Source organism: Pyrus communis, chromosome 17 (assembly GCF_041283825.1).
Source record: "Pyrus communis isolate YQ-2024b chromosome 17, ASM4128382v1, whole genome shotgun sequence".
Lineage (NCBI taxonomy): Eukaryota > Viridiplantae > Streptophyta > Magnoliopsida > Rosales > Rosaceae > Pyrus > Pyrus communis.
Window position 1 is genome coordinate 21,370,004 of NC_142581.1, and position 71,026 is coordinate 21,441,029.

Below are 71,026 nucleotides of genomic sequence, written 5' to 3' on the forward strand. Positions count from 1 at the left end.
TCCATTTGTGATTAAGAAAATGACTTATGAAACTCATTTATGTGCCACATTAACACATAACATAATTTTTTGACAGAATTGTGATGGAAGGACTACACTAATTTGCTACATCTATTTTCAGGGACTATATTGATCGATTTTCAATTTCGTGGACCATCTTGATCGTGTGGTTCAATTTTAAGGACCATTTGTGATTAAAAAAAAAAAAAAAAAAAACCCTATTCTTTATGTGCCTTCTATTTTTGTTTTCGGTATCAATTCTACAAGTGTCTTGGGGTGGAGTGTGGACTGCAGGTTGAGTTCAAGAGTTGTAGGAAAACTGCTCATTTTGGGTCCTCCAGGATGAGTCAAGGATGGGGACGAACAACCATCCAACGGCTGTACCTAAAAATAGACGCAGTTGGGAGCACCATCAAGCGGCTGATGGTCTGCTGAAAACAGGTGGTGCTTGCCATTCATTATCCAACTGCAGCACCTAAATATAGTCGGCACTGAGCCACCACTGAACAGCTGCTGGTCTGCTGAGTGATTATCCATCACCATCCGACTCCTGCACCTAAAAATAGTCGACGGTGAGAGAGCACCATTGGTCAACTGATGGTCTGCTGCATAGCAGGCGGTGCTTGCCTGTCGTCACCTTCCAATGCCTCACCTAAAAAATAGTCGGCGGTGGGCACCATCAAAAGGCAGCTGCTCCCCTGGATAAAAGGCTGTGTTTGCCAGGTCCACCACCCAAGCTGCGCCTAAAAATAGGTGGCGGCTAGGACCATTGAACTGTTGCTGGTCTAGTGGATATAGACAGTGCTTGATGAAGCTCATTTCTTGGGCGACAAGCTATTTTTTAGTTACGAAGATCGGTAAGAAAGGGTTAATTAGCTTATATGTGGAAGAAGTTAGGGTGTAAATCACGACCTTAAATATTCTTTGTTTTGCTACATGGAATAATGCTTGGCTGCTGAAAGAAAAGAGGTAAGTCCAGTTGAAAAATTAATAGAAAATGGACACGTGTCCATTTGATCTTTGCTATAACTCTCGATTTAAAAGTGAGACCTCCATCTTTAGAAGTTACAAGAGCTACATTTAACTGTAAAATTGACTTAATCTCTCTCGCATAAGAGTTAAATGTTAGAAATTCATATTTGACTTTGTTTGCAATAGAGATGTTATAACTTGCACAACTACATTTGAAGTTATATTCCAACTTTGGTGTGCCGAAAGTTTGAGCCTAGGCAAGTGGTGTTGGTTTGTGTAATATTTATGAGGGAGTTTCTTCATGGTAGATTTGGACCTTGCTTTTGGTTATCCTTGCCCAATTTATAGCACAGGTTTTCCTTATTTCTGATAGGTGAAAGGATGCCGTAAAAAACAACTTATTTCTCTAGTTAAAAAAGGAGTGCACACATTGACTAAAAGGTAACGCGCGATTCCTTGCAAGCTTGCAGCTGGTCCTGGGTTCATGGGGCAGCTAATGGAGTGGATTTTGTTGCGTTGCATTAAGGAGTGGAGATGAGCGATTTTCTTGGGTCGATAGACACCATGTTCGTTTGTCAGGATTTTGAACAAGGATGGCTTGCTGTGTCTGCCAATTGACGCGAGCGCATGAGAAGTTTGAGGGGATGACATCGGGGCTATTTGTGGCAACATCTTTATTGTTTTCGCTTTCCTTCTTCCTGTTATCTATGTATGTTTGTTAGCCTTCTATTGGCTTTGTGTACTTTTGGCGTTTTGCCATGAGTTTGAATTGAGTTTCAGCTTCCAAAAAACGAAAAGTCTTCACCAATAAGAGCTTTCAATCGGAAATGTGAGGTTTTGTAATTTCCTAAACCTCAACTCTTTTGACATGTCGAATATTACTACATATCTTAAGTCCGTGTGAACTTAGTTGGTGATTTTGCATATGGAAAAGGTTAAGTGTTTGGCATGTACTGGTGGAGGATTTCGTTGGCACAAGCTTGATGGAATTGCAGGCATCCCTTAATAATGCCTACAATATAGTATAGGGGATGTTCTTACGCACCCCCAAGTATCCAGTACTCCAAATCGCGATCAAATTTTTGTATAGTAGTACATTAGTATATCGCATTGGCTTATGCATTTAGGCTTCTGTAGTTTTTGGTACATTGACAATTGCACTCAAGTGTGCATGTTTATCAATGAGTTGCAAGACGATTTACAGGTCAGTCTTAAATTGTAATCAGGCATGTTTATCCTGTTATTTTTTTACGTTTGTTCCATCTTTAGTTGGGCTGTAGCAGTTTTGGCCTATTGTTATGGGATTAGCAAACCACCATCAAGAGTTTCCATACTGTGGGAAAAAAAAAAAAAATTTGGAATTTGAGACCTCAAATTTTCAAGTTTAAATTTCATGTAAATAGGTATCATTTCTCAATTTCTATGTGTGAGAGTTTAAAAATGACAAATTATGTATTCAAATTCTATTGTTATTTTAGGTTAACCAAACAAGAAAATTCACAAATTCTAAAATATAAAATTCTGTCAATTCAATTTCCGTTCCTTTTAAAATTTCTTAAAAATCATAAATTTCTTCATCCAAACAGAATGTTAAATGCTCAGAAGTTAGAATTAACAAATAACTGGAACGGAGGATGATGGTTTAGGATGGAGGACCTCCCAAAACCAAAGCTTGGATACGATGTTTTGGCTGCCATTGTATCGCAAAAACATAAGCGGTTAGGGAATGCATCAACAAAGTTTGTCCAGTTAACAAAACATGGCTGCCTCCCTCACTTTCTTACTCCTCTTCCTCTCTCCTTTCTTCTTTGGGTCTCTTAACAATGTATGCCAAGTTAATAGAACATTTATCATGTGCCAAATTACCCTTCTTCTATATGAAGGTTAACAAAAAGAACCGAAAAGAAATGCGAAAAGAAAAGTCAAGTTTATTGGGGATATGGTAGTATTTATCCATTTCAACATTACAGCCTTGGGAGGAAAGACTGCAGAAAGCTCAAGAAGCAGGCCAATTGGTCTTACTAGACAATCTAGATCCGTCCTATGATGTGTATAAAATTAAGTTTCTAAGGTAGTCAAAGAAAACCAGTTTATTATAAGATGCATTGTATCATCTTTTCCAAATTCTCACATAAGAGTACTTCCACCGTGGGAAACCCTCCCCCAGGCTATTCGCTATTTAATCTATTTAGTGAACAGTAACTGCCTTTTGCATCTCTACCGTTGCACTTGAATAGCCTTGGCAATAGGCAATAGGCAATAAAATATTAGTTTTTTTTTTTAAATAATACAAAATAATTTTATTTGTAATTTTGGATATAATTTTTAATCTGTCTCGTTGTACTAGCAATAAAATATTAGTTTTTTTAAATAATACAAAATAATTTTATTTGTAATTTTGCATAGAATTTTTAATTTGTCTCGTTGTACTATTTTCTATTAAAAATTATTTTTATTATTTTTATTATTTTCTTTTCACATGGTGTAGCACACCATCCCAAAACCCTTTTCTTTTTTTCTTTTTTTTCTTTTTTTTTTTTTTTTTTGTATTATTGTTTTTCTTCTTTTCACATGGTGCCAATGTACCATTCCAAAAGCACCCAAACCCCTTCTTTTCAACCCGTGTCCCCCCCTCCAAATGCACTCAAACCCTCCTCGCCTCTCTTCCTCCATCTTCACCATCCCACCCACCTCAGCTTCCATCAACGGTCTCGATCTTCCCCACTCCCTAACCAAACTCTCTCTTTCTCTCTCTCTCTCTCTCTCTCTCTCTCTCTCTCTCTCCCTCTCTCCTCTTTCCCCAAAAAACAAATCCCAAATTGTGCAATCTGGGCGCGCCAGAGGAAGGAGGAGGATCGCGAGGGGGTGAAGGCGGTGTGGGGAGCGGTGGTAGCTACGGTGAAGGAGGGATTGGATCTCTGCCATTTGTCTATGGGTGTTCATCAACCTCGGCGACGAACTCCGGCGAGAGCCGTTGAGTTCAAAGCCAGGGTTTTACAATTTTTTTATTTTTTATTAATATTTTTAATTTTATATTATGGCTGACATCGCCTTGACGTTAGCCCACGACACCTTGCTTCGAGCTCTCAGGCTGGCAACTCGTGCCGAGCCTCTCCCTCGGGCCTACTCGGGCTCCATCGCCAGCACACGCTGGGCTTGGTTGCTCGGGCTCTCTGCCATTATTCGCGGGCCTGTCCCTCGGGGGAGAGCACACGTTGGAAGTGCTCTAAGAGGATCTATGCTTCATTGGTCCATCCCCACCAAATTAGGGGCCTGTGTCACATCCCGGCCCGGTGCGGATCACTTCCCGGGCCCGCTCCACCACCGTAGCACGATATTGTCCGCTTTGGGTTTACCATTCCCTCACGGTTTTGTGACATCCCACATCGCCCAGAGGAGTGATCCTTAAATGTATATTCTCATCTCTACCTAGCACGAGGCCTTTTGAGAGCTCACTGGCTTCGGGTTCCGTATGAACTCCGAAGTTAAGCGAGAAGAGGGCTAGAGCAATCCCATGATGGGTGACCCACTGGGAAGTTGCTCGTGAGTTCCCAGTTCCCAAAAACAAAACCGTGAGGGCGTGGTCGGGGCCCAAAGCGGACAATATCGTGCTACGGTGGTGGAGCAGGCCCGGGAAGTGATCCGCCCCGGGTCGGGAATATTGTCCGCTTTGGGCTTACCATTCCCTCACGGTTTTGTTTTTTGGAAACTCACGAGCAACTTCCCAGTGGGTCACCCATCATGGGATTGCTCAAGCCCCATTCTTGCTTAACTACGGAGTTCCTACGGAACCCGAAGCCAGTGAGCTCTCAAAATGCCTCGTGCTAGGTAAAGATGGGAATATACATTTAAGGATCACTCCCCTGAGCGATGTGGGATGTCACAATCCACCCCCCTTAGGGGCCCGACGTCCTCGTCGGCACACACGCGGCCAGGGATTAGGCTCTGATACCAAATTTGTCACATCCCGGCCCGGGCCCGACTCCACTACCGTAGCACGATATTGTCCGCTTTGGGCTTACCATTCCCTCACGGTTTTGTTTTTTGGAAACTCACGAGCAACTTCCCAGTGGGTCACCCATCATGGGATTGCTCAAGCCTCATTCTCGCTTAACTTCGGAGTTCCTATGGAACCCGAAGCCAGTGAGCTCCCAAAAGGCCTCGTGCTAGGTAGAGATGGGAATATACATTTAAGGATCACTCCCCTGAGCGATGTGGGATGTCACACCTGTTTGAGAGTTATTTTGTAGGAAGCACTTTTGCTCAGAAGTTCTTTTGCATTAAGTGATTTTATTAAGAGCACATAAATAATTTATGAAAAACTGAGTGCTTCTTGGGAATGCACTTGGAAACATTTGTTGGAGGAACACTTATTAGGTGCTTCTCCAGAGCACTAAAAAGTTTAGGGTAAAGTACAAAAAACTACCTCAATTATTGGGGTCACGACAGTTTCATACCTCATCTTTTAAAATTGACAATGTCATACCCCATGTTACGAATTTGTGACAATGTCATACCTCCGTCAATTTTTCTGTTAGTTTTTCTGTTAAGTGCTGACGTGGCTTGATTCGGGACCTACTTTCTATTAAAAAATTATTAAAAACTAAAAAACAATTATTTAATATTTTTTAAATATTAAAATAATAATAAAAAGTAGAAGGAAAAAAAAAAAACCCTCATTTCGTCTGTGCCCTCCCCCCTCCTCCCTCCTTTCTCCTCTCCCCATCTTCATCTTCATCTTCATCTTCTTCCCCCACCTGCAAATCCCAACAAAAAAAAAAAAAAAAAAAAAAAAAATCCAATTTGTCTTCCCCCACACCCACACTCAGTTTCCCCCACACCCATTCTTCTCCCTCCTGCAACCCAAAAAAAAAAAAAAAAACAAAATCCTAGATCCCGTCGGCGGGATCTTGGGTGCACAGAGAAGATGGAGGATGGGTGCGGAATAGGATGTGGAGAATGGATGAGAGTGGTGGATTTGGGGTTTGGTGGGTTTTCAAATTTTTTTTTTTTTTTTTCCCTTTTCTTCTTCTTCCTCCTTCTTCTTCTTCTTCCGCAGGGGAGTTGATGGTTTTCAAAATAATTTTTTTTTTCCTTCCTCATTTTTTTCCTCTTCTTCTTCTTCTTCTTCTTCTTCCTCCTTCTCCTTCTCCTTCTTCCGCATTGGGGGTGTTGATGGGTTTTCAAATTTTTTTTTTCTCTTCCTCTTCTTCTTCTTCCTCCGCAAGGGGGTGTTGATGGGTTTTCAAATTTTTTTTTCTTTTCCTCTTCTTCTTCTTCCCCCTTCTCCTTCTTCCTTCTTCTTCTTCCGCGCCGACCCAGGGGGAATTTTTTTTTTTCCCTTCCTCCTTTTTTTCCTCTTCTTCTTCTTCCTCCTCCTCCTCCTCCTCCTTCTCCTTCTCCTTCTTGTTCTTCCACAGGGGGGGTTGTTGGGTTTTCAATTTTTTTTTTATTTTTTTTTGGGTTTGCAGGTGGGGGGAAGAAAATGAAGATAAGGAGAAGAGAGAGGAGGGGGGAGGGACAAACTGATGGTGTTTTTTTTTTTTTTACTTTTTATTATTATTTTAATATTTAAATATTATTAAATAATTTTTTTTTTAGTTTTTAATAATATTTTAATGATTTTTTAATAGAAAGTGGACCCCAAATCAAGCCACGTCAGCACTTAACAGAAAAACTAACAGAAAAATTGACAGAGGTATGACATTGTCACAAATTCGTAAGATGGGGTATGACATTGTCAATTTTAAAAGATGAAGTATGAAACTGTCGTGACCCCAATAGTTGAGGTAGTTTTTTGTACTTTACCCAAAAGTTTATAACTTAGAAGCATTTTAAGTGTTTATGCCAAACACTACCAAAGCGTTTATGCCAAACACTACCAAGACGTTTGGTTATTCGGAAGCACTTTAGCAATTCCAAAAGCACTGCCGAACAGGTCTTAGGTGGGAAATGACTAATGTAAAATTCAAGTTAGTTACCAACTTACCACTATGATGCCCTTGTATACCAGAGAAATATCGTACTCATTATTCCGAACGATTAATTGTAAAAAATATGTGATAGTCGTTTTGCTTTCTAAAGACTAGGGCTTTAGTTTCTGTTTGGACTCCAAATAATACTTTGGGGCGAGCCTATGTTGTCTTCCGTCCAATAAGAAGTATCAGGAATATTCACACTGGTATTGTAGAATCAGCCGACCGAGGAGCACCTTCAGTTTGGATAAAGAGCACTGCTTCGAGACCGATTGATTATTTATCCAAGTCTCGATCAATAAGGATTTCCGAGTCCTTGTTGGAAGAGGTCATCTCATTAGCCTTCTCAGCGAAGTGAGGTGTTAACAGGTTACTACATTCAGCACACTGAAAACTGAATTTTATATTGAACTTTGCAGAACTAGTAGCCTTGTCTTCATGCTCTAGAACCCGAAGTCCGAGACGTGTTCCTTCATCGGCTGTAGTCACGAGATCAAGAATCCAGCAACGTGTTTCTTCATCGGCTGCAGTCGCGAAAAGTTGGCATGCCTCGTTTTCGATCGAATGACGTAGTTAACTTATTAACTATTCGGCCTGCGCGCCACGCAGACTAAGTAGTTTTTAGGGTTAGCAGTTTCTTAAATTATTTACATAGGCAACTGTTAAATTGATACAAGTTATGAAATGATTACTCCAATGTTGAAGACCATCTTACGCGTATGTATGTAGGAGTAGGATTCTATCCCCTCCTATTCTCATCCCCTTCCCTTCCCTTCCCTTCTCTCACATATTACTTTTTGTCTTGTTGTCTCTATAAAAAAAATCAATACAAGATGTTGACATGGCTTAATCGTAACAGTTCAAATAAGAGGAAAGGGAAGGGAAGACAAATTAGTAAAATTAGAATCTCTTTAACCTGAAATGGCCCACTTTCACTGTGGCAAACAAAGCCAAATTGAAAGTAAATGCTCATAATTTCAATGTTTGTCGGATACACTATGTTCATCTGTTTATGTTATTTCAATTAGATGTCTTAATGGCCCTTGATTTGATTTTTTGCTTCGATGATCTTGAATGGAGATTTAATGAACCATTATGCATAATGGACCTGTCAGTGTCTCTCTAATAATCATACGACTGTAATTCTTTCTTGTTGCAATTTCTTGTTCCTTTTGTAGAGAAAGGCAGTATTAACTTCACACTGTTCTCAGCCCAATACAATAGAGTACAATATGGTGTCCTCTACACCAAAAGTCAGATTTATGGTGGGACGCTTTATATAAGGTGCTCCGAATTTTCCTAATCATAGTGCAACGTAACCATTTTTCTATGATACGTAATGTTGACAATACATTTTTCCGAAGCTATTCATGCGCATTCTGTTGGATGTTACAATCACAGTACTGTTTTTGTGTAGAATTTTTTTTTTTAATTTCTTCCTAGTTGCCGAAGGGTCACTAGTCAAACTTAAGTGAGATTTTAGATGGGAGATAGTGAGGTTAATGTGGTTGCTAAGAAGACAGTTTTCGTAACTGTTGGAGCTACTAACTTTTTATGCTCTTGTTCGAACGGTGGATGCGCATGAGGTTAAAGAAGAGTTGTCAAAAAGAGGGTATACTCGGCTTCTCACTCAACCGGGCCGCGGATTCTATATTCCCTCGAAAGGCTGAAGGAGGAGATGAGCCCCTTGCTGCTGACTACTTCACATTTTCTTCGAGCATTACAGACAATCTGAGCAGCATCTCTTGTGATCAGACATCCAAGGTCCCTCATTTCATCAATGTGGGATTTACCCTCAACACCCTCCTTCATGTGTGATAGGTTTTCAAGCCTAAGACATGGACAACACAACTCGGATGATGTGTGTGGCCGTTGGACTTCACACGTGGGACAACTTGTTCTGATACTATGAAAAAAGTTGAGGTTCCATCATAAAACCAATTAACAATGTGATGAGAGTAGCCCAACTACTTATAAGCACATGCAAGATCCCTCTTCTCATCAATGGAGAATTCAGTCTCAACAGTTTCTATGTAGAAAAACAAATTTTAATTTTGCAATCAATTAAGAAAAACTTCATACACTTTTAAACCCGACTTGGGGTAAGTTTTGAAAATTCAGTACTGTGAGAAAAAGAAACACTTGATTTGTTTTGTTTCTTCACAGATTTGGGACTTGTGACTTTACATGTGTATGTCTCCCAGTGCTGGGGAATATTTCTTTTTTTTTTTTAACCTTCTAATATTTTACTTTTCCTCCCCTTTGGTGCCCCTTCTCTGCAGGAATATGAAAGGGAGATTAGAGACGTTATTAAAACGAAAAAGCACTTGTAATTAGCTAGACCCGCTCGGTGAGCTTGCATCCTTGGCTGAAATTGTTTTTCTGTTGGCTGTGTTTATAATCCTTGACTGAACTTACTTAGTACTAGCCATATTTTTGCAGGAGAAAGTTGTGTTTCTTTTGTGGATTACAGTAGAGTCGGGTTGCCCCAAAAATTGGACAGCATACAGGGTCCCGCCCACGTAGGGGATTGTTGTAAATCGCTGACATGGTAGACTTCAAAGGTTTGTGTAAATCTGTGATAAAATATAATTTTGTAACCTTGGGAGGAATTATTGGTATCGAGTTCATCGGGTAGTATGTTTTAATTATTGTATAAGGAGTTTTAGTGAGCCTGTGATATGTACCACTTGTGTAACAACTCTTGTTCACTACAAGTTGAGCGTTATGATGTGCCTAAATATAACGTTTCACCATTCATGGCTGACCATAAATTCCTATCATCATGTTTATAGGGTTTTCCCCTTTGCGTTTCTTTTTCTTACATACATATACTCATGCTCATTTTACTCGTTTGTGAATGGCTAGCTGAGAATGATTTTAACACACAACCTGTTATCTGGTTGTCTCTTTAATGACAAGTAATTTTGCAGTGTGACCATAACACCGTTAGTGGTGATAATAATCCACTTGTCTTAGTTTGTCTATCCATTAATACTACTATACCCTAAAGCATAAATCCGTTCTACCCGTGGGGCCTAGTTCCAAGGGAAGAGTCATTCAAAGAGAAACGTAGGTCATGAATTGAAGCCCAATCCCATAGCCATCCATCCATAGGTTTTTATGCAAGAAAGAATCCCAAATCTTCCAAAATCCTTTTTCTTTTGACAAAGAATCGCACTTGTTTTGGGTCTTTGAATTGCTACCGCAAACGTATTCCCTTTTGCTTTGATCAGATTGTGTTGGGTGCTGGGTTAAGAAGTCAGCACCAAGTAACTGGTATCCGCACTTATTCCACATGTTTTTACCCAACTTTCTATCCTTAAAAGCATTTTTTCTTCTATGCTTCGTACCACTGGATGGTTTGAAAAATCAACGATTAGATCTTTACATATAAGGATCCAACGAATCTTTGCAATGGTTATGAAGGAAGTTATTCCGTCATAAATCCAAATGGCAATATGGAAAATAGCTCTACATACTTGTGAGCTCATGTAATGTCCCTTCTCCTATCAATGTAAGACTCTTTCTCAGTACGCACTCTCGCGTGTGGCAAATTTTCATGTCTAACAAGCGGACAACACAAATCGGGTGGTATAGAGCACGTGTGGCCGTTGGGCTTCACACGAAGGACAATATGCTATGAAATCGTGAAAGAAGTTGAGGTTTGCCTTAAAACCAATTAACAATGTGGAGAGTAGCTGACTTAGTTAAGTCCATGTAAGATCTCTTCTCTTATCAATATAAGATTTATTCTCAACATATTTGATATTGCAAAAAGAAATCATGTTACTCAATGGTATGTATCATTGTAGCCAGACTCCTTTAAAAAGTCTACGTGACTTATGGTGATATATTTCTTCGTTACGTTGCGAGAAGTTTCGAAGGCGTTAATGTTTAAAGTATTGAAAGGGAAAGTTTCATTAAGACGCAACTGTTTTCTTTTGTGACACAACAAGGTCTGTCCCAAATATTTCCGTTATGCCCTTGAAAGAGACAAAACATAGCACAATCCAACCACAGAGAAAATCTTACAATAGGTGATGTTCTCATTGTCACGTGTTGTTATTAATTTATGTGTTAAAATGATTGAACGAGGTAATTAATATTATAGACCTAAAATATAAAATTAATACATAAACCTACATATTATAACATAAATAGATTAATAATACTACGTGACAGGTGTAAGAATCGCACTTAAAAGCATATCCACTCATATTCAACAAATGGAAACCTTTTTTTTCGTAGTTTGAAGGTCACCCAAATGGGTGGATACAGAGAAATCATCACATGCAAGAACATAAGATATCATGTGCATGGCTTTTACTGTGAGGAAGTCTTCTCTACCACCTCCATTCTTTTTTATTTGTGAGGAACAAATTCAAAAACGATTTGGTGATGTCTGTTGTAGCCACCTTTACTTTAACTCTGAGGTCGAAAAACAAGTTTCAAGTTGCTATCAAGGAAGCTTGATATCAGCATGCTCAACTAAACCTAATTCTTTCTAATTAACTTGCCTGCAGCTTGAAAGAAAAAAAAAAAAAAAAAAAAAACACATTTACGTGTTTATTTTTTTTATTTTTGTTTCTTTAAGGATAGAATTTAGGTTGAGTATAACACGTGCTACGCGACACCTGTACTTGAGTTTTTTTTTAATTGTGGAGCAAATGAGTAGACAAAAGGTATATTTTTCTAATTTTCAATAGACTCTTACTATATATCTACATTAAAGAGTGGAGTCAAGTCACACAATGAGCAAACCTTAAAAAATTGATATTGCTCTTGCAATTGACAAGAGTGAAAATTTATTATAACTAGAGAAAAAATATCATTTGACCTACAATGAATACCAAGTGAATGTACAATGAATTTTAAAAATAAAAGGAAATAAACCTCTACGAGATCATGAAGCAGATGGTAGCAGCGCAGTTTAAGAGGAGAGGTTGCACCACATGTACATAAGCTACTAGAGAACCAGAGAACAGACACTGCAACGCAGCGTCTCTATCCAAATGTAAAAACAGAACCAGATAAAGGACTGTAGACATCAAAATTTGGAATTTTCGTGTTTACATAGACAATGCGTTGCAATGTCTGAATTCAAATGTTATAAAAAAAAATTAAAAAAAAAAAAGCAAAAAAAAAAAGTCGCTCGAGGTTTGAAGCATAGAAGGTGTGTCTGTAATGTGTGGGATTGACTTGATTCAAAACAAAAGAATTTGCACACTACTTAGTTGCAGGGTCTAAGTCCAAATGTAAACAATAGAACCAAGAAACATACACTGCAATGTAACGTCTGAATCCAAATATAAAAACATAATCAAGAACGCTGCCAGTTGTAGTTGCATGAATTAGTAAATTTTGTTTGGAAGTGTTATAGTGTACCTCAAAGGTTCATTAACCTATTTATAATTAAAATAAATTTAATCAGTATATTATCAATATCATAACATTTTATTGATTTTATAAAAAAAAATCACCCTAATTATTATCATATTTATTTTATAACTGGCAACATTAATGCACCTTGATTACACTCTAATTGGCCGTAAACATTATCCGATTGTACCAACACCCATGCATTGGATATATATTCCCTTCATGTTCGACGCATTGTAATTTGTATATAATAAATAATTACAGATGTAAAACGAGTGGCTCAATTGAATTGGTCGATGCTATTTTTCCAGCTTTGAATTGTAAAAGCAATTTTAATAAAAAAAAAAAAACTACAATATGGGCACACACAAGTGTGTGAGAAAATTTTTATTTTTGTTTTTGAAATAGGAGGAGGAAGAGAGTGATAGAGAATATGGGAGTGAGAAGTTTTTTTTTAAAAAAAAATTAGAGATATGTTAGGATTACATGTATGTGAGGTTTAAAAAAAAAAAAAAGCAAAATTTGGTTGTGTGACATATTTTTATTCATGTTCTGTTTTAATTAAAGGGTTAAACTAGTAATTTCATAGAATTTTATTTGATAATGAGTGTTTTATTAATTAGTAAAGAGATATAGACAATTAGTTTTGGTGAGGAAAAACAAACAATGTTAAATTAACTTTGAGATTTGTTTTGATTGAAATTTTGGTAGAAAGTAGAAACAAAAGTAAAAGTCCAAATGGAAATATGTAGAATCCGCATAGTACTCTTTGGCGGGTCTTTTGAAGGCGTGGGACTGCAGTTGCACCCTCTCTCTCTCTCTTTCTCTTGAGGGCGTGGGACTGCAGTTGCACTCTCTCTCTCTCTCTCTCTCTCTCTTTCTCTCATATTACTATAAACTCGCCAGGTGATGAAACAATAACAAGGCTAAAACAAGGCCTTCAAAGTCCTCCTCAGATTTCTGATCAATTTGTTCTCCACCCATCACTCAACACTCTAGCCGCTGAAGCTCTTCGGTAGGCTTTCATTTTTTCCGTATTATTTTCTATACAATTGTAAATAATACCATATAAATATGCAAATGTGTGGTGGCTTTTATTTTTATTTTTGTGGGTTTCTTTCGTTTCATTGCACTGATTGTAACATGTGGTGCTTGTTTTATTCTTCTGGTAGAGTTTTTGAGTATTCGAGGGTAACGAAATCGCGGGGTTTCGAGGATTGGGTTGGATTCATGAATGTGACAATAAGGAAAGAATTGTCTCGTTCATGGTCTGGTTGGTTGCCAGGAAAATCCATGCAGCGGACAAGAAAAAAGCAGGAAATTTTTTGAACGTCAATAAATGTCCAGAAAACAATCTTGTTCTAGCTGTAGGCCAACGAAAAACTATCTTCAAATTTCTTCTTTGGCCAAGATAAAAACCTGCACAATAGAAAGAAAAAAAAAAAAAAGGCCTTTTCTCGTTCCATCTTTGCCATGTCCATTATTTTCTTGGCAGCTGAGTTTATGTTTTTCTCATCAACCCAATTAATGTTTCAACACAATTTTTTTTCTTTTTTTTTTTTTTAATTTCTTCTTTTAATATAATATGTTGGGATTTTAGCAGAAATGGAGAGATTTAAATCTCCATTCAGGGGTATTGCAAACGATGTCCGGGGAAGAGCAGCATGCTATAAACACGATTGGGTTGGAGGTTTTCGCGCAGGAATCGGGTAAGTAATTTCCTATTTCTTTTACTTGAAACATTTACAATCAAAGGTATCTGTTTCACTCTCCTTGTTCTTTGGTCTTTGAAACTTTAATTTCGTGTGCCTTCGTTGTGCTAGGATTCTCGCCCCAACTACCTACATCTTCTTTGCTTCAGCTCTTCCTGTTATAACATTTGGAGAGCAACTGAGCACAGAAACAGGTTTGTTGATATTTTTCCTACCATGTGTAGATAGCATATCATAAGCCCTATGGAATATATATGCTATTGGAAAGAAAAAAAAAACAAATTCTAACACGGAGCATAATTCACTGGATGCTCCTATTCTTCATCAGTTATGCGCGTGATGTGATACAAACATATACTCGTTTGATGAGTTTGAACTCACTTGGATTTTTCCTTGTCTAGATGGAATTTTGTGCACGGTAGAAACTTTGGCCTCTACTGCTATTTGTGGTATAATACACTCGATTTTCGGTGGACAGCCTCTCTTGATTTTAGGAGTTGCAGAACCCACTGTTATTATGTACAATTACATGTATGACTTTGCGAAAGGAAAGAAAGAATTGGGGCCTGAGCTGTTTTTGGCTTGGGTTGCATGGTAAATGAAAAAACTTTAGAGTTTCAAAACTTACGATCCTCGGTGGCTATGCAAGGCAATATAAATTTTCACCTTATTCACTTGAATTTTACAGGGTTTGGGTCTGGACAGCTCTTTTCCTCGTTCTTCTTGCAATATTCAATGCCTGTGATATCATCAACAGATTTACGAGGATTGCAGGCGAACTTTTTGGCATGTTGATTTCTGTTTTATTCATTCAAGAGGCCATCAAGGTAAGTTCTATATAGAAATAAGGTCATTTTGGATCCATCTAATACAGATGACGGAAAGGGAAGTAACAAAAGGTTGACATTTCAATGGAAGGGTATGGTCAGTGAGTTCAAAATTCCCAAAGGCGAAGATCCAAAGTTGGAGACGTATCAATTTCAGTGGCTTTACACAAATGGACTGCTGGGGGTCATATTTAGTTTTGGACTCCTCTACACTGCTTTGAAGAGCAGAAAGGCAAGGTCATGGTGGTATGCAACAGGTTTGTCAAGCACAGTTTGATTCCCTTCGTTCTCTCATTACTACGATAACCTTTTCGTTTTGTGTGCGGAACTTGAGGATATTTACAATGTTTGCAGGGTGGTTCAGAAGTTTCATTGCAGATTATGGGGTTCCTTTAATGGTGTTAGTATGGACAGCACTATCATTTAGTGTTCCACACAATATTCCTCCAAGAGTTCCTAGAAGGCTCTATAGCCCTGTAGCTTGGGACTCTTCATCTTTACACCATTGGACCGTCATCAAGGTAAACTAATATTCAGGAAATTTTGTTCTTAATTGAGATTCAACGTAAGACTTGTAGTAAAATCAGATTAATGTCTCATGAAAGAACTCTTATACTTTTGTATACTATTGTGTTTTTGCAAACACTTACAGTTTGAAGTAATTTTTTTTTTTTTCATTCTTTTTTGTAGGATATGGGGAAGGTTTCTCCTGGATACATATTTGCTGCCATTATACCTGCTGTGATGGTAGCTGGACTTTACTTTTTTGACCATAGTGTCGCTTCACAGATGGCGCAACAACAAGAGTTCAATCTAAAGAAGCCTTCTGCGTATCACTACGATATCTTGTTGCTGGGATTTATGGTAGGTGTAACAAACATATTAAGATGAAAGATTGTTTTGTCACAGTCAAGCAATTACTAATACATTTTTCTCTTTCATAATTGGTCTCAGACGTTGCTCTGTGGATTGCTTGGGCTTCCTCCTTCTAACGGGGTCCTGCCACAGTCACCCATGCACACTAAGAGCCTTGCTGTTCTTAAGAAGCAGGTTTGTGTAGGGAATGTCCTGTCAACTATCTTGTTAGTCATTCAGCTAAATTAGATACTTATTCACCTATCCATATGCAGTTGATTCGAAGGAAAATGGTGAAGAGTGCTAAGGAATCAATAAAACAGAAAGCCAGCAACTCTGAAATCTACGGAAAAATGCAAGCAGTGTTCATAGAGATGGATAACTTGACTACAGTAATTTTTTCTCAATTTGAACATCTATGCGTTGAAATTCTCCAAGTTAGCATTGCATTGATGTCTATCTATACATGCATGAACGTACATTTCATGTCTGCGTATGTCTATGAAAAATAAAACAACTTTAAATTATCTGGTGATTTTAGTAGGAGAAAGATCAGGAAGATCTTCGTTCGGGTGGTTCTTGAGTCTTGAATGTTTTTCATTGCAGCCTACTTCAGAAGTTAAAGAACTAAATGAATTGAAGGAGGCAGTTATGAAAAGCGAAAATAAAGAGGATGATGCAAAAAATGCATTTGATCCTGAGAAGCACATTGATGCATACTTGCCAGTAAGAGTTAATGAGCAAAGATTGAGCAATCTGTTGCAGTCGCTCCTTGTGGCAGCATCAGTTTTTGCTATGCCTGTCATCAAGAAGATACCGACATCAGTTTTGTGGGGATACTTTGCTTATATGGCCATTGACAGCCTTCCAGGGAACCAATTCTGGGAAAGGATGCTACTTCTCTTCATCTCCCCTAGCCGACAGTACAAGTAAGTAACCTTATTCTTTAATCAAGTAGCATGATGGTCTATTAACGTTGTTTCTTGAAACTGGCGGAATTTACATTAAGAGTTCCCCTCTAGGCACCAAGTTGAACAAAATGAAGTATTTTCAAATTTCCAAATCCCCCTTACAAAAATTACTAACGGTTTGTGTAGAAACTGACTTTCCTTGTATTAACACAGAATAATTGTACAATATTGGCGAGTACTGCTTTCCCAATCATAATATTAATTCGGTTGTGATGATGTTTGCAGGGTCTTGGAAGGGGGTCACGCTTCCTTTGTGGAGTCAGTGCCATTCAAATTCATAGCAATATTTACACTCTTTCAATTTGTCTACTTCCTGGTCTGTTTTGGTATTACATGGATCCCCATAGCCGGAATTTTGTTCCCCTTGCCATTCTTCCTTCTCATATGGATAAGACAACATATTCTCCCCAAATTCTTCCAATCATATCACTTGCAAGAGCTGGACTCAGCTGAGTGGGAGGAAGTCGTGGGCGCCCCAGTACGCTCTCTCAGTATCAATTCTGGGGTATATAGTATTCATATTTTTCCGATGACTAGTGTCATCATCATTGCTATCTTAGCTATTTTTCTCCCTCTAAATCTGAACAGTGTGCTTCTCTTTATTAGAAATCGGAAACTTCTAAAGAAGAAGGTGAAATGGAGATGTGTGATGCTGAGATATTAGACGAATTAACAACCAGCAGAGGGGAGCTGAAGATCAGAGCGAGCTTCAGTGAAGATAGACGAACGAGCTTCAATGAAGAAAGGCATGGCCAGGTACATCATCTATAATTTTTCTCATTATGTTTCCGATATGTATGTATTAACATAATGTGCTGCCTATTGTGTTTTGCAGGTTCACCCTCAAAAATTAGGCCAAACAGGGTGAAATGTGAGTCAAAGGGAATGAAATGTGAAGATATTGTAGGCATGAGATTTGACTTGAGTAGTAGCTAAATGTAACAGAAGAAGAAGTGTGAAAGTGAGATCATAGGAAGAAGATTTTATGCAGATTAATTAGTTATTATGGTTGAGGTTTGAATTGGTAGTCATCATATATATTAATATCAACCATTTCAAGATGCTTGATGCATTTTGATTGCTTGCAATTGAAGCCATTTTCCCTGTAAAATAGTTCAGATCAGACACCTTAATTATTTATCAAGGTTAATTTTTCAAATACCATTATTTTATTTTATTTTAACCAGTATATTAGAGATTTTTATGGTAATATTGCAAGTTGTAGATTGATCTGGTGACTAGTATTTTCGAGTCCAATTTACAATGTCTTGAGTTCAAACTCTCTAACTCCCAATTTCTTAATCTAGACATAGTTTAAAGTACTAGTATCGGCTGTAATAAAAAAAAAAGTTAAAAAATATCTCCTATGTAAAAATAAAACATATACACAAGTAACAAAAATGAACTAAAATTGGGAAATAAAACCCATAAAGCAATTTTATTGGAAATATATTATGATCAGCAGACTAGACAAAGCTCCCGACAAGACATGGATATTCAACTCACTAAACATGGTACTCCTTACAAATGCAGTAGTTAAATTATAGTCAATAGTATTAGATTCTTGAGATCAATCGTGGCCCAAATTCAAATAAATTGCTAGGCCTGGTGATGAAAATTTATGAGAAATTTATGAAGATAGTAATGTTGATGTTATTAATCTACATGTTATAATATTAATAACAACATAATTGATGTCATGGACGTAAACATATGGTATTAATAATTAAACAAAGAATTGTTCGCATGTCATCAATAGTGAAGAACTGTGTGTTACAAATTTGTAGAACTACAAGTGAAAAACTGTGATTCAGTACTGCAAATCTGGTGAGTGATTGAGGTTGTGAATGGAATTGGAAGTGTGGTTTTTCAATTGGATTGGAATTGTGGCATCTTGAATTGGATTGGATTTGTGTTTATAGATTGGATATGTGATTCAATACTAGGTATGTTGTTTGAATTGGATATGTGGTTTATTGAATATTATGTATGTAGTTTTAATTGAATATGTGGTTCATTGAATTGAATATGTTGTTTATTGAATTGGAATTTGATATGTGAACTGAATTAAATATGTGGTTTATTGAATTGAACTAGATATGTGAATTGGAGATGTACTAATTTGAATTTGATATGTTGAATTGAAGATGTGCCATATCAATAATTGGATATATGTTGAACTGATGGTTGTGATATCTTCACGAACAAACAAACCAATCTAGTACACCTACACCTTTCAACTAGAAACTCCCTCAAATGAACAATATCTTCATGATGATTATCATGAAGATGATTCGGACTATGATCCTGATGTGAATGACGATATATAATTAGAAGTAGGGGAAAATGAAAGTATGGAGACAATGTCGGTGGGAACATACATAATACAACCATACGTCTGAGTGGCAACATGTCAACATACATAATACAAATATACACACCTTTGATGAGTTTGAACACACTTGGATTTTTCCTTGTCTAGATGGAATTTTGAGCATGGTGGAAACCTTGGTCACTACTGCTATTTGTGGTATAATAATTGCATTTTGGGTAGACAACATCTCTTGATTTTAGGAGTTGCAGAACCCGCCACCGTCCACAGCTGCGCAGGTGAATTTTTCGGCGACCAAAAATGGCGCATGGTGGGGCGTGACTTTTTGGGCCGACGTCCCGTGCAGCACGTGGGGTAACCCAAGGTCCTTACTTACGTTTCTCGATGTGACAAATCGGAAGTTGCCATCTGTTTTCCCAGATTTGACCGTTTTAATATAGTTCCGTTAATTACCGTACTTTATACAATTACGCGAGTTTATGTAAATGGTTTGGTATCTAGGTGAAAACATCTCAAGGACTTCCAAAAACCTGCAAGATGATTTTGACTCGATGAATGAACTATGAGTGGGCCTTTTTGCTTTAATGACTATTAATACTATATGGTTTTCCTCGATAATTGTTTATGCATATTTGATGTGACATGGCATGTTTAGCTTACAAGCAATCCGTACATACATTGTACATTATAATATTTTTTGTAAGCATAAACTTGTGGCATGAGACCCTTACACTTTTATCTGCTCATTATTACATGTTTGCACAGTGTCTTTTAGATATTTGCACTATCCTAGGCCAAGGACCAGCTTCATATGTAGTTCATATTGCACAATGTCTCTTCTACACAAAACTTCAAAATGCACACCTCTTCAATCTAAACTTCTTGGTAAAAAACCTTGTCGATGAGAACCCAAGATTAAGCATTGTATTTGGTAAATTGAACCCCAAAACGAATGGTTTGGAATAGTCTAGAGACGTCATTTTGATTTGTTTGGAGTTTGGACCCAAAGTGAAGTGAATCTAGAGACATCGTTTTGAATTGTTTGGCCCCCGCAACGTTTGGTACTCGTTGAGTTTAGTTGGGCTGTTGAAGCCACACAATCTCATCCCTTCCGAGTTTAACACTTCGCTCACTTTTAAGCCTTCACTTCTGTTAGATTGTGTGATTTTGTACTGTGATTCAATGGATCTAAGAAAGATTTCTGGAAGAAGGATTGAATAATTTCATAAAGCTCTCCAGTGATGGAAACCTCACACACACTTCATTGAATTACTCCCTCTCTCTTACATAGCAAAACGAATATTACCGTTGCACCTAGGAGGGAATACTACCCTTCTCTCTCCTCTAACAGAATGAAAACAATCTCAGCCATTCGTGTCATCTATCCTATGAGATAGTTACATGTGTCACTCAACACCACTTACTCTAACTTAATCTAGAGCATCCATTTGGAACGTGATCTAAGGGCTCTGATTAAAACAAGTAAATTGAATAAACTTATTTAAGCTAAAGTCACTTAAATACTAACACTCCCTTCTAAGTGTTTAGCTGAAATCATTCCCAAAGCTTTCCTCAAGTACTCAAATCGATCCTTTGCCAAGGCCTTTGTAAATATATTAGCAATTTGTTCCTCAGTTCTGCAATAGATCAAATCAACTTCACCATTCTACAATGCATCTCTGATGAAATGAAACCTTCTATTTATGTGCCTTGTCTTGTGGTATGCTACTGGATTCTTTGAAATTGCAATGGCAGAAGTGTTGTCACATAGGATCTGAGTAGGCTCCACTTGTTCCTCTCCAATCTGAGAGAACAAACCTTAACCAGATGCTTGAGCAGTTGCTTCTGCAGCACTAACATACTCAGCCTCTGCAGTGGACAATGCTACACTGCTTTGTTTGATTGAAGCCCAAGAAAATACTCCATAACCAAAACCAAAAGCATATCCAGAAGTGATTTTCATGTCATCCTCACTCCCTGCCCAGTCACTATCACAATAACCAATAAGGACAACATCTTTGCCTTTTTCATATGCAATTCCATAGTCTAAAGTTCCTTGGATATATCACAGCACTCTCTTTGCAATTCCTATATGTTTTTCTAGTTTGATTGTGCATGAATCGAGCTAGCAAACTTGCAGCAAACATGATATCAGGTCTTGTAGCTGTTAGGTATAACAAGTTACCAACCATCTGCCTATAAAGACTTTCATTAGCCATTTCACTCCCATCTTCTTTGCTAAGTTTTTCATTTGCTGCAAGTGGAGTTGCAACAGGTTTGCAATCCTTCAATTCAAACTTCTCCAATAAGGTCCTTGCATATTTCTTTTGATGCAAGAAAATGCATCCTTCTGTTTGAATCACTCCAAGCCCCAAGAATGATGCAATAAATCAAGATCGGACATTTCATATTTTCTCATCATCTCTGTTTTAAAATCATCCATCAATGCACTTGAACTTCCAGTATATATAATGTCATCCACATACAAGGATACAATTCCTGCCTCAGTTGCCTTGATGTACAGAGTTGCCTCACTTGGACTTCTATGAAAACCAGAATTGCAGAAATAAAACTCAATCTCTTTGTACCAGGCCCTTGGTGCTTATTTTAAGCTACATAAGGCCTTCTTAAGCTTGTAAACCTTGTCCTCTTTGCCTTCAATTACAAAACCAAGTGGTTGGTCTACATATACTTCTTCATTAAGAACCTCATTCAAGAATGCAAATTTCACATCAAGTTGGAACAACTTCCATCCTTTTTTGTGCAACAAGCCCAATTAGAGTCCTAATAGTGTCAAGCCTTGCCACAGGGGCAAATGTCTCATTAAAATCTACCCCCAGGCTTTTGAGAGTATCCCTTAGCAACTAACCTTGCCTTATTCTTCTGTATAGACCCATCTAGGTTCAATTTTGTTTTGTAGATCCACTTGACACTAACTATTGGCTTATCAAATGGTCTATCAACAAGTTCCCAAGTGCAGTTCTTCTCTATCATGCCAATTTCTGCCTCCATTGCCTTCTGCCATGACTCATCTTGTGCTGTCTCCTCAAAGTTCTCATGCTCAACAATGCACAAGTTGCATTTTGCATATACTTATATCAAGCTTTTGAACTTCAAATGAGTGTGATCATTGTCTTGGGGACCTGTGTTATTCTACATTGGAACCAATCTTGAGCCATTTTCAATTAACTCACAAGCTTCAGATGCTGACTCATCATTTACATTATGTCTGTCACTTGAACTCCCTTCTTCCCTTTGTTCACACATTTCTACTTCAGGCATTGATACACTGATGGTCTTCTCAGACTGAAATTTCCAATCCCAGTAAGCATTTTCATCAACTTTCACATCCCTTAACACAATTATCTTCTTTAAGACAAAGTCATAAAGTCTATAACCTTTCTCACATATGCCATATCCCAAGAATATGCATTTAGTACTGGTTTCATCTAGTTTTTTTCTAAGTTAACTTGGAATGTGAGCATAACATATAGAACCAAAGATCTTTTAAGTGTTTAATTCCTGGCTTCCTCCCATTATATGCATCAAATGGGGTCTTCTTATCAAGAGACTTAGTGGGACATCTATTTAAGATGTACGCTGCTATGTTGATAGCTTCTGCCCAAAAATCAAATGGAACACCCTTCTTAACCATCATACACTTTGACATTTCCACTATGGTTCTATTCTTCCTCTCAACCACACCATTCTACTGTGATGTGTAGGCCACTGTTAACTGTCTTTCCATGCCCATTTCTTCACAAAACTCTCTGAATTCAACAGATGTATACTCCCCTTCCTCTATCACTTCTCAACTTCTTCAATTTGTAACCACTTTGTAATTCAATTGTGGCCTTGAATTTCTTGAATATGCTAAACACCTCAAACTTGTTTCTCAAGAAATAGATCAACCGCATTCGAGTGCAATCATCTATGAAGGTAAGAAAATACCTATTCCCAGCCTTAGTAGTGATTTACATAGGCCCACAAATATCTGAGTGAATGAGCTCTAGAGGAAGAGAAACTCTCCATGATACTTCCTTTGGAAATGTATCTCTGCAATGCTTCCCAAAGGCACACCCTACACATATCTCACCTACTAACTTGAGTTCAGGCATTCCCAGTACCATATCTTGGTCTTTGAGTTGCCTCAGACTACCCATATTCAAATGTCCTAGCCTCCTATGCCAAATTGCAGAAGACTGACATACAGTAGCTTTTAGAGCAATTTGTATCTCAGGTTTAAGTTTCAAGGGAAAACTCCTATTTCTTTTCATTGGTATTTTGGCTACCAAGTTCGACATAGAGCTATCATCATATATTGCAGCAGTTGTACCACCAAACACCAGAAAGTAACCATGTTCCATCATCTACCCTACATTGAGCAAGTTTTCTTTTAAACCTGGAACTAACATCACTTCCTTGATATATCTTATCTCCATTTTGGTTTCAACTACCAAATTTTCCTTGCCAATGACTTCAATAAGCTAACCAGTGCCCATTTCAACCTTAGCAGTCATTGTTCTATCAATGTCAATCAACAAATCCTCCATTTCAGTCATATGGTTGCTACATCCACTGTCTACATACCATGTGTCTTCACATTTCTTCACTGTGGCATTATTGCTGACATAAAATATTGTAGGAGTGTCATTGACTTGATTAACAAAGTTTACATGTTGGTTAGCCTTCTCCTTCTTCCCACAACAATCTTTTGCAATATGCCCCAACTTATGGCAATTATGGCACCTAGGCTTATCCTTGAACCAACATTCACCAAAATGCAGCTTATCAGTGTATACAAGGATTATTGGCTCCTTCAGAGGTACCTGCAACTTTTCCAGCTTGATTTGCAAGTCTATTATCCCTTTTCTTCCACTTTAACTTCCAATTCTTCTGTGGTTTGAACCATTGATTCCCATTGTACTTATTTTGTTTTGGAGCAATATTAAGACTAACAAATGCCTTCTCAGTGTGAATCTCATCATGCCTATCAATTCTTTGTTCATACCCCCTTCAATAGCAACAACATCTTGAACATCAATAGTCTTTAGATCCTTAGTATTTTCAATCACAAAAGCAATACTATCATACGATCTAGGTAAGCTTATCAGCAACTTTTCGACAACTCTCTGATTGCTAATATCTTCACCATAACTCCTCATTTGACTAAGCAAATCAAATAGCCTAACTAGATATGCAGAGAAGGCTTCATTTTCACACATTCTAGTATATTCAAAATCACAGCGTAAGCCTTGGAGTTTCACAGCTCTTACTTGTTTATCTCCCACAAATTCTTGCTTCAGGACATTCCAATTTCCGTGTGCAGTCTTTTGGATGGCGATTATCGGAAAGATCTGATCAAAAACCACCCCTTGGAAGATTCCAAATGCCTTTGCATCTTTGACTATGTTCTCCCTCACCAGCTTGCTTTCAACTTCGTGGTATGTCCTAGGAGGGAATACTACCCTTCTCTTTCCTCTAACAGAATAAAAATAATCTTAGCCATTCATGTCATCTATTCTATGAGATAGTTACATGTGTCACTCAACACCACTTACTCTAACTTAATCTAGAGCATCCATTTGGAATGTAATCCAAGGGCTTTGATTAAAACAAGTAAATTGAATAAACTTATTTCAGCTAAAGTCATTTAAATACTAACAACTTCCGCGCCATCCGCACCTTCTCTTTGCTTCTCTTGTGCGCCTCACTCCGTCACCGTTCACCACTGTGCTCCGCCATAACTCTCTCTCTCTCTCTCTCTCTCTCTCTCTCTCTCTCTCTCCCCGTCGTTAGGGTATCAACAATTTCGTTTCCCAAATTTGCTTAATTTTACTTAATATATGATATTTTGTTAGCTTTGTGTGTTCCACTGCTAGGTTTCTTTGAGCATTGGGTTAGTGGTTCGCATCGCATATCAGGTAATTTCAATATTTCTCCTTTTCATCCTTCGAGTTCTATTTTCCTACGCTGTGTTAATTTTTCATTGGAAATGTAAATTCTTTGTTTTTACATACCAATTGAGAATTTGAGATGCTTGAGTTTGGTACCTTTTTCTTCAATTTTTTAAGCTTTCTTCGCTTCTGCTATTCGATGGCACTATACATATCTATATGTTTTACTTGTAAGTTGTTTATTTCGGACTATATTTGTGTTTGTTGCTTGCCACATGCTTGTTCAATTTTTTGCATCTTTCTTTTGTTGTGCGTATAAGGTTTAGTTGCACTAGTAAAAACCTTTGAAGTCAATGCCTTGGATCTAAAGTAGGTGCTAACTTGTTCCCTCTTAGGGTAGTGGCAAAAATCCCTTAGGGTTTTGATAGACATGTATGTGATGTGGCTAGCGCACCTTACGTGATGAAGTACTAGGACATAAAACCTACACCCAACATGTTCCATTGTCAGAATATTTCTGTAATGGACTTGTGTGCCTACATACATTAATGTGCAATGATTTATACTTTGAGACAATTGTTGTATACGTAACCCTACTTTTTGACTTACGATTTCTGTCTGGTACTATACAATATTACGTAGTATTATTATGTTTGAGAAACCATATACTTGTTTTACAACGAGGGGTTATACGTTTTTGGAAAAGTTTTACAAAATATTATTTTCGGGCCCACTTACCTTTGTTTTTCACCCCTCCAGGATTTTAGACACAGAGCTCATGTTGTTGACGATGATTATTGGCAAAAGTTGATATGTAGGAGGTTTCTCCTTAAGATATAAATATTACCTACTTTTATTGCGCTATTATTTGTGCTCTGACATCACTCTTGTGATAAGGATTTTAGAGTACTCTAAATTAGTTACTTTAGTGGCGGAGCTCATGTTGTTCAACCAACTCACATGCGTACTCTAAATTAGTTACTTTAGGTTTAAATTAGTTCGCAATTTCCACAACACCATCACTTTATGGCTTTGTCATCTTATAGGTGTCAACCAGCACAGCTCGATTCAAGTGTCCACATGGATATTTCGAGTCGGAGTGTTTCAAATTAATAATATTAAGAATGTATCCCTGTTTTGTGTTTGGAAATTCTACCAAATGTTTATTGTGTTGTGGCCAATTTATCTGACGAGGAGAGAAAGGGGGCACATCAAGAGAGAGTGGAGAAAATATGAGTTGTATGAGCGTGTGTTATTCTTCCTAAGCAGTGTCTTTATTTATAGTAGTAAAGAGGAGAAGAATCCTTGTTCTCCAAAAAAATATAATCCTAGTACAAAAAGAATAACTATTAACCAAATAATTTTTGGTTGATTTGATGAATGTACCCATGGTTATATATATGTATACAATATGTTTCTTGTTTTTATATGTACATTCTTTTTTATGACAAAACATGACTTTTTCTATTATTTAGAATTTTTATGTATTTTAATATAAATAAACAAATGTCTCTATTTTTTAGAATTTGTAAGTATTTTAATATTTTCCATCCCACAAATCATGGGTTGTATTTAAAATAAGGAAAACTAATGAAAATGGCTTGAAAACTTTGAGTTTTAACGATAAGGACAAAATAAATAGTAAAGTGAATAGTACCAGGATTGACTTTTTAGTGTTAAAATGTGATTTTTCGTTAAAGTGAACAGTACAGCGAGCTTTTCGTTAAAACTCCCTTTAAAATATCATAAATATAGACAACTACAAATTTCAAGTTTAAGTTCAAAAATAAAATAACTGACACAGTAATACGTTATACATTAATATTGAAAGGCAGGGAAAAGTGGCTTCAAAGCTTACATTGTTGGAGTACCCTGAAATTTCATTGCAAGTGATCGTAAGAGACAAAGAAGAAAGAGGTATAATTAGTGAGAAGAAAAACGATGATGTTAAGATGATTGATATCTCGAAGGCAGTCTCAAGAAAGTGTGAGATACTATATCTAGTTTAAGAAAGAGTCAGTGCACGCCAACTTATGTTCAGTTTCAAAAATAGTGTCATGTGTTTAGTTTCAGAAATAGTGTAGCACCCGTGTTCAATTTTAGAAATAGTGTAGTACTCGTGTTTAGTTTTAGAAATAATTAGTATTCAATTTTCAGAAATAGTGTTCGATTTTAGAAATAATGTACCATTAAGTTTCAGAAATACTGTGTGGGATGGACGTTGGGGGTCCAACGCGATAGTTTTTATTACTATTTTCAATTTTGTTTTTTATTATATTAAACTTTTGTCATTTTCATTAAAATATAAGTTATTTTCATTAAGGGTAATGCTAGAGAAACCACTAAATTTTTGTAAACTAAGTGACATGTAAGTTGATGATTGAATTATTATTCAAGTTTTGATTAACGTGCTTATTTCTTATTGATAATATATTATTTAGTTTACAAATTTAATCTACAAAGTTAATCAATCTTACATTACCCTCTCATTAAAATGAAGCACTTCCTATTAAATAAATTATAAAACAATTTTTAGTTAAAATAAACTTAGTTAAAGTCTTTTTCATTAAAGTTCCATTCTTTTAATTGCAAGTACAAAAATCGATACACATGAATGGGATAGGTCATTAATTCATCAATTCAACCTTTGAAAAAGAAAAAAGAAAATATAGCCGGACGAACGACAATAAAATACAGGAAACGACATTAAAGTTTGTTTTATCTGAAAATTGCAAGTGTGCAAAACGAAGGTTGCTATACTTATCTTCACCATACCCGCCTCTCTCCCTCCCTCTCTCTCCTCTCTCTCCTTTCTCTCTCTCTCTCTCTCTCTCTCTCTGGTTTCTCTATCAGTGTGTCTCCCACGTCGTACAGCACAGATAAACGGGTGAGTAAAGTCTCTATCTTTTTCAAGTATTTCCCTTCAAATTTCAATTTTTGTATAATTCTCTGCCCTAGAATTCTTCACCAAAGACACCATGTTCAATTCCGATATCTGGGTTTTTGTATAAGTTGCTCGTCGGTTTTATGGTTGCGAAGGGTTTATCTGAATTCAATACGTGTTGGTTTTTCAAGGAATGTCCTAGAATGTTAATTTTCCCTAGGAAAACTTGTTACCATTCAATTCATACACTTCGAAGATGATTTATCTGGTTACTGCATAAATCTCTGTTGCCTGCTAGCTTAGAATTTCAGTTCGCGATGTTGATTTTATCGCATGTGTTTGAAGAAATACACCGCAAATTGTGTAGCATTGCTTTCGGTGATGACTGTGTTGAGCCCGAAAGTTTACAGCTAGTGAAATTCCTTTATTTATTTAAATTCAGGGAATTAGACGAAACCGGAAAGCTTTTACCTTTTAATTGTTGTTTGGGGTTGTCGTGTCATGTAAAATCGAATTAGGGGATTAGATAAGGGTCGTCCATTTGCTAGTTCTGTTGGGTGCTTTTTCGGTTTTTATTAAAGCACTGATAAATAACTAAACTCAGTGCTTTGTCTTCCCATATATTTAAACAACAAATTACTTGTTTTCTGCAACCTCAAATTCTTGAGGCCCGTTCACCTAAGAGTTGTTGGTCTAGCGGTCAGGTCCTTCGTTTGCTCCCAAGTGGTATGGGCTTCGACTCTTTCCCACAGTACCCACCAAGCAAATGCTAGGGTTTTTCGCTCTCCAAATGCTGTGGGGTCAGGCAGGGGGCCTAGTGATTAGTCGGGTCAAAGACTTGAATACACTAGTTTAAAAAATAAATTAAATTAAATTAAAATAATAAAATGCTTGAGGCCCTTTCGTTTACAGATTGGTTTTTAGTTTTTTTTTTTTTTTTTTTTTCTTTTGGCCAGAGATGTAATGGAAATGTGTGGGAGTAATTATGGATGAAGAAGGGTGGTGGGAGGAATGAAGGAAAATATATGAAATTGAAACTTGAAAAAGTAAACTACTTTGTTCAAAAACTACAAAAACAAAATTGTTAGCAAATGGGCCTTTCATTACCCAAAAAGAAAACATTGCTATAGTATTTAGTTTTATTTACATGTTTTGTTTTGAGCGCTAGAACAGAGATTGAGCCATGGCATCCCAGATGGTTAGAGAATGGACTGGAATAAATAGCTTTGCACCCGCCACTCAGACTAAGTTGCTTGAATTGCTTGGAAAACTTAAGCAAGAGGTTTCATTTCTTTGCTATGTTAATTAGTACTCAAATTCATTTATCCTTTTTCTATTTGTTTAATTACATTTTAACTTGCTTACTCTTGTGTGCTGCATGTGTAGAATGTGAACAGTTTGACTGTTCTAGTAATGGGGAAAGGCGGTGTTGGAAAATCATCCACTGTCAATTCACTCCTTGGCGAAAGGGCTGTTCCTATCAGTCCTTTTCAGGTTTTTATGTGTTGCTTTTGTTTTAGTCTGGATTCACTGGGTTCTTTGCCTTGCCTTTGTAAATACTCTTCGAATTTTTGTTTGTTGTTTCTGTCTAGGCTGAAGGAATTAGACCCTTGATGTTTTCACGTTCGAGGGCAGGGTTTACATTAAACATCATTGACACCCCTGGGCTCATAGAAGGAGGATATGTTAATGACATGGCTCTTAATAATATTAAAAGGTTAGCTCTTGCTTTACATTTTTTTTTTTAAATCTTTTCAGTCTCTTGTGGAAACGAGCTGCGGGCTCTTGTTCAAGAATTTTTACGATAATTCAAACTGACTTAATTCTGTTGGTGGTATTCTTGAACAGCTTCCTTCTGAATAAGACCATTGATGTTCTACTCTATGTGGATCGGTTGGATGCTTATAGGGTGGACAACTTGGATAAGGAGGTTGTCAAAGCCATAACAGATAGTTTTGGTAAAGGAATATGGAATAGGGCTTTGGTTGTTCTGACACATGCTCAGCTCTCACCACCAGATGGTTATGCTTATGATGACTTTGTCTCCAAAAGATCTGAGGCTCTTCTGAAAATTGTCCGTCTTGGTGCTGGATTGAAAAAACAGGATGCACAGGTGAGCAATCTCTCCCTCCCAAGTTTAGGCTGTGTTTTAAGTTCCATGTCTTCCTCCTTTTTCTTGGATGTAATTGGCATTATGGTTATTTCGTTGAAGACATTAGGCAGGATCTTGTATTGTCCTGTTAGACTATTAATTCCAAAGTACATGAACTCTGTGAAGGGTAGTTTTTGCTTTGCCTTTGGTACTTGTGTTTGTTGGGGGGTGGGGGGGAACATAAAACTTTCACTTAAATAGTGCAAGTAGTTTCTAGGATACTTTCTTGCTATGCCATCATTAACTGAAAAAGAATCAAGCATTCGTGCTGGATTTTTTGACAAGGTTATGGCACTTATGACAGATTGGAAAGAATATGATTTATAAAACAATGGTTCTTTTTGCTTCTGTCCCATGCCTTTAAGACCTGGAAATTAGATGAATATGATAGATTTTGCATCTCACCATGTTGTATGATATGCATGACTATTTCATAAGAAGGTTCTAGCTCACCCCAAAATCTTCAAAATAATTGTTCTGAATTATGTATATGGTCATGTTTGAAATAGGGTTTTACGTTGGAGCTTGATGATTAGACTAGAGGGTAGTTTGATGGGATTAAAAAAGGGATAAAAAATATTGTAATTAGTTTCTTGTGAATTATGTATATGTTCATTTGTCCTTTGTCAACAAATTGTCAGCAAAGATGTAGTCTTGCTTGCCTTCACTGGGTCCCGTGAGTTTCTGGTGCATTTGACAAATTTGATCCATGACTTAAGTATTAAATCCATCCTTTGTTTTATACTTCTGAAGTTATATGATTTTGTTTTTTATGGTCTGTGCCAACTATACTTCAAATTGAAGTTTAGGGGACGGGGGAGATACATATGTAAACTTGAGTATTCTATCAGATAGATGACTTGTTGTCTGTGAGTTGCTGCGTAGCTCTTGCAATGAAGTGGAGGCATGATCGGACTCTAATGCCTAACTATTGAGTTTCTTGGATTAATGTGTCTCAATTTATACCAAACCTTCCAATGATTACACGTCAGGTTGGACTTGCAGATGAATACATAGTAGCAATGAGATTTCCATTATCATGCTAGGAGTCTAGGACAGTTTATTCATTTTTCACGTGATGTTCAGAAGGGAATTGAAGTCTAAGCAGTGGTAAAACAGGAAGACTTATGAAGTATAAGGTCATAACGCTAGTTGTTTTATTTGGGTGTCATACTTTTTCTATGTGGTAATGCTTTTATATACGGTTTTTTCAATCTCGTGTTTCTCTTTTGTTTTACATTTAAAATAGAAGAATAAGTTTTCAAGCTTGTTCTTTCCTTTTGCCTTGCTTTTTCAGGAAGGCCTTGTGTGCTTGCAAAGTCTTTCATTTTTCTGAAAGTTTTCCTTTCTTCTCTTTAGGCTTCGAATATTCCTGTTGTTTTAGTTGAGAACAGTGGGAGATGTAACAAGAATGAAAGTGATGAAAAGGTTAGTTATTTTCCTCACGTCATGTTTACAGTCGTTCCCCTGAAATACAGTTACGCATCATTCCATCTTTGTTTGGCTGTCGTTTGGTAACAGGTTCTTCCAAATGGATCGGCTTGGATATCTCATTTGGTCCAAACAATGACAGAAGTTATCTTGAATGGAAGCAAGTCTATTCACGTTGACAAGAAGTTGATCGAGGGACCTAACCCCAATGACAAGGGGAAGTTGTTGATCCCTCTGTTTTTAGCGATCCAGGTGAGCTTCCATTTTAATACCTTGAGTGCTTTTCTTTTCTCTCTATTGATGCAGGGACTAATATCCATTTTCATTTTTCTCCTTTCCTGTGAGCAGTATTTCTGTGCCATTAAGCCGATAGAACGAGCAATCAAGAGTGATATTGCAAAAGAGAGTAGACCGTCATGGGAGATGCGGGATTCCAGTGCGGCCGGTCGCAAGTTCTGATTTGGTTTTGGTTTGCCCATCTCCTCTTGGAAGTTCTACTGGCTTCTTGTGCTTCCCAACGTTTGATCATCCGTGTTTGCGTTTTTCTATTTTTCCGGTAGCAGTTAAAGTAGTCATTGTGAGATTGTGCAGTAGTTATATGCCGAGGCTTTTGGATCTTGTCCTTGAGGAAACAGATTTTGTACCGTAACCGGGACACCCTTTAATATTATTTGTAATGCCCTTTCTATTCAGCGTTGCCCGTGTTAAAATAAAAAATACCACCTTTTCCTTTCGCGGTCAAACATAACTCATGTTTACTTGAAAGTTTGAAAGTATGGTTCTGACCGTCGAATTAAATGAATATACAGCGGCCCGGTAATTAATAGATTTGAAGTGCAGGTCTATGTTGATCGATTTTGTGGGTCTACCCTGCAGACTCGAAACAATCTATATTTTTTTGGACTTCCTGCACTCCGGACAAAATCGATTTTGTTGGACATCCTGCCCTTGTCCAACAAAATCAATTGTTTCATCACGTATCCCGCAGAGGGCAACGGGGATAAAAGACATGGGTGCTATATTAACTCCTAAAAAGTCATCCTACGCTAGTCCCTAGTTTAAGAAATAAAGCGGGAAGGACCGAATTTTTCGGAGTACTGATAACAGTTTCCTGTAACAATTTCATATAACAAAGGAAAAAATCGTATAATTTTTGTTTGATCCCAAAGAATAAGGCAACAATAAGCATTAGGTTGAAATAGATATAGTATGAGAAAATGTCTTACATCTGTTCATCTCCCCTAAAGCTGACGGATTATCACAAGACGATTTTACCTACGACTAGAGATATAATATCCCACCCAAAACTAAATCAAAATTGCTGCGGTCCACAATGCGCATCAGGGCAAAAAGATGCACCAACGAGGATGGATATAATCGAACCGATAGGGTCAGTTCTGTATGGATGAAACAACTTACCACAAAAGAAACTATCTCCTGCTTGCAGCCTTGCCCTTGCTTAGACTCGCAAGTTCTTCGATGAGCTTCTTCTCATCAGTGCTCAATCTCTTTGGGATTTCAACCTGCACGCGGACGAGCTGATCACCTCTCATGTTGCTTTTGTTTAAGAGGGGAACACCTTTCTTTGCCATCACAAGGGTTGTGTTCGGTTGGGTACCAGCTGGAATCTTCAAATCAACCATCCCATCCACCGATGGAACCTTAATCGTAGTCCCCAATATTGCATCTATATAGGATACCTTGCAGGTGTACAGTATGTTGGTATCATCACGTTTGAGGACAGGGTCTGATATGACATCTATAATAACAAATAGGTCACCAGGAGACCCACCCCGCCTTCCAGCATTACCTTCATTTCGGACTCTTAAACGGCTCCCAGAGTCCACACCAGCAGGAACCTTCAAACTGATCCGCTTTGTCCTCCTCACCCGACCATCCCCAGAGCAAGTGTTACAAGGGGTTGATGTTTCCCCAGTCCCACCGCATGATGAGCATGTCATAACCTGTTGGAATACACCTAATGGAGTCCTTGCTGATTGAACCACCTGACCTTGCCCACCACATGTGCTGCATGTGGATGCCTTGGTGCCTGGTTTAGCACCAGAACCATTGCAAGTCCCGCAGCTCTCCAATCGGCTAATTTCAATCTCCTTTTCAACCCCAAAAACTGCTTCCTTGAAGTTCAACACAAGATTATAATATTCATCCTGGCCATCAACCGCTCGACTCCTAGAACCTCTGCCCCCCATTCCGCCCATCCCACCCATACCACCCATCCCACCCATACCGCCCATGCCCTCAAATAGGGACTCGAACAGATCAAATGGGTTGCTGAAATCCTGCAACATCACAGTTCATCGTCCCATTGTAAGAAAGTAGACATGCAAATGAAGAAATAATTTTGTGCCCAATCATGAGTTTGAAAGGTACTTACCCCCGTACCCATACCAGCACCTTTAATTCCAGCCTCTCCATACTTGTCATATAGTGATCGTTTTTCATCATCAGACAAGACCTGCAAAGATTAAATAATTAGTATAACTAATATAATGAAGGCCACCAATGATATGTTATAAAACCATGCTTTTACCTCATATGCATTACTGATTTCCTTGAATTTTGTTTCTGCCCCGGGTTCTCTGTTACAAAAAAAATACAGTTCCCCCAAAATGAAAACAGACAACATTTACCATGTAGATTGTTAAACTAAATTGAATAGAAAATTTCGACTTGCATAACAGATATGATTACATAGGTTAGATATCAAACTTCTTACATCCAGACATGATTACATGTCTCGACATAGAGATGAGCTGGGCCAACACATCAACTTTCAAAAATCCAGACACAATCATATCACCATAATTTCTGACAGAATGTTCGCAAAAAGATTCAAATGTATTGCCTGATTAGATTATTTGTCCTGAATCCTGATTCCTGATGGAAATTTTTAATGTGGACATTTTGCTTAGACGGAATAGCTTCCACCATTTTAGAAAAAATAAAAATTTATAGCTATGCATCCAGAGCTAAAATAGAAATGTACAACTCAGCCCAACCTCAATGCTTCAATCAAGTTTTGTGTACTTAAATTTAAGGTTCCTCTTACCGAACCCCTTTTCAGGAATAAATAAAATAAAATCATACAGAAGAACCCAAGAAAACTGACTAAACTAAACTAAACTCTCCCAGTCATTTAGCATGGATGGTGAGATGAGGAACCAGAGGAATTTTGGTCAGATTCTGGTCCACCAATTCCAAAACAGCCACACAGCCCCAAAAAAGTAGACAGCAAGTGATTTCTAGCAAGCTGCCCCTTTTCACATCCAACTTGTTTTCCACCTTACAAATATTCATCCGAACTTTAATTTGCTCTACCGAACCCGTAATGCATTTTCTTTGACAAGCCTAAGACTTAAATCGCAAGTTGCGACATCCCAAAAACATACAGCATCCTTAGCCATGAACATCTCTAGCAGCTCTAGCTTTACCACATCAGCACAGATCCCGAACTCTAAAGATGAGACAAACTAGTATTACCTACAGAATGTGCCTCTCATCATTTCTAGCCCATCATCATTACAAACCTTTGAATTGACTTCAATAGGGAGGAAAAAAAATATAACTCTACTATAGACAAAGGATATGAATACAGCCAAGGTCTTGGGAGAAAATTCTTCTGCATATAAAGAACAAAGTAACCATGAACCTTCAAGCATACCATCCTCAAATCCTATGGGCTGACTAATAAGTGTACATACTATCTGGCACTATAATACAAATGACCAAACTCTAATGGAAACTGAGCACATAGACTAGAGATATGTTTTAACATTCAATTACACCATAATGTAACTGAGATAACCCCTCTTTTTATAGGACCAAATACAGAGAATAACGGATATAAAGTAACATTAACGGAGAAGAGGAAAAACAAATGGTAAACACTACTAGTCAAAATTGAGCTGGCAAAACTGGCTCACTTGTTAACATCTGGATGATAACTTCTTGCAAGCTTCCGATAAGCTGAAAAGTGAGAAGCATACAGAAAAATTAGAAGACGATAATCCAGAGGAAGAAAAAAATATACAAAAGAAAAACCAAAAAAAGCACAAACCATGATTTGTTCAATGCTTGAAGCTACTCACAATAATTTATTCAATCTTTCAAGCACACAAATTCACACTAGATGCTTTATGTATCCAAGAGTGATAAAAGCTTAATTTTTGTTTGTTCTGACTTGCACAAAACCAAAGCATTTCACATAGTAGGTTTGGTTACTTTCTAATGTACATTCATTACAGCAATCCATTCATAAAGGTAATATGAAAGAATATATCATTGTAAAACCTCGTGTAAAAATTCATATAGGGTGGACATTGGAGAAAGTAAATATTAGAATTTTAAAAAGAGAGTGACATATCATAAAAAATCAAGCTGAGATTGTCGACTAAAGGTGCACAACCAAGTTACATTAGGTACAAAATTCCTATGAATGAGAATACTCATTCTCCCACTGCCTCAAATAGCTGCATATTCCTTATTTCTTCATCCCCCAAAGGAAAAAATCATGACTAAAATAGGTTGAAGAAAGTAATCACGTGCAAGACTACTGAACATCGCTAAGAATACATTCATAAAGTTAGGCAATCAAGAAGCAATGACACTGTTTTTGAGTCAAAGAAGTATGATACTGAGATCATCACAATACAGAACAGTCCTCATACAGCCGAGGTGTTCATATTATATTTCTCCACTCTTCAAATCCAGGATTTGGGGCCAAGGCATCGTACCATTCAGTTCTCTATCCATACTAAAGACAAAGAGTATTACTTATCAAATAGTTAGACTGCACATATGCAATATATTCCTTTGCGTACTTTTTCCATACATATATGTGGGTGAAAATAAGCTAAACATGCCAGGCTAAGGGAGAAGTAAGAACTGAATATCATAATATGCAAGCAGTTAGCTCTGTAAAAAGACATAGAGATTAGGTTTTTTAATCTCAGATCCACAAAAATGATAAGAAAAGAACATAAAAGAAACAGAAACAATACACAGACAATAGTTTACAAGGAAAAAAGAAAAAAGATAATAGAAGAGTAGATACCGCTTTTAATTTCTGATTTACTCGCATTTCTTGACACCCCAAGAACAGAATAAAAGTCCTGGATGTAAGAATATGTGAAACGGTTAATGTGTATTCATTCATTAAGCTTCTTAATTCATGGAAGAAAAGGTACAACCAACGTTTGCTATACTCACAGTATCTGCTCTAACTATAAATCGTGCTCCCCTGCTACGATGTGAAGTTTGAGACGGGCCTGCACAGAATAGAGCATTCAAGGAATCCCGAGAGAACAAGCTTGAACTCGGTGCCCCCAAATATCCTATTTTGCTTGAAACACTGCATTCAAGATGATACTTCAACTAATACTATAAAAACAATCTAAGAGATGCTGGTAGCTTGTTAAGCAGATGCATTAATTTAGAAGTAGAAACTAAACCAAAACAAAATGAAAGGAACAGATATAGCATATATAGAAATAAATGTCAAAATCGATAGGAATATAATCAGAACTTTATAAGTGGAGTGCATTGTGTTCTAAGGCTCTTAAATAAAAATAAATAAATAAAAGAACTTACCAACATTGGGATGTGAGGACCTTGTTTATGGCACAGGGCCTTAGCATAGTCTGAGGACGAATGCCCCATTGAGTAACCCCACAATGAATAATTGCCATTCAGTGAACTTTCTGCGAGCACTGAGCAGAAACAAACACACTATATCAGGAATTTTTTAATGTTCCAACAAAACATACTTGGGGATAACTCGTATTGAAGAAATAGTTCTGTAAATGACTATTCAGAGAGGTGTGATAAACAATAACAGAGAAACCGACCACAACACGAATGGAGAGAGAAGGACTAGTCAACCTAGCAGAGGTCCTGACGTACAGAGCCTCTCCTCTTGCAACATTCTTCCCCTCTTATCTCATCTTTTAGTTAATTACAAATATTAATGTCTCATTAGTTATTATTATACACCTTCTTTGTGAATCTCTACACTTTCTCGCAAACACGTATACCACAAAGCTCCGTATCATCATTGGGTTTAACTAACTTACGGAAATGAACCCAAATGAGCCCCTTTTCTCTTAAGATGATTTTTTTTTCATACAAAAGGCATTGACTCCAAAGGTTTTTACTAGTGCAACTAAACCTTATACGCACAACAAAAGAAAGATGCAAAAAATTGAACAAGCATGTGGCAAGCAACGGACGCTCATATAGTCCGAAACAAACAACTTAAAAGTAAAACATATAGATACGTACAGTGCCATCGAACAGCAGAAGCGAAGAAAAGCTTAAAAATTGAAGAAAAAGGCACCAAACTCAAGTATCTCAAATTCTCAATTGGTAGGTAAAAACAAAGAATTTACGTTTCCAGTGACAAATTAACACAGCGCAGGCAAATCGAACCCGAAGGACGAAAAGGAGAAATATTGAAATTACCTGATATGCGATGCGAACCGCTAACCCAGTGCTCAAAGAGCGCCTAGCAATGGAACACACAAAGCTCACGAAATATCAGAAATCAAGTAAAATAAAGCAAATTTGGGAAACGAAATAGTTGAAACCCTAACGACGGTGAGAGAAGAGAGAGAATTATGGCGGAGCACAGTGGTGAACGGCGGCGGTGTGGGGCGCACAAGAGAAGCAAAGAGAGGGTGTGGATGGCGCGGAAGTGAGGGCTCCAAAGTGAGCGAAGTGTCGAACTCCGAAGGGATGAGATTGCGTGGCTTCAACAGCCGAACTGAACTCAACAAGTACCAAACGCTGCGTCGTAGGGCCAAACAAATCAAAACGACGTCTCTAGCTTCACTTCACTTTGGGTCCCAATTGCAAATAAATCAAAACGACGTCTCTAGATTATTCCAAATCATACAATGCTTTATCTTGGGTTCTCTTCGACAAAGGTTTTTTACCAAAGGACATACCACGAAGTTTAGTTTGAAGAGGTGTGCATTTTGAAGTTTTGTGTTCGTTCTCTTTTGTTTATAATCAGCCATTATTCTCTAAATGCGAATTTCATTTAAATCTTTAGGTTTTCATTTTTGTTCTTGATTTTTACGCTGAGTTTTAGATGACTTTTTAACTATCCGTTGTATCATCCTTATACTACCTTTATGGTGATTCAATAAAAAAGTTTAGCTCATACAAAATATAAACTCATATACTCGATATCCATCACAAATCAGAGGTACTAATTTTAAATTTGGGACTTCAATACCATTTAACTCTATCAACTATCCTTTAATCTACAAAAGGTTTGTAGCCCAAGTGGTTTAGGGGTGTTTTTGTGACTTGAGCTGTACTTAGAAGTTCACGAAACAGTTGCTAGGGCAATTGTGCACTTCACGGAAAGAAAGAAAAGAAGTCCTTCATGGAGTTAGGAAGGAAAGAGAAAAAGTGCACATATGACTCAGATAATCAGATTCTAGTGATAGAGATGAAAGTGCATACATGTGCTCCAGTTTTCATCCATGTGCTCCAGTTTTTCAGGTAATGGCTATTAAGTGAAGAGTTTGGCCAAGACAACACGATGAAGAGTTTGGTCAAGACAATCTTAGTAAAGAATAACAAGTTGTCAAATCAGAGTTTCAAGACTCGATGGATTTAAATGCGTTAAAATCTTCAGATTGTCAGAAATGACTGAGATGATGCCTTTCTCAGTTATGAAGTCGTTAGCCCTTACGAATTATTTTCTCACAAAATTGAGTTCGTTTTCTGTCCCTCTTTTACAAAATCAATTACAAGTTTAGCGAGTTTAATTATTTGTACTTTATTCGCTCATTATATGTGCAACTTGTGATTAACTTTAGTCTTTTGTTGTTGTTGCAACCCTCCTTTTTGGAAGGTTGGAATTGTAATCTAAATATAGTGTCTAGATCGTTACACCTTTCGTGTAGGACGGAACTTACCCAATAAAGAATTTCATTACCTTAGGACCATTATAGTTACGGTTGCCATTCACGGGAGCATCGGTTGCCGGCTCCCTTGTCTTCAAGTCACCAACTTCCTTGACCTTCTGGCACTGAGCAAGTGTCAGCTCCCATACATGGTCTTGCGACTTTGCAGAGATCTGTATATTTTGTAAATAATTGTCGGGGCATGGTCAGTGTTATTGTATTGTATCTTAAATGGAACCTTTTCTATGAAGATATTTTTTTTATCAAACAATAGATTTGTTAGATTATATGTTAAATTAGATAGCCAACAGTGTGAACCCCCGCCGTGGTTCAAGGGCAACACTCCCCACTGTGGTAGAGGGCCACTTGCCTATAAAAGATTTTTTTTTTTTTTTTTTTGTTGAACAAACAATAATATCTCCACTAAGAGAAAGGGGGTGGGTTAAGCCTTACAATGAGCTAGCAATAATGTAGTTCAAATTTGCTTTAACGAGAATCGAACCTAAGACCTCTCACTTACAAATGAAGAAGAATACTGCTAAACCTCTCACTTCAAATTCGCCTATAAGAGATACTTAAGTGACAACTTTTTGTGATGTGTTCATATAACAATTCTTTCTTTAATAGATGGGGTTTGAGATTCGAATTCAAGAATTTTTTTGTTTTTATATAGGTAAGTCGTTAGACTAAGAGCTAAATTCGGTTGCATCTAACCATGCTTTTCTTTTTTGTTTTTGATCGATACATCTAACCATTAAAATAATGTATTTTGCTCACGAATCTGAAATTTTTTCTAATGTTGAAGTATATTACATCTAAAGTGTTTTTTTTCATGACATGTTTAAGCGGTTAGAGCATCTCCAACTGTTTTTTTATTTTATTAATATTTTTACATTTTGTTAGTTTAGTAAGTGAATAGTGCCCAAAAACTATTTTAGCTACTCAATTTAACCTATTATCTCCAGCAACAATTAATTTTTTGACAAATTTTGACTATATTTTATTATTATTATTTTTACAAACAATAACATTAACAGGGTAAATTTTTAATTGTTAGGGGAGAGAAAGATCGGTGGGGATCAAACCTGCACTTTAATATTTATACAACCCATCTTTCTAAGTTTGGCTCTTTAAACAAGCATTCTAAAGTTTAAAAGTTCTCTTGGAGATGCTCAATCATAACGTAGATAATGACATGACATAATCGATGTTTAAACACATTACATCTATTGATTGATTATCATCCGGATATATATAATAGAATAATACACCAAAATATATTAATAGCTCATTTGGGAGTAATTTAAAAAATGACTGAAAGTACTTTTAGAGAAAATGTTTTTAAGTTCCAAAAACACTTGAAGTGGTTTATGTAAAAAAACATCAGTTATGTGCTTCTTCTAAAAAACATTTTAAATGTTTTTTTTCCGAATTTAGTAGTATTTTTACTAATGATTGGTTTCAAAAATATTTTCATAAAAAAAAAAATACGATTTCAACCATTTTCAAAATACTTTTCAAGCAAGCTCTGAAATTTTCTTAAAACACGTAGTTGCCTTTTTGTACTCTAGTCATTGTTTGAGCCACAGCCCATAATAATTTGGGCTCTGCTAAGCTGTAAGGCATAGCCTTAAAGCCCATTGGATATGATATCTCCATAATATCTAAACCAGTTCAAACCCCGGGTCCCCTTTTCGGCCTTTTTCTTCAAAAAGTGCACTTAAAGTCATCAACACCACCTTCCACGTCCTCCCACGTGTCCGATCTTATCCACTCCTCTTACCAAACCCATCCCCTACTATCACATTCCACCTGTTCCCTTCCTAACACGCATTTCCAATTGCACACTTCTTCCCAACGTACCCTTATCTATTTTACGCAAAGACCAAAATATCCAACTGTACAAACACTGGAAGTTAAGCTCCACATGCAATGAAGCTGTACGCCGCAGCAGCAGATAAATCCCATCGTCTCTCTCAAATGTTCAAAACCATAAAAATCCATACGCCTCCATCTTCACTCCCACCGTCTCCTGATTTCCACCATCTCTTAAATCTTCTGCTTTTCCTCCTGCATTGTGATCCCGCACCGACAATGGCAACTCCTCTCACGTCCTTCAGACCCGTTTCGATCCGACCCAACGCCTCCGCCTCCCAACGGTCCGACCCGAACCGCCGCAAGCCCGCTTCCGCCAACTGGTGGACCCCGCTCTTCGGCTGGTCTTCCGACCCTGGGGAGTACATCAACGCCGATCCGGCACAGAACCCCAGCAACAACGATCCGGGTTCTGACCGGACCCGAGCCGGATCCAGATTCGCGCTGGGGTGCTTCACGGAGGAGAAGGCGAAGCAACTGCGGAAAAAGACCCTGGAGACTTCCGCGTTCCACGATATCATGTACCACTCGGCGATCGCGTCTCGGCTCGCCTCCGATTTATCGGACAAGTAGCGAGAAGACAAGAAGTTTATGTCGCCGGAGCGCCTGCGAATTTTTAGCCGGCCGTTGCTGTTCTTCTTTGTCATTGCTTTTGGGAATGTAGCCATTTGGCATATCCAATTTGTCTGATTGAAATTAGAATTTTATCGATATTTTTGTGTTTTGTGGTTGGATCTTACTTTTTTTTTTTTTTTTTTTTTTTCCCAAAAAATATTTGATGCTTCATAAAACATCATCGGAGAATACAATTAAATGGCCAAAGAAAGACAAACCAACTCAAAATATCTCGTTAATTTTTTTTGTAAATTTGATTGTTAAATAATAACATGGCAGGAGCAGAACCTATTCCTTCGCTAACTAATTTAAAAATTAAAATTAATTTAAAATAAAAACTCTCTCCTCCTTTCTCCCCAGAAATCGTCTCCCTTCGTCCACCCCTCACTCCCTCCTCCGCCCCCCTTCTTCCTCATCCTCCTTAAACAAAACCAAATTTCGTCCTCCTCCGGCAACAACTGATACACCGCCGATCGCAAAAGCGTCGGTCGTCCTCCATCGGATGGAGATCAACCGAGCCTTTCTCCCTTATCATTTTCCCTCTCTTTGAATCCATCGCCGACTGGGGCTTTGGCCCCACTACCATTTCTTCAATTTCTTGGTCTTCACCATTTCTTCAAGTGGCCATTTGAAAATTGGCCCAGAACTTCGGATTTTCGAAATAACAGGACCACCACTACTACAATTAGCGCAGTGCAACCATCGCCATCACAGATCCACTTCCCCGACGCGTGTCAACCTCCACACCTTCTCCTCTCTGTCTCCGTCCGTCCGGTTCTCCATCAACCACCGTTCGATTTCTCCCAACCATCATTCGAATGCATCCACTGCCGTTTCAAAGAAAACCAGATCATTTCGTTGCAGCCTCCACAAGAATCAGGGAGGGAGTCAAAACACCGGAAATTTCCCTTTGCAAAGGTAAAATATGTGCCAATATTATATGACGAACTCGCTGGTCTGAATCGATGGACTCGAAGGCGGCGAATGGAGATCAACCGCCCCTTCCCCGCCGGCCCCACCGACATCCGCCACTTCCACTCCAACAACTACGTCGACTTCTTTGCCTCCGTCACCCCCGAGACCCTTGCCGATTCCGTCAACATCACTCTCAATCGCCAAGACGCCGACATCGCTCTCAATTGGGCCGGTGGGGGACGGAATGAGAGTAAGAACAAAACAAATTTGGCTGTTTTTAAGCAAGGCCGGCCTGAGAAATTGGGCCCTAGGCGAGCCTTCAAATGGAGGTCCTAAAGTTCTTTGACAACCGACTTGTTGTACATTTATATGTATAAGAAAATGTTTCGTTAAATACATGAAAAAAATTATTTCTACATCAAAAATCATTAGAATTCATATCCAAAGAAGAAAGATATGCAAATATTACTTAAATATTACACGTCTCGCGTTTTTAGACGCAAATGTATTAATTAAGTTTACATAATCTAACTTTTCAACCAATTCTTTTTCAATTAACAAAATAGCCAACCCATTTAATCTTTCTTGTGACATAGTTGATCGAAGATACGATTTGATCAACTTTAATTTTGAGAAACTTCTTTCAATAGAGGCAACTGTAACTGATATGGTTAACAAAATACGATAAGTAAGCCATGCATTCGGGAAACAACCATCCATTTGTCTTATATATTTCAGCACTTCCATTGCCCGATTTATTTCCTTCGGCAAAGTTTCTCTCAAGATTATTAGCTCTATAAATAAGTCATTTCTATCAACGTCAGAATGCTCACCATGTTTCAGAAATCCTTCAAGATTGATACAAAAACTCTTCAAGCTATCATTGTCTACATCTTTTGACTTCTTCAAATTAATTAACTACTACAAAAACCATACACACACATAAGAAATATTTTGGGCCTTCCGGCCCTTCCCAAGGCCAAAAGCTGCACAGCAAGTTCCAAATATTTTTTTTTTTTAGGTAAAGCACAAAAAACTACTTCAACTATTGGAGTCACGACAGTTTCATACCTCATCTTTTAAAATTGACAATGTCATACCACATCTTACGAATTTGTGACAATGTCATACCTTCGTCAATTTTTCTGTTAAGTACTGATGTGACAAGAGATAGAGACCACTCACTAATCCAGCTGGATTAAAAAATAATTAAATATTAAAAAAAATTAAGAATAAAAAAACAAAATAAAAAAAATTCCTAGGGTGCGGCATCCCCTTTCCCCTCTCCTTCTTCTTCTTCTCCTTCTTCTTCTTCTTCCTTCTTTTGGGAAAATTTTTTTTTTTTTTTTCTGGGTTGCAGTTTCTATTTTTATTTTTTTCCTCCTCCTTCTTCTTCTTCTTCTTCTTCGGTTCTTCCTCCTTCTCTTGGGGGGGGGGTTGGGTTTTCAAATTTTTTTATTTTTATTTTTTTCCTCCTCCTCTTTTTCCTCATTCTTCTTCTTCTTCGGTTCTTCCTCCTTCTCCGTTTGGGGGGGGGGGGGCGGGGGGCGCGGGTGGGGTTGGGTTTTCAAATTTTTTTTTTTTTTTCCTCCTCCTCTTCTTCCTCCTTCTTCTTCGGTTCTTCCTCCTTCTCCTGGGGACGGGTGGGGTTGGGTTTTCAATTTTTTTTTTTTTTTTTTTTGTTTTTGTTTTTGTGTTAAAGATTAAGCAGAAGAAGATGAAGATGGGGAAGAGAGAGGGGGAGGGAAGGGACGACTAAGGTTTTTTTTTTTTTTTTTTTAAACTTTTATTTATTATTTAAATATTTTTTTTTAGTTTTTAATAATATTTTAATAATTTTTTAATAGAAAGTGGTCCCAATCTCTTGCCACGTCAGCACTTAACAGAAAAACTAATAGAAAAATTGACAGAGGTATGACATTGTCAATTTTAAAAGATGAGGTATGAAACTGTCAGGACCCCAATAGTTGAGGTAGTTTTTTGTACTTTACCCTTTTTTTTTTTATAATTTCATATTGAGATATTTTACTCAAACTACAAAATTATATATATATATATATATATATATATATAATTGTTATTGGTATTCCAAAATTCTAGTGGAGTACGTTCCATGTCACATCCCGGCCCGGGCGGGACCACATCCCGGGCCCGCTCCACTACCGTAGCATGATATTGTCCGCTTTGGGCTTACCATTCCCTCACGGTTTTGTTTTTGGGAACTCACGAGCAACTTCCCAGTGGGTCACCCATCATGGGATTGCTCTAGCCCCCTTCTTGCTTAACTTCGGAGTTCCTACGGAACCCGAAGCCAGTGAGCTCACAAAAGGCCTCGTGCTAGGTAGGGATGTGAATATACATTTAAGGATCACACCCCTGGGTGATGTGGGATGTCACAATCCACCCCCCTTAGGGGCCCGACGTCCTCGTCGGCACACACGCGGCCAGAGTTAGGCTCTGATACCAAATTGTCACATCCCGGCCCGGGCGGGACCATATCCCGGGCCCGCTCCACTACCGTAGCACGATATTGTCCGTTTTGGGCTTACCATTCCGTCACGGTTTTGTTTTTGGGAACTCACGAGCAACTTCCCAATGGGTCACCCATCATGGGATTGCTCTAGCCCCCTTCTCGCTTAACTTCGGAGTTCCTATGGAACCCGAAGCCAGTGAGCTCCCAAAAGGCCTCGTGCTAGGTAGGGATGTGAATATACATTTAAGGATCACACCCCTGGGCGATGTGGGATGTCACATTCCAAACTTTCTATATTTGGAAAAAAAAAATATACTTGTAAAAAGTGTAGAACGAGATTTTTAAAGTGTCAATAACACTTCTCTATATATATATAAATAAAAAATAAAAATTGGGCCCCCCCCCCCCCCCCCCCCGAAGTGGGGTCCCTAGGCGCCCGCCTACTCGGGCTACTCCCAGGACCGGCACTGTGTTTAAGGAAGACGAGGAAGAAGGGGGATGGAGAAGGGAGTGAGGGGAAGATTAAAAGGACGAATTCTGGGGATAAAGGATGAGAGAGGTTTTTTTTTTTTTTTTTTTTTTTAATTGTTAAATAAAAAACTATTAATTTATTAATAAATAATTAATTTTTTATTTCAGTTAGTGAATGAGTTGTCCCGTTCCGGCCACATATCGTTTAACAACCAAATTGACATAAAATTTAACAGAGGTCTGATATTGCAACGAATTTATAAATTAAGGTATGACATTGTAATATTTAAAACATGAGATATGAAATTGTGGTTTGATTCATAATTAAGATAATTTTGTGTAATTTACCTTTAATTTTAATACATTGGAGTTCTAGTTAAGGGAAGAGTAAAATTTGGTATTACAAATGATTTACCATTTTTGCTCTATTTCTTCATAATAATATAGAGAAAGAAACGTTCATCCTCTCTTTAATATAGCTTAACATAAAATGTCGTCTTTAATTAGAAAAAAATAAATAAAGTCACTATTTACAAGATAGAAAATTAAAAGATAAGAATATCCATTAAATTAAACAACTTTTGTGAGAAAATATAAAAGGTAATTAAAATAAACTGATTTAAGCCAGTGCCAACTACTGTGCCACGTACCCATCAGCACCTTCACCGAAATCTAATCTGTGTCACCCCATTTGGTTGGAAGACCGATGAAAGGGATAAATCCAGGATTTAAATATGAGATGGACGAAACTATGAAGCAAAAAATCTAAGTCATTCTTTACGGTGTTGTAATTAATTCACACGGTGTAATGTAAACCTAGGTATATTGTGTTTAAGATTACTTTTTATTTTAGTGATTCTTTCTTATTAAACTTTGTATTATTTAGAGATCAAGTTTCACTCTCCTCATGGTTTACTATAAATAAAGGCAATGGGGAAATAACATCCTACAATTTTCATACACTCTGTTATCTCCTTTCCCTCTCTCTTGCCACACCCCCTCTCTTTCTCCTTTCAGTAAATTGGCCACAACATGTTATCAAGCACACTTTTGACGTTGCACTAAAGAATTTGAAGGGTAATTTTTGCTACAAACTAGTTCACAATCCTCATCACGCAATCCAGATTCTTCTAAATCACGGTTAATGGACAATTATAAGAACTACACAAATCATAACTTATCATGTCGATTTGACTATGTAATTTATGGTAATTCTTATGAGAAGCTATTTATGAAACTCAACATGTCAAACACAATTTAGTTCTTCATACAAATAATGGCTAGTTATTTAATAACAATCAAGCACAGTAATAATTACTAAACATGGAATGTAATTGAAATTCATATAAAATAAAAAGATTAAGATGTTCATTATAAGAGTACACCCTAGAGCTAGCAAAAGAGATTTAGCTTGATAAGCCGATATTGTACTATATATTTTATCATAATTTTGATATTAATTTATTGGTTATTTTGTGAGAATTTTGATACTTTGAAGTATATTTTCAATGTAAGATATGCAAATTTATCTTGATAAAAAAGTATCAAACTGATATATTTTGGAGTAATTCCAATTGGAGAATGTTCATGAGTCTCTCAGCTTGTTCGTATCAAAGTTTCAAATTTTTTTACCAAGCGGTTAATTTATGGCGGTGAAATAAAGGGCAAACGCGCAATGTTGTCAAACTGACGTTTTGGGTTTATTTAGGCTTTTTAACGTTCAAGATGGTGTCTTTTGACAACGGGCCCTTCTAGAAATATGTTCAGTACATCTTAAGAGTTATCTTAGGCCCATTTTGGAGGTATCTAAGACCCATAACGTGGCTTTTTTGTGGCTAGACAAATTTCCCTTTATTGATTAGGACTGTGTTTTCTGTTTTTTTTTTATCTTAATTTATTATGTTTCCTAGTTTTTAAAAGACATTTTGTAGGAAGGAATAAGGCTAATTAGCCATTAGGGTTCTCAATGAGAACTCGGCTTAGAGAACTTGTGATGATTCAAGTTTATTTATAAGGTGTTTTCTATTCATGTTCTTAATAATATTTTTTTTATAATTATACGTAACTAATCTTTTTTGTTAGGACGAGGCCACGAGCCTTAGCAAGAACATGTAGTTTCTTTTAAATTTACTTTTGGTATTATACATGCAGGTTTTGAATTATTAAATACTGTGTTTGAAATTATCTATTTGTCTTAATGCTTGATCAACATTAGATATTTAAAAAAGTAGTTTGATACAATTTTAGTTGGAGGGTTTTCCCTGAAATTGACGAAGGCTTTTGGTGGTTAATAATTGTATTTCACTTATGATGAATACCACATCTTAAGGGTTGCATGATTTTTCAAAAGGATTTTCATAAAGTTTAATGAGGCTTGCATGTTTAGCTTTGATCTGAATGCCACTAATGGATTGCATGTTTGATATACATTCTAGATTGGGAGTCCAAGTAGAGCATACTTTAGGAAAACCCAACCTTCAAAATATGCATGTATAAGTCATAAGTAATTGAAAGAACTACATAAGATTGTTAAGGTGACGTCAAAATCCTAGTGCTTTTACAATTTGATTTTCAAAAACTATTTTCTCTTATTTTATTTTACTTTTACCAAATCTTTTAATTATTATTTTTTATTTTAAATTCATTTTTTTAGTGTATAAAATCAAGGCTTTTTTTTATTAGTACCCCACAAATTGCTGTTTACACCCCACATACTGAAAAAACCCCACATTTACTTTTTAAACTAAAATTATCTTAATACACCTCATTTACTTACCCAAATTATCCTCACACCCCACTTGCTATCATAATAGGGCAGATCCAAGGAGAAACCAATTTCGAAACGAGAAATGCAACCCTTAAATTGTGACTCTCAGTGAGGCAATGCACTAAGAAGCTCAAGGCCTCCTGAAAACCCTTTCTCTGAGAGAACCAACTTCTGGGAAGAAAAATTGAGGCTTGTCTTTTTTTGTATGCATGAATGCTCCATTAACATGGTCCAATACATAGTGCTTGCAACAACCCCAAATTTTTTGTCACCATTTTTGACAGCACCCCACATATTCAAACACCAAAATTCCCCCAAAATTAAATAGGTTTTTTAATCAACTTGAACAAAACCCGGATGAAATTGTTGGCAAATATTCAGAAGGGGTGTGCTATCCACACACCCCAAATGACTTCTCACACACCCTTTGTTAATTTTTGTCCGTTGATCTTCTTCAATTAATCCGATCCGACGGCCGAAAATTAGAAGGGTGTGTGAGAAATAAACTGAGGTGTATGGATAACACATCCCTTTTCAGAACTGAATGATTAGAATAACCTAAAAACCAAAGTGGTGAGAGAAATAAGAATTAGGGCATCTAAGTCATTTCATATTAGGGCATACAAGGCATTTGATATTTAAATTTTATGTGGGTGTATTCATCAATATATGGGGTGTCAATAAAATAACCCTAAAACCAATCTTTTCCAAAACTTTGTTTCAAGTGATTAATTAAGATTTGGTTTTACATAAATTGTTTTAAATAATCTATGTGGAGACAACTTTGCATGAGTATTCTTATTACAATAATCTTGTTCTCTTATAAGTATTTTTATTCCTACTTTAGTAGTGATAGAAATCCTATCATAGCTCATGATCAAACTAAAGACAAACATGATTGAACTCGATGACATGAAAGAAATCTTGAAACTCCAACTGAGTACCAGGTGTCCAGCCCTGGTTTCCTAATTGAAATTTCAGTAAGGTATGACTTGATTTTGTGCGTCTGTCTCCAAGTCTAATATATGAGTGAAGAAACCTTTAATAATGGACAATGTTAATGAGAACGTCTATTTAAATTTTATTTTGTAAATTATACAATGTAGTTGTTGATAATTGAATTATTAAATAAATATTTATTAGTATGTTTATTTCTTATTAATGAACCACTACATAATTTATAATTATAGTTTGAAAAATTAATCTATCTAACATTACTCTTAATTTATGCCGTTAGGGATGACAATTATAACCGTGAAACTCGATAACCGTGGATAACTGCCCGAATGGATTGGATTTAGGTATGAAAATTCGGGTATATTTTGGGTATGTGGAAAAATCGTGAATATTATTCAGTTATGGTTTTGGATATGGTTATAGGGGTCCCCAATCCATATCCATACCCGAATCCAAACCGAATAATATATAATATAATTATATATAATATTAAAGTATTATATAATATATGTATGTGTGTGTGTGTGCGCGTGTATGCATTATTCACCGAATCCATTACCTTGAGAATACAAAAATTGCATTGTATGAGTTGCATTTTATGGCCAAGTTCAATAGTTTTCATATGAATCAAAATCTATGAGAATTTAATGGTATTTATGAGCCATATCAAAGATCAACCAACATTATCAATGTTTAGCTTTAATTTTCATGCTCCACAAGATCCATTATGTGACATCCCACATCGCCCAGGGGAGTGATCCTTATATGTATATTCTCATCCCTACCTAGCACGAGGCCTTTTGGGAGCTCACTGGCTTCGGGTTCCGTAGGAACTCCGAAGTTAAGCGAGAAGGGGGCTTGAGCAATCCCATGATGGGTGACCCATTGGGAAGTTGCTCGTGAGTTCCCAAAAACAAAACCGTGAGGGCGTGGTCGAGGCCCAAAGCGGACAATATCGTGCTATGGTGGTGGAGCGGGCCCGAGAAGTGATCTGCCCCGGGCGGTGATGTGACAATTTGGTATCAGAGCCTAACCCTGGTCGTGGTGTGCCGACTAGGACGTCGGGCCCCTAAGGGGGGTGGATTGTGACATCCCACATCGTCCAGGGGAGTGATCCTTATATGTATATTCTCATCCCTACCTAGCACGAGGCATTTTGGGAGCTCACTGGCTTCGAGTTCCGTAGGAACTCCGAAGTTAAGCGAGAAGGGGGTTTGAGTAATCCCATGATGGGTGACCCACTGGGAAGTTGCTCGTGAGTTCCCAAAAACAAAACCGTGAGGGCGTGGTCAGGGCCCAAAGCGGACAATATCGTGCTATGGTGGTGGAGCGGGCCCGGGAAGTGATCCGTCCCGGGCCGGGATGTGACACATTAATTAAATTATTTTATACATCAAATATTTAATAATGAAATTAATATTTACTAAATTATCATGCGTTAATTGGCCGAATATATTTTTTGTACTAACGAAGATGGATATAACCGTTAATCGATGAGGAATTCGTTATCCGGTGGGTATGGTCATGGATAATACGCGATGGTTAATTTGCGATTATGAATATGATTAATTTTCGTGGTTATGGGGATGGATATAACATTTCCGTCTCCAAATCGATCCGTTGCCATTCCTACATGCCGTGACCTTTTTAAATCCCTCTCCCCTTCTTTATTAGTCCACGTGCCAATAGGAATTCCAAAAACCCATTCCTTGTAGGAAGAGGAGAGCAGCACAGCATCGAATTATTCCAAAGTTTGCACAAAATCAGCAAAACCCTCGAATTATTGGCACAAAGTCCAATCTTGCATCGACCACGCACAAATCACGCATAGCCACTTCCTCGAGCTTTTCTTGTAATTAATTCTTCTTGAAAATCTATATTTCGAACTATGATTATGGGATGTCATTCACTATTATGATTTGATGTTATTATTGTTTGCTTAAAAATAAGAGGAATTATGTTCGAATCTCGTGAATGATAAATTTGATACCAAATTAGGCTTCCCATTGTATGACTTAGAGTGTAAAAATATCAATGTACTAACAAAAGAAAAAAAAAAAAACTAAGATTATAGGAAAATAATAAGGAGACCAAATTTTTAAACAAAATTTTGTAAATGAAATGATGTGGTTGTTGATAATTGGATTATTACGTGAGTATTTATTAATGTGTTTATTTTTTGTTGGTGACACATCATTTGATTTGTAAAATTGGTTTAATAATTTAATCTCTTTAGCATTATCTTTTCTATAAAACTCACATAAAACACATCAAATCTAATTATTTAAAATAAAACCATAATAATTTAATAGATAAAAAATGTACAAAATATACGTCAAACATCAACACACGGTAATCACGATAACATATCATATAGTTGTTTTAACAAACGTATTGTTGTTTGAGCTCAAAATCATAAGTTTATTTTTCAGTCTACTTCACCACATACAACCTGATCGATTTGGTTGATTGGGATACACTCCGCAACACATGCATCCATGTTGAATTGTAGCCCAAAGTCGTCCACATATGATAATATTCCCATGCGATATTGCTTCTCCTCCCAACCACCATCCACCGGATGCCATAATAAACTAAGAAAATTATTGCCGACCACAAAGGAACAGTAGCAAAAGGAAAATAATAAAGTAATAGTGTATTAAGAAATTGAAGGAATACTCAATCAAGATGCCCATTTGCACATGGGTTTCCAGTTTCCACTTGCCAAAAGGATCGATATATAAGATCTGCTTTCAATTTACGATTTTTCAACCCCTTTTGAATTCTGATTGGTTATGTAATGTGCATTTGTTTGATTTGATGTTTTTCTGTCGCTCCCACGAGTTACAAATTTTATAGGAAAAAATAAAATAAAAATGGATTCAATACTTTTGGGTGGAGATCAAAGGGGATGGACTAGTCATTTATCCTTGAAGATGGATCATAGTTAGATGTTTTATATTTCGTTTCAATGATAATTTTTTTTAAACAACATTTTAATGAGATTTTTGTAGGTGCTAAAGTGTGGAATGCAGTTTTATACATATTTTATTTTATTTTACTTTTATAGAAGAAATGGTATATTATTAAAAGAGATGAATAGACGGCTTGGACATGACGTTATATATGGATAAATAATTTTTAATGACCGTTAACACGAGAACTAATATGATCTGGAAAGAATAACGCATAACCAACGATAGATAATTAAGGTTCAACCATCAATAGGACAATGACTATAATATAAATCAGCTGCAAAATTAACATAACATGATAGATTTATAACGAGAGCACACTCAAGAACTTAAACTCTGTGTATAATAAAAACTCAAAACCCCGCTTATACACATAACAGTTAACTCGTTACGAGGCGTCAAATGTGATGGAATCCATGCACTTGAGTGTGTCCATCAGTCCAGTCGCCGGCACCTTCTGTGAAGGTGTCCACCGCAACCATGTGGCTCTGCATGCTAAGACTCAAAGCTTGATCCTACAGTTTATGAGTCACCCTCAAACCGACATCGTAGAAGCAACCCATTAGTGAAACACATGCATTTGAATGGCTTGTCTATAAGTATAACCTCCCCGGGAAAATAGTACCTGAAATCCCAAGCTAAGGACCAGTATTTCTAAGATTTTAGTGAATTCATGTAAAATAATTAGCATTTTTAATTAACATTTAAGAGTAGTGAATAAAAAAAGAAAAAAAAAATTAACATTTAAGAGTACGCGTCAGATGTTTACAAACACCAAGAAATTCCTATATTCTTCGAGTTTATGGAATTAATATTGCCAGGCAAATATCTATTTGTTACACTCAAATAATTTAATTTTTATCATCTTTTAAATCCCAAAATAGTGTACTAGTCTAAAAATTAAATTATAATTTGGCTATGTTTTGAAATAAGATATTTGAAAGGGGCTTAAAATAAAAACTGTTCGAACTATTTTTTTTAATTAAAAAATTTTAAACTAATCTACACTAATGAGAGTGAGAGGGTTAGAACTCAAAATATAGTGAGGTGAAGAATAACTACCAAAGTTATCTACCACTTACAAAAACTATTCAATTTGTTCTTATGTATCAAACCATAAATTTGTCTCAATATCCTTGAGTTAGGTACCCTGATCAGATAACAATGTTTCTCAGAATGTAGTTTAGATTTCATATGAACTGTACTGAAACTTGCATCTGGTTGGAGGATGGGCCACGTTGGCTTGCGTCTTCTTACCTTCAGAATGATGTTGCAAAGTTACGAAGTCCTAATGTATGAACCTTTAACCAAGAGCCATTTCTATAAACAAATAAAAGGAAGAAAAAAATGGAAAAGAAAGAAGGAAACAAAGTTAATTTTTATCCACAATAAATCATTTTGATCATTCTATGAAAAATTTGTCAATATCTTCATTAAGTGAAGAGATTGGTTTGACAAAAATATTTTTGAAAAGTTGGTCACGTGGTCCTTCACGTGACAATTTAACGAGGATATTGATTCTTTATAGAAGAACAAAAATGATTTACGGTAAACAAACTCAGGGACCACTGCTATTGATTTTCATTGTTAGAGACCAAAATAAATAATTATGCTAATTCAAAAACCATTTTAACTAGAAAGTCTTGTTTTATTGCATTGAGATTTGAGAGGTAGCAGAGTTCGAATTCTAATCCTAGCTCATTATCTAATTTATTATTGGAGTCGACTTCAAATACAACAAAACTACATACTATTATGGAGTAGGTACTAAATAATGTACATTATTAGTGATGAAATCCTTCATTTATTTGGTACATTTAAACGATGTTCGATTCAAATAATTTATTGTAAAAATAATCCTCAAATGAAAATTACAAAATTAAACAATTCTGATTATGAAATTTTTAGGATAAAAAAATACATAACTCGCAAGTGAAGTATGAGTTTATCTCCAAAATGAGGATATAAAAGTATTTTTATTTTCACGTAATCCCAAGTCTCAATCAATCAATCAATCGCAAATAATAGTATATTATATTAATAGAGAGTCAATGAAGCGTTGTTTTTTTTGTGAAGATTGCCTTGGCAGCGGGTTTTCTAGCTATGGACCAAATTAAGAAAGAGTTACGTAATATGGAAGAAGATTGTCTACTCTCTTATTTTCGGTATTCTTTTGTACTTTTTTATTTTGTATGATCACAATTAAGTTATGTTAATATTTTATATTATCTTTTATAGAGATAATATGACAAAAATAAACAGTAATATAAAATGTTGATATGATTTAATTGTGACCACACAAACATGAGGGCATCGAAAGTTGAAGGGCAAACAATCCTTGTCCTCGTAATATATGCATGTTTTACAAACTTCGAGGAAGGTGGTGCGTAGCCAAAGGATACCTCTAAACCTTCCAATGATGTCATTCACGTGGTTTACTACAAACTCGGAGGTTTTTCCATGTCGGCCAGCAGTATATAAACCAGTGCTCAATCCCTGGGATCTCAACTCAAACCCTTCCAACCCTTCTCTCTCAGCATAAACACTCTGAGAGTCACGATGAATAACAAACTCACAGTGCTGCTGGTTCTGCTATGTGCAGCTAATTTCCACGTCACCTTATCATTTGTCACAGATGGTAAGCTCTCCTCTGTTATTTATGCTGTTTTTATCTCCTTATTTATAGACGATTTTCATACAGCTCCTAGGTAGGAGGTTGTCATAAATATTGAAGTCTTTTATTATAAGCGATCTCCATCTGCTTCTGGTTTAGTCCCTATGCAATAAGTGAGAGATTTTTAAGTGTATCAAAACATAGTTCGACACATTAAGTGTTATAACATAAGTAGAAGAAAATTGTGAAATATACCCTTACAGTTATGTCGTCTATTTATATTATAATACATAATATACTATCTTGTGTTTCAGATACACAAAAACTTCTCGCAGTGAGTTCAGACACTCTTTTAACTCAATGAAGATGTTGTTTTCATTGATTTCTTACTTGTAAAGTCCTGCAAATAATAAATTTCTTCTCCTAAGTTTTTAATACCACGATAGCTAGAATTCAGGCTAAGCCATAAATGAGTCATACGAAATTATTGTTTACAGGAGTCAAATTTAAGAACCTACAACTATAAATAATGAAAAATACCACAAAAACGTAAGACTAGTTAGTAATTTCTTCTTCTAAATTGAAAGAAAAAGAAATATGAAAATGCCCTACTGCGTGGGAGAAAGTCTTCTTCGGGATCATATGCATATATTTTTGGTTGGCTATGTGTTCATTTCTTTCAGTGCCCAAAAAATATTTGAGCTAGCTGCTTAGTTTACGAATATCATTTTCGATCATGTTGAAGGATGGTAGCTACATTTAGTATTACGATTTAGTGATATTTATCATCACTTTTAAGTGAAAAATTTTAAATTTGACTTCGTAGCTCATAAATCGATATCAAATAACTTTGACACATTGTCTTAGTCCAACTTACACATCATTTAATCTACCTACCGTAACACCAAATTGACACTAAAATATACATGATATTTTTACACGTAACAAGGGCCCTAGACTATCTTTTTGCACATGGAAATCTTGTCGGGCGGAGCTGTACATCTTGTTTGCATGGCTGGCAGCACCACTATCGTTTTCATCTTATTCCCAAGTTGTACTTAATACGTTGATAAACTAAAATACCCTTATTGTTGACATTTTATACACTCAAAACTCAAAAGGATGATCGATACAATCAATCGGCTATCTAATTTGGGTACTAGGCAAGTCCTAGATAAGGATTTTGTCCCCCATAAGGTCATCGACAAGATTTGATCAACTATGTGGGTGCCACCTTTGATCAAATATTGATCATTAACCATATCATTATCATGTGACTACCAAATACTTTTTAGTGGTGTCACATGTGAACTTGTTCATACTTGCATAACAATTCATTTATAAATAACATATCACACATACAAGAAATTTGCAGGCAATTCAATTGATTTAAAATATTTACTCTTGTGACCGGTGTCTTATGTTTGAACTCTTTTTACGAATATAACTGATACACACTAGATTTATAAAATTACTAAAATTATAAACGTGAATGACTAATTCGAACATATCTGTATTACATTATATTATTTGACTTTCTAATTAATTGGCAATAGATTTATTATAGGTTTTGACATTGGCACATCACCCCATGTTCATATATCACAATTACTATTTTTATTGTTGGGGGAGAAACTAGAAAACAAGCAACAATGTGATCACATCACATGATCGGTCGATACATAACATGTGATCCTCTCGTGGCATCAATAATATGATTTATATTAGGAGCAAAGGCAAATACAATCTCACATGTTACTAAGGGTTGATTTGGTATTGCTGTGCTTTGAAAAAAAACTGCTTCTGCTGTGCTGTGAGAATAAGCAGCTGTGAAATAAAGCAGCAGAGTGTTTGGTAAACTTTTTTGTAAAAGTGTTTTTGAAAAAAAAAAAGCAGTATTAGAGTGTTTGGTAAACTTTTATGTAAAACAGATGTGAAAAAAAGCTGGTTTTTCAAAGTTGGGTTTTGCAGCTTCTTGTTTTTGGCTTTTTTTCACCCAAAACTGTGAAAAAAAGCTGAAGCTGAGTGTTTACCAAACACAAAAACAGCTCCCAGCTTTTTTTTATAACAGTTTTTTTCATAATCACTTCAGTACCAAACTAGGTCAAAAACTTACTAACTTTAGCTTTCGGTGGTCCTTTTCATTTCATATTATTTCTTAAAATTAATTTTATTAAGAGTTTTGGCCTTTAAATGATGTGGTATGTGACAACAATATGTGAACAAATTAAATATTGTCATGTCAGTTAGCGGTCACAACTGTAAGATTTGTTTGAGTGAATTTACATGTTCTTGATCATAACCCTATTCATTTCTCAGGCTTATTACTCAACGGCAACTTCGAGTACGGTCCAAAGCATTCAGAACTCAAAGGCACAGTAGTGACGAACCCTAATGCAATTCCCAACTGGGAAATATCAGGCTTTGTCGAGTACATAAAATCAGGTCAAAAACAAGGTGACATGCTGCTGGTCGTCCCTGAGGGCGGCTTCGCAGTGAGGCTCGGGAAGGAGGCCTTGATCAAGCAGAAGTTGAAGCTCACAAAAGGCGGCTTCTACTCCATCACATTCACCGCTGGTCGGACGTGCGGGCAGGAGGAGAAGCTGAACGTGTCCGTCAATCCCAACGTTGAAGAAAATGACTGGGGAATAATACCAATCCAGACAATGTACAGCTGCAATGGATGGGATTCGTATGCATGGGGTTTTAATGCAGATTTTGATGACGTTGAGCTTGTGATCCATAACCCTGGGGGGGAGGAAGATCCTGCTTGTGGCCCACTTATTGATTCTGTTGCTTTGAAGCTCTTGGAACCTCCTAAACGTACTAGAGGTAAAAAGTTGTGGTTTTTTGTTTGCTCTTGTTAATATGAATAATTTATAGCGTCAAGTATATCGTCCAAGTGATAATTTGGTAACATAACTTGTCAGATCTAAATTATTATTTTTTAAATATCATATGCGGAATTTAAGAAAAATTTCATTGGTACTATATTGATACTTTTTTTTTATTGAGCTCTATTAATACATTACTAACCACATTATCGATTGCCTTCTTTTTAAGATTGAACTAACTTGTAACCCAAGTCAATTGTACGTGAATTTGATATGACACGTAATAACAATATGACATATACATATGTTACAAACATTTAATGTTGTCATTTTTTATACCAGAAACAGTTACTTATCTTTTTGTTCAATTATTATTTTTCCAGCCAACTTGTTGAAAAATGGAAACTTTGAAGAAGGGCCCTATGTGTTGCCCACCGCATCATGGGGAGTCCTAATCCCACCCCACATAGAAGACGACCACAGCCCACTCCCAGGCTGGATCATCGAGTCTCTCAAGGCCGTTAAGTACATTGACTCCAAGCACTTCTTCGTACCCGAAGGCCGTAGAGCCATCGAGCTTGTTGGCGGCAAAGAAAGCGCATTGGCCCAAGTCGTCTTCACCAAGCCTGGCAAGCTCTACGCCCTTACATTCTCCGTAGGTGACTCCAACAACGCCTGCGAAGGCTCCCTCATCGTCGAGGCGTTTGCCGGCAAAGACACCCTCAAGGTGCCGTACCAGTCCAAAGGCAAAGGTGGGTTCAAGCGCGCGAGGCTCCTTTTCACCGCCGTGGGGCCTCGAACCAGGATCATGTTCTACAGCACGTTTTACACCATGTCCGCCGACCACTCTGGGTCTCTGTGCGGCCCCATCATTGACGATGTGAAGTTGCTTAGCGTTCGTAAAGTACGTGTTTGAGAAATGCCTCTCAGAAAAAGTTATGCGGCTAGTTTGGTCTTTTAGCTGATTTAAGTTATATATTTTATGTTATATGGGAAGTGGGGTTTCTGAATTTTACTTTTGTTGTTGTAGTAGGAGGTAGATGTGTATTACGAGCTTAACCACACGAGTGTCATCTATATACATGATGTGCACCAGTGTTTAAAATATCAACGAAGTTGTCGATATTCCTTTCGAAATATCTGTAAAATCAAAAATTGATATGGAAAACGAGTGTGAAATGCAAACTTCATCCTACATTGGTGAGATATCGAAAAATTCATAAACATGGACGATGTTTACCATTTCAATACAGAAATTTCGCCAGAAGCATTTCAAATTTCAACTTTTGAATTTTTTGAGAAGTTTTTCTCTAATTTCGAATAAGATGAGTTGTTATGTCCACGCCAAATTGGAGCTTTCCATCTTCAAATTGACACTTGATCTCTCCATCTTCAAGTTTGTGCACCGGTTTCTTTTGTTGCTTATCCTTAATCTCTAAAATGTATTTGTATTACTGATCCAGAATTTTAAATCTTTTAATATCTTTATTTATTTAAGATCTTAATCGTTATCTCCTATTATATTAATGTTATTTTACATAATCAAATGATGTGTTGGATTTGATTTTTCTGTTGAGATTGTTCTTTAAAGTTCTAGGACCGGTACTAGTTTAACCGGTACTAGTTTAACTTACCAAATCATAGAATTGTAAGAACAATCTCAATAGGAAAATATCCTACTTAAAAATCTAATGTCAATTTTAATTCTTAAGTTAATTACATCATACACACCGCACAAAAATATCCTACACATATACAAATAAACAAACAAATAAAATTTGCACAACAGATGTAGGATTTAACGAGGCAAAACCCAAAACTGAGAGAATCATTGGGCTCCCAAGTTAGGACAAATACTAAGGGAAATGAGTACATAAAGACTTAGTTTGTTGTATTCTTATAGGGTCAATGAGTGTAGCTGTAAAAAATCATCAAAATCGGAGTTAATATAACCGTTAAATCGTGATTTTTCATTTATAGCCGTCGAAAAGGTTTGTCCTGTTACTTAATCTCTGCATGTTTGTTTTTTGCGATTTTTGACGTATGGGATCTCCAAGCATATACAAACAAGTTTGACGGTGGATGTTTGAAATTAGTTTCGTGCAATGCGTATCCCATCAAAACATTGGATTCACTAACATTTGTAATTTATTTATACTTTCATCAAGTATAACATAAGATTTTGTGGTATCCACTTTTGTAAATATTTTAAATCGATGATCGAATGAGTTTATTGCATTCATATAAGATCAAGGAGTGTAGTTGTAAACAATCATCAAATTCGGAGTTAAAATAACCGTTAAATCATGATTTTTTGTTTATAGCCGTCGAAAAGGTTTGTTCCGTTACTTAATCTCTACATGTTTGTTTTTTGCGATTTTTGGCCTATGGGATCTCCAAGCATATACAAACAAGTTTGACGGTTCGATTTTTGAAATTAGTTTCGTATAATGCGTATCCCGTCAAAACTTTAGATTCACTAATACTTAGAATTTATTTATACTTTCATCAAGTATAACATAAGATTTTGTGGTATCCACTTGTGTAAATATTTTAAATTGACGATCGAATGAATTTATTGCATTCATATATGATCAAGGAGTGTAATTGTAAAAAAATCATCAAAATCGGAGTTAAAATAACCGTTAAATCGTGATTTTTCGTTTATAGCCGTTGAAAAGTTTTGTCTCGTTACTTAACCTCTGCATGTTTGTTTTTTGCGATTTGTGGCGTGTGCGATCTCCCAGCATATACAAACAAGTTTGACGGTTGGATCTTTGAAATTAGTTTCGTACAATGCGTATCCCATCAAAACATTAGATTCACTAACGCTTGGAATTTATTTATACTTTCATGAAGTATAACATAAGATTTTGTGGTATCCACTTGTGTAAATATTTTAAATCAACGATCGAATGAGTTTATTGCATTCATATAAGATCAAGAAGTGTAGCTGTAAAAAATCATCAAAATCGGAGTTAATATAACCGTTAAATTGTGATTTTTCGTTTATAACCATCGAAAATTTTTGTCCCGTTATGTGATCTCTGAATGTTTGTTTTTTGCGATTTCTGGCGTATGTGATCTCGAAGTATATACAAACAAGTTTAGCGGTTGGATAGTTGAAACTAATTTTGGACAATGCGTTATCAAATTCAATGGTATATGTATTTACTAAGTAGATTTTAATTTATTTATTTTGTACTCATAAGCGAAACGGGTAAAAAAAAAAAGGGCTTTGCGCGACGTAGGTACAACTGCGTCGCGCAAAACAGCTTTGCACGATGTAGGTGTGGGTTGCACAAGATTTGGCTCCAAACTAAGGATGTTTTACCACTTTTTTCCAACTTTGCACGACGCAGATTCGCTATGTCACGCAAAGTCAACACGAAAATGTCCCTTTTTGTCTTTCTTTCCAGTGTTCTAACACAAGTCAAAAGCTCCATAGCTGCCTTCCCCTCTTCCTCACCTGCAGACCTCCATAGCCACCTGATCACACTCAGGTGATTTAAAAACCTCTATGTTATTCATCCATTTTTTTTATATATATGATTGTATTGAAATTTTGGTTAATATTACCCAATATATTGAAAATTTTGATCTTTTTTGTTGTTATCATGCATATATGATTGAGGGTAAATACTTAGTTTGGTAAATACCCAATATATTGAAAATTTTGATCTCCTATTGATGGCAATGTAGCACAAAGGGACCCCTTCTCTAACGTGAGGGTAAGTACTCAGTTTAGTGATCCCCCTGTTGTTGCACCTGCACTAGAAAGCTCTAACGCATTATCTGAAGGCCAAATTAATGACTTTATCCTGAGAATTGAGAGGAAACGCAAGGTATACTTGTTCAGTTAACTTTAGTATAGTATATTTTGTCAACCAAGGACTTAACCAGTTGCATCTTGTAGGTGAAGAAGCGAGAATCGCTAAAGAAGTTGAAGCTCATGAGTTGCGGATCCACAAGGAGCTGGAGAAACAAGAAATTCTGAGGAGAAAGGGTCTATTTTTAAGTCCTAAACAATTGTTTCTGAAGCATATATAGCAATTAATATGCTGATATTTTGATTTTTCTGTTTATAAAACAAGGAAGGAAATGGAAAAACGTGAGAGACGAAAAGAAAAGAGAGGTTGATGCATGAGAGGCAACGCAAGGAAGAGAGATTAAAACGTGAGCAAAAACGTGAAATTGAACGAAGGGAAAACTTTTCATTTTATAGCCTAATACAAGCATACATGTCTTGTGCGAATCTACCAACAATGGAAATTAAAATGACGTTTACTTCAAATCATCATAAATTAAATTCATTTGAAAAAGTCTGGTAAATTAAGGTGATTGCAAATAATGGGCTCTTTTGAGTTTGCGTAACTGAATTAAACAAAAAACAATAGCATGACATACTTAAGGCCCTAGAACGCATAATGCACAGAAACAAATAAAACTAAGCAACCACTAAACAACTAAAAGCTTATTCACAAAAGGCACAAATAATGGATATAAACATTATACGACTTACTTAAGCACTCTAAATCTACCCAGTCATAGCCTATGCCGGATTTAAGGGTTTCAAAGTTTCTCGTCCTTTAGGCGTTCGCATCTTCACCAACAAGAAAATCACACATATGACAGATATTAGTGTGCCACAAGAAAATCTACCTGTCGAATACCATTAAATGAACAAACAATCTGAATCAAACGAAATGATCACTCGACTACTGATAAATCAAAACTGACATTATAAAATAGCTGTCTAGTTCGATATATGAAACAAGAAGGGTCGACAAAGAGGACACTCTTTGGAAATTTATGAACAATCCTTTCATCTTTACAGTTTATGGCATATCATATCATGCCCACTATGAAGATTTACGGAATCTATTAATGGTGCAAAGGAGCTTTTAATCCTCATGGATAGGAAATTTTTTAAATTACCATAAAAAAATAAAAGCAAAAGCAATATTTTAAGGAAGATTGTAAAGATCTAAAATTTCGGTCAAGAGTTTGGTTTTCATTTTAACCTATTTTATATAGCTATATTATTTCCCCTGATCACATATGAACACCAATTTTTGAGCAACTAACTTCAGATTCCTTATACTTGTTATTGTGTACTTTTGCCTGCGTGCTATGCCCTTTTTTGGTCATGTTAGAGTTTTTTGGGATTGAATTTGTAATTGATCTTTATTAATTTTATTAATTTTATTTAGCTTTAGTAATTATTGGGATTTAATTTATTTGTATGCACAAATTTTTGTACATCACGTACAAAATTGTTTTGTGTTGTACGAAATTAATACTACTTAACTTCATACACTTTTGTCAAGAAAAGCTTAGTTTTTCCATTTGAGAATTAGTTGGATTTCGTGTATGGATGCAAAAGCATGAATGCGGTCAAATTAATTTTTGAATTGTCCCATTTTATGGACAGTTTGGGAATGCATAGTTATGTGTTGTAGTTTGCGGTTCACGAATTAGGTTTCGATAGTGGAAATTTTGGTAACATTTCTTGCTGTTCTTCGAGTACACGGTGGATATTATGTATCTACGGCGTGCACTTGAAGAACTGTAAGGAGATGCTGCCGAAATTAGCCCATGTTGAAATTTAATCCATTGGAATCGTAAATTAGGGCACATAACTATGCATTCCTAAATGGGATAGGGCCCCTATCGGAGGAATAAGGTGACAATACAGTAGTTGAAGTTGTTGTAACTCTTGTACTTTTATTGGGATTGCAGACAAAATGGACAGACAGTGGATACATAATCATAATAGATGTGATGTTGAGTACTTGGATGGAATAGATGAGTTCACTAAATTCGCAACTAGACACAGCCGAGATTCAACTCATATCCGATGTCCGTGTCGGAGGTGTAACAACTCAATGTGGGAGACATTCGAAAATGTTCGATTTCATTTAGTAAGAAATGGGATGATGGAGACCTATACTACTTGGTATCATTATGGAGAACGATAGGCCAAGCTTCGTCTTCATATGTGGCACCAGTGGAGACTGTTGAATTTAATGTGGATCCTAGTGAACAAGTTATGAATATTGTAAATGACATTTATCCATACGCCTCGAGCAATACCAATCAGGAAGGGGAAGATGAAGACTGTCCAACCATGGACAGTGAGGCGTTTAAAAACTATGAAAAACTATTGAAAAATGCCAAGCAAGAATTATATCCGGGTTGCGAGAACTTTTCGGTGCTCACAACAATTGTGGAGTTGATGCATGGCAAGATCAAGTTTCGTTTGTCAAACAAGTGTTTTGATTACTTTTTGGGAGTTATCAAGAGGATGCTTCCAAAGGAGAATTGTTTACCAGAAGATCATAAAAGTGCCTAAAAAGTGTTGAAGGGTCTCGGATTGGGGTATGAAAAAATTCACGCATGTGTAAATAATTGTATGTTGTTTTATAAGGAGAACAAACAGTTAGATAAATGCCCTATCTGCAATAAGCTGAGGTTTAAAGTGACATCACAGAATAGAAAGACCAAGATTCCACAAAAAGTAATGTGTTATCTTCCATTGAAGCCTAGGTTGCAATGATTGTACATGTCGATACATACGGCTACCGACATGAGATAGCATAAAGAAGGATGGGTAAATGACGATGTTATGAGGCATCCTGCAGATGGAGAGGCATGGAAAGAATTCGATCGGATGTACCCGGATTTTGCAGCTGACCTGCACAACGTCAGATTGGGACTTGCCATCTACGGATTTAATCCGTTTAGGGTTTTAAACCAAATCCACAGCACTTGGCCAGTCGTCGTGTTTCCTTATAATCTGCAGCCTTGGAAATGCATGAAAAAAGAATACATGATGTTGACTCTATTAATTAGCGAAGATCCAGGAAAGTCCATTGATGTTTATTTGCGGCCATTGGTTGATGAGCTAAAAAATTTATGGGAAAACGGTGTTCGTAGATACGATAAGTATACTGGGCAGATGTTCACCATGCGAACGGCAATTATGTGGACAGTAAACGATTTTCCAGCGTATGCAATGGTTTCTGGGTGAATGACTAAGGGTTATTTGGCATGTCCAATATGCAAGGAGAACATAATATCTTCTTGGCATGCGAGAAAAGTTTGTTATCTTGGTCATTGTAGATGGCTCCCTTGGGACAACGAGTGGCGTCAGAATGATAAAGCCTTCCACGGCACAAAAGAGACTCGGCTAAGACCAAGAGAATGGTCTGGAGATGAGATTTTGGATCAGTTAAATCGTTTGGAATTTGGTAATTTTGGCAAAGGGGTCAATAAGCCCAGACCAACTACACATTTGAACTGGACGCACAAAAGTATGTTATTTGAGCTCCCGTACTAGTCAAAGTTAAAATTGAGACACAACCTAGATGTTATGCATATTGAGAAAAATGTGTTTGATACTTTGGTGGGGACAATTCTAGACATTGAAGGAAAAATGAAAGACACAATCGAAGCTCGCCTCGATTTGGAACGAATGGGCATTAGGTCATCCTTGTGGATGTAGAGAGTCGGTGGTACATTGAAGAAAGGCCATCTTTTTTTTTACAGTTAAGCCAAATGGGAAGAAAGAGTTTTTCAACTTTATTTCTTCTGTAAAGTTTCCGGATGGCTATGCTTCCAATATCTTGAGTTGCGTGAACGTAAGGGGGTGTAAATTTTCAAACATGAAGAGTCATGACTGTCATGTGATACTCCAACGCCTTCTTTCGGTTGGTATTCGACACTTATTGCCTCTTGATGTGGTGAAACCAATCGTGTTGTTGTCGAGATTTTTTTCGCAGTTGACTGCAAGGTGTTTGCGGAAGTCGGATGTTAGACAATTGCAGGACGACATTGTGAACGTCTTATGGAAATTCGAACATATATTTCCCCCAGCTTTCTTTACAAGTATGATTCACGTGATAATTCACTTGCCAGATGAGGCATTGCTTGTTGGACCAATGAACTGTCGATGGATGTATCCAATAGAAAGTTACTTAATTAAGCTTATATATATATTCATGATCAACAAACGCTTTGAATAATTTGTAGCATACCTTTTATTTATGCAGATATCTTGGTGAGTTGAAAAAGTGTGTTCGAAACAGGGCAAAGCCTGAAGGATCATTGGTGGAGGCATGGGTCGCATATGAGTCACTTACTTTTTGTGCAATGTACCTTCAAGATGTTGAGACAACTTTCAATCGTCCTCAATGCAATAATGACAGTGGTGTCAGAAAAGAGAAACTGTTTGTTTTTGCCCAAATTGCGCGACCATTCGTTGATCCTGTAAAAGGCGAATCGTTTACCAAAAATGACATGGAGGTAGCGCATTGGTTCATACTCAACAATTGTGACGAGGATTTGCCATACCTTGAAGAGCATGAACGGTTGATGAAGCGGGAACATCCTTCACATTTATATGCCAAGAAGCACCGTGACTTGTTTCCGTCGTGGTTTCACACACATGTAAGTTGTATGTGGTTTGAATTGAGCATATTTTCCAACTTGTTCATGCCTGTCTTTAAATTAAGTTACTTCATCAAGTATAACTTTTTGTATATGTTATATTAGATGAACAAATTGAAGGAATTGAATTCACCCTCTTATGATGAAGAATTATATAACTTGGCGAGAGGAGCACTTCACGTTGAATTGTTCTCGAGTTGTTATGTCAACGGGATCAAGTTCTTGGGGGCAACACGTGATGACAAGTTGTCTACTCAAAATAGTGGTGTCCATGTCCCGGGTGCAGGCGACAGTGAAGACATTGATTTTTATGGCAAACTAACTAGTGTAGTACAATTGCTTTACAAAAATAGGTGTCAAGTGATACTGTTTAAGTGTCTTTGGTTTGATACAAATCCACATAACCGAACAAGTGTTAACCGAGATCATGGTTTACTATTAGTAAACACTACGAGACATTGGTACGATGAAGACCCTTACATTTTGGAAACTATGGCGAAACAAATATTCTATCTAGACGTCCCTAAAGCCAGCAATGGTTGGAAAGTTGTTCAGAAGATTGATCGAAGAGGGCTATATGATATTCCGGAACTAGATTATGATGACAACAACGACAACGTCGCTAACCAACAGTTATCATCATCGATAGAAATTGGTGAAGAAACACTCCGGGATACTAATATTGTCCAAGAACCGTTTGACGTACATGGAGTTCCTGAATTCGAAATATCAATTGACCTTGGTGATCTACCTCAATACAATGCACTGGAAGAGGCAAACGAAGATGAAGATGAATGGGAATCCGGAAATGATAGTAGTGAGGATAGCGAGAGTTATTATTGTAGTTCGATTGAGGATTAATTTAAACTTGTAAAGGAAAAAGCAGGAGGCTGAGGGTTTAACACCGCTTCTCATTTACCACACTAATATTCCCAACAAATCGTCTGATCGTCTCCATTCTATAATGATAAAGATATCATGTAAGTTGTATGTTTTATGTTAGCTTTCTTTTTGTTTTACTGTTAGTTGCATTTGATAATTGCGTTATTTTGATGCTGAAATTTCAAAAAACTGTGAATATATTCCACTTGTGTAAGCATATGCTTTGGATAAATTTGAAGGGCAAGATTTCTTTGAAGCTAGTTCTATGTTGATATCCTTTATACTCTTGGGAAAGTACTTAGAAGTTCTGGCTAAAGGGAAGACATCTGATGCTTTGGCGAAGCTGTATCTGACTGTCAGCAGAAGATGCTTTTTCTTAATGAAAATGCCGTTATTAATGTAAAAGATCAGTAGCCTATATTCTAGGCGTTGCTTTTCTTCTTATTGTCTTTTAAGTTTTCTTGTCATTTCGTTTCCTTTATATGTCTTTGGCTTTTTTCTTTTCCTTTTGCCTAGTTTTCCGCTTTTGAGCTTTTTATCCAATAACTTTCGCATATTTTTTTTCTGCCTCAAAAATCATATTTTGTTTAAAGTTGAATTTTGTTGCTTGACAAATTGGGTAATTGGTAGCTGGAGGCAAAGTACACCACATATTATGACAGATTTTCAATTGCATGATTGATTTTTTTTTTCTTTCCTACATCAGGTTGTCATTGTTGCATTTTTGACATGGCTTGGATGGTTCATCCCTAGAGAATTTGGTCATTTTCTGGAAAACTAGATACGAAAAGGCATGGATAAATTTGAGCTGGCATTACAATTCGGTATCTCAGTATTAGTGGTTGCTTGCCCTTTTGCCATGGGACTAGCAACCCCTACGGCAGTAATGGTTCCAACAGGGAAGGGTGCTTGGCAAGGTGTTCTTATCATGGATGGAAATGCACTCAAAAAAGCTCATAAGGTAAGACCACCTTATCCTGGGAAACAAATTGCTTTTCAATTCAGAATATGGGTTTTCAACTTTTCATGCATTTTATTTTCATGTTTTTTTGCTGGTGTAGCTTTAGTATACTTGTTCCTACTTACTTTTCCTTCCGAGGGTGCAAGTACTGATTAGATACTACTATATGTCTGAGGGTGCAAGTGTAGTCTGTTTTCTCGTCTTTCATTTGTTATGAAGTTACTCTCCTCGTATTGGTCTGGTCATTTTGTATTATGACCTATGCTACCAACATAGTTTATGTTGATGTTCCGTAATATAACAAGTTATGCACTTCATTTCTGACCAGTGAAACACTCTGCCTCCGTTCTGTCAACATTTAGGCTATTGACATAAAACTAAATGCAATCTATGTCATTGGGTATGAAGGATGTTCTTTCTGTATGTATTAGGATTGAACATGCAACAATCATTTCATAGTTGGAATCTGTCTCATATGACTCTTTGGTTCTAGACGATTGGTGGCTGTATGCACTTTGTCCATGTCAGCAAGCCATACTCGCCAAGTTTTAGATCATTTTCTTGTTGATAACAGCTCTCACTAAGGGAGAGTTCTCCCCAACTCCTTTTTTGATAACAAGGCTAATAATTGTTTCGTTATTTTTGTTTTTTTTTTCCTTTCTAAAATTAAAAGTTGAACAAATGGTACCTAAGTCATGAAGGTTGATACATTTTTGGCATTTGACACTTTATTGATGTCTAGACGTTTACTAACATTTTTTAGCATAAAGGTTGGTGCTTTGATAAAACAGGGACTCTGACAGTTGGGAAATGGTAGTCAATGCAGTGGTCGTCTCCAATTACTCAATGGAGGAGTTCTGTGTTGTCTCTATTGCCACAGAGGTTGGTGCTTATATTTCAAATTTGTACATTAAAAGCTTCATTTGCGTAGTTGCATTAAAAATGTTAGTGTTTGTAGAGTAGTTAGGATGAGATAAATCACTGTTTATGCTATCGTAAAATTGTTTTGTCATTCATGCTAACATTCCTCTATTTGAGAAATATGTAGGCAAATAGTGAACACCCAATAGCGAAATCGGTGGTGGAGCATGCTAAGAGGCTGTTAATTGGGCCTGCAAGGGGCAAACTTGTATTCAAGAATGGCGGTGGTGGTGGTGTTGTCGAATGCTGCATTTTGCATGCTGAAATAAGCATTTGCCGCCAAGTAGTACCGGGCTGGTGACTGGTCACCGGTGATTAAAACATCAGTGCTCTGCCCAGGCCCTAACATGAGAACCGTGGTAGCGAAAGGTTTGGTGTATGAGGTATCAGCGCTAACAACAGTGAGCTTGTGGTTGGCTACGGAGAAGAAAAGAGGTTGGTTGAGTGCAGCGTTGATGACTCTAAGAAGGTTGGTCTCGCCGGAGTCTATAGGAACTATGACAGTGTCTGCATACAGAAATCATAATAAAAATTTACTAGTTTATACGTGGCACATAAGATTTACTTATTACATTAATTACTAGGTAAGTTTAAACACATATTATGTGTGTGGAACGTTAAACTTAGTTGTTACATCAATATCATAATGTTTTATCAAGGATAGAATTGCAATTATGGTACCTTGGCTTGAGCAGTTGTAAAGATCACCAGGTTGACCATTGATGGTGTATGCATTAGAAACATTTGGAGCTCCTCCTGTCATCGTCGCCTGCCTGAAGACATCCATAGGGTTAGTGTTCCACCATTCACCGAGAAGAAGGGTTGTTTCTCTTTTCGGTTTAGTGAATGGGTAGGAGTCTTCTTGTTTAGGATGAATGATGAGTGCTTCATAAATGGTGGCTCTAAGCCATGAGCTGTGAGCATGCCACCACAGAGTACCTTGTTGCCCTTGAATTGTAAAGCAGTAGGTGTAGCTCCCTCCTAGCCTAATCAGGCACTGAGTCACAAATTCTCGCCCATCTGCCCATCCAGTTCTCATTTGCCTAATCCCATGCCTGAAATGTTTATTTTTTATGAGAAAGTGAAGAGTAGATAATTTTTAATTTCTTACGTAACTGTTAGACAACATAAGAAACATGTTAATTACCAGTGGATGGTGACGTTGTATTAAGCTTTGTTGGTGACTTTGACGACAACAAATATGTAGGCAAATAGTGAACACCCAACAGTAAGAATTACACTTTCTACCAGAATTTGATCAAAAATCTACAACACCATATAAAGGACCTCTGGGTTGCACCACTAGCTCGTATAACTAAGAAAAATTGAAGGAAACCAGTTAACAAGTACATTGCATCAACTCATCACAAAAATCTTGCTTGTCTCGTTTAAGTTGCCTAATTCTAAGTAAGTTGAGTGGACTACATGAACATTCTTCCACAAATTCTGCTACTCGATAGCGCTCAAGTCTGAACCGAGAGCAACAAAAGTAATAAGAAAATTCTCAAAGCAAAATGATGCAAATTGAGTGCTTTTGAAGCAACAAATCCACAATGCAAGCTGGGTAAAACAATTTGAACCATTTCAAGTAAATATTCAATCAAAGTAACTGATGCCCAGATAAAATCAATGCAAATTCAAAACTCGAAACAAATTAAGAACTAATTAAACAACATGCACAAACTTAAACGATCCCACATAACTCATAATTCGCCAAAAAAAATGCTGATTGACCCTAAATTCTAATCGAAATTATAACACTTAAGAAATTGAATAATATATATGTAAAAAAAAATTATTGTGGGTTTTTATTAGAAAAATATATTATTGTGGGGTTTATGTAAAAAAAATTTGAATTTGAAAGGAGTAAAGTGACATTTTCAGTAATTTTATAATAATTGAAAAAAAAAAAAAAAAAATACCTTGCGCGACGCCTTAACATGGTTGTCACGCAAAAGCACTTTGCGCGACGTCAAATTGTATACCTA

General features: G+C 36.8%; 5 protein-coding genes and 2 pseudogenes across 8 annotated transcripts in view; 5 read left to right on the forward strand and 2 right to left on the reverse strand.

Annotated features, from left to right (window-relative positions):
* Nucleotides 1–13,137: 13,137 nt before the first annotated feature.
* On the forward strand, nucleotides 13,138–17,853 carry LOC137708831 (boron transporter 4). 3 transcript variants are annotated; one of them, XM_088689907.1, is made up of 14 exons: nucleotides 13,138–13,344; nucleotides 13,930–14,038; nucleotides 14,153–14,235; nucleotides 14,443–14,635; nucleotides 14,730–14,868; nucleotides 14,960–15,125; nucleotides 15,223–15,389; nucleotides 15,559–15,732; nucleotides 15,823–15,918; nucleotides 15,999–16,115; nucleotides 16,330–16,652; nucleotides 16,920–17,199; nucleotides 17,301–17,450; nucleotides 17,530–17,853. In XM_088689907.1, exons 2-14 carry the CDS (start codon nucleotides 13,935–13,937, stop codon nucleotides 17,560–17,562), a joined length of 2,025 nt encoding a protein of 674 aa, XP_088546033.1. In that variant the 5' UTR covers nucleotides 13,138–13,344; nucleotides 13,930–13,934; the 3' UTR covers nucleotides 17,563–17,853. The 3 variants fall into 3 exon arrangements, with proteins under 3 accessions (XP_088546033.1, XP_088546032.1, XP_088546034.1); XM_088689906.1 differs by having other exon boundaries at nucleotides 13,161–13,344; nucleotides 13,933–14,038; XM_088689908.1 differs by having other exon boundaries at nucleotides 13,217–13,344; nucleotides 13,502–14,038.
* Nucleotides 17,854–27,618: 9,765 nt separating this feature from the next.
* On the forward strand, nucleotides 27,619–32,082 carry LOC137749463 (translocase of chloroplast 34). Its single transcript, XM_068489558.2, has 8 exons — nucleotides 27,619–27,810; nucleotides 28,970–29,089; nucleotides 29,194–29,301; nucleotides 29,400–29,524; nucleotides 29,656–29,920; nucleotides 31,319–31,387; nucleotides 31,481–31,642; nucleotides 31,739–32,082. Exons 2-8 carry the CDS (start codon nucleotides 28,991–28,993, stop codon nucleotides 31,847–31,849), a joined length of 939 nt encoding a protein of 312 aa, XP_068345659.2. The 5' UTR covers nucleotides 27,619–27,810; nucleotides 28,970–28,990; the 3' UTR covers nucleotides 31,850–32,082.
* A 479-nt stretch (nucleotides 32,083–32,561) lies between these two features.
* On the reverse strand, nucleotides 32,562–38,284 carry LOC137749462 (chaperone protein dnaJ A6, chloroplastic). The gene is made up of 8 exons (XM_068489557.2): nucleotides 37,871–38,284; nucleotides 37,001–37,119; nucleotides 36,620–36,761; nucleotides 36,465–36,522; nucleotides 35,335–35,377; nucleotides 33,942–33,990; nucleotides 33,786–33,866; nucleotides 32,562–33,690 (listed from the first exon to the last, which is right to left on the reverse strand). Exons 2-8 carry the CDS (start codon nucleotides 37,096–37,098, stop codon nucleotides 32,821–32,823), a joined length of 1,341 nt encoding a protein of 446 aa, XP_068345658.2. The 5' UTR covers nucleotides 37,099–37,119; nucleotides 37,871–38,284; the 3' UTR covers nucleotides 32,562–32,820.
* A 3,053-nt stretch (nucleotides 38,285–41,337) lies between these two features.
* LOC137709350 (uncharacterized) lies at nucleotides 41,338–41,915 on the forward strand. The gene has a single exon (XM_068448436.2). It carries the CDS (start codon nucleotides 41,422–41,424, stop codon nucleotides 41,773–41,775), a length of 354 nt encoding a protein of 117 aa, XP_068304537.2. The 5' UTR covers nucleotides 41,338–41,421; the 3' UTR covers nucleotides 41,776–41,915.
* A 12,956-nt stretch (nucleotides 41,916–54,871) lies between these two features.
* LOC137709565 (BIIDXI-like protein At5g11420) lies at nucleotides 54,872–58,960 on the forward strand. Its single transcript, XM_068448644.2, has 3 exons — nucleotides 54,872–55,013; nucleotides 57,309–57,821; nucleotides 58,207–58,960. The coding sequence occupies exons 1-3, from the start codon at nucleotides 54,935–54,937 to the stop codon at nucleotides 58,737–58,739; spliced, it is 1,125 nt and encodes a 374-aa protein (XP_068304745.2). The 5' UTR covers nucleotides 54,872–54,934; the 3' UTR covers nucleotides 58,740–58,960.
* A 5,370-nt stretch (nucleotides 58,961–64,330) lies between these two features.
* On the forward strand, nucleotides 64,331–65,642 carry LOC137708957 (uncharacterized; annotated as a pseudogene).
* Nucleotides 65,643–69,219: 3,577 nt separating this feature from the next.
* LOC148689605 (laccase-12-like) overlaps nucleotides 69,220–71,026 on the reverse strand; it is a 1,961-nt pseudogene continuing 154 nt past the window's right edge. Inside the window, exons 2-4 of the transcript XR_015958137.1 lie at nucleotides 70,186–70,282; nucleotides 69,720–70,093; nucleotides 69,220–69,545 (exon numbers count right to left, since the gene is read on the reverse strand). The product of XR_015958137.1 is annotated as a laccase-12-like (transcript). The remainder of the gene's footprint in view (nucleotides 69,546–69,719; nucleotides 70,094–70,185; nucleotides 70,283–71,026) is intronic.

What these genes read in the sequence shown, in the direction of transcription:
- LOC137708831 (XM_088689907.1), top strand. Translation starts at nt 13,935, where the DNA reads ATGGAGAGATTTAAATCTCCATTCAGGGGTATTGCAAACGATGTCCGG. An exon ending in TCCCCTAGCCGACAGTACAA is followed by an intron (nt 16,653 to 16,919) that starts GTAAGTAACCTT and finishes TGATGTTTGCAG; the next exon opens with GGTCTTGGAAGGGGGTCACG. An exon ending in CTCTCAGTATCAATTCTGGG is followed by an intron (nt 17,200 to 17,300) that starts GTATATAGTATT and finishes TCTCTTTATTAG; the next exon opens with AAATCGGAAACTTCTAAAGA.
- LOC137749463 (XM_068489558.2), top strand. Translation starts at nt 28,991, where the DNA reads ATGGCATCCCAGATGGTTAGAGAATGGACTGGAATAAATAGCTTTGCA. An exon ending in GCTCTTAATAATATTAAAAG is followed by an intron (nt 29,525 to 29,655) that starts GTTAGCTCTTGC and finishes ATTCTTGAACAG; the next exon opens with CTTCCTTCTGAATAAGACCA. An exon ending in AGAATGAAAGTGATGAAAAG is followed by an intron (nt 31,388 to 31,480) that starts GTTAGTTATTTT and finishes GTTTGGTAACAG; the next exon opens with GTTCTTCCAAATGGATCGGC.
- LOC137749462 (XM_068489557.2), bottom strand. Translation starts at nt 37,098, where the DNA reads ATGGCAATTATTCATTGTGGGGTTACTCAATGGGGCATTCGTCCTCAG. An exon ending in GTCCTCACATCCCAATGTTG is followed by an intron (nt 36,762 to 37,000) that starts GTAAGTTCTTTT and finishes TCTTGAATGCAG; the next exon opens with TGTTTCAAGCAAAATAGGAT. An exon ending in TAAATCAGAAATTAAAAGCG is followed by an intron (nt 35,378 to 36,464) that starts GTATCTACTCTT and finishes CTCACTTTTCAG; the next exon opens with CTTATCGGAAGCTTGCAAGA.
- LOC137709350 (XM_068448436.2), top strand. Translation starts at nt 41,422, where the DNA reads ATGGCAACTCCTCTCACGTCCTTCAGACCCGTTTCGATCCGACCCAAC.
- LOC137709565 (XM_068448644.2), top strand. Translation starts at nt 54,935, where the DNA reads ATGAATAACAAACTCACAGTGCTGCTGGTTCTGCTATGTGCAGCTAAT. An exon ending in CTTATCATTTGTCACAGATG is followed by an intron (nt 55,014 to 57,308) that starts GTAAGCTCTCCT and finishes TTCATTTCTCAG; the next exon opens with GCTTATTACTCAACGGCAAC. An exon ending in ACCTCCTAAACGTACTAGAG is followed by an intron (nt 57,822 to 58,206) that starts GTAAAAAGTTGT and finishes TTATTTTTCCAG; the next exon opens with CCAACTTGTTGAAAAATGGA.